This window comes from Pteronotus mesoamericanus, unplaced genomic scaffold (genome assembly GCF_021234165.1).
Source record: "Pteronotus mesoamericanus isolate MK-2021 breed Mesoamerican mustached bat unplaced genomic scaffold, CSHL_Meso_final scaffold_31, whole genome shotgun sequence".
Classification (NCBI taxonomy): domain Eukaryota; kingdom Metazoa; phylum Chordata; class Mammalia; order Chiroptera; family Mormoopidae; genus Pteronotus; species Pteronotus mesoamericanus.
In genome coordinates this window covers 18375869-18447957 of record NW_026555312.1, presented here as the reverse complement: position 1 = coordinate 18447957, position 72089 = coordinate 18375869, and the positions used below count along the sequence as shown (strand labels likewise).

The following is a 72089-nucleotide window of genomic DNA, read 5'->3' as shown; positions in this document are numbered from 1 at the left end:
TTTGAAAAAGTAATGATGGAAACTTCCCTAACTGGAGGAGAGAAAAGTCACAGAAGTCCAGGAAGCACAGAGGGTCCATACAAGAGTAACCCAGTGAGGCCCACTCCAAGACACATCATCATTAAAATGGCAAATATCCAAGATGAACAGAGAATTTTAAAGGAAACAAGGGAGAAAGAGGTAGTAACATGTAAGGGAGCCCCAGTGTGGCTAGCAGCTGACTTCTCGACAGAAACACTACAAGCTTGAAGGGAAAGGCAAGAAATATTCCAAGTCATGAAAAGCAAAGGCCTGCAACCAAGACCGTTCTACCCAGCAAGGCTCTCAGTTAAAATGGAAGGTGAAATAAGGAGCTTCCCAGACAAAAGGCTGAAAGAATACATCTCCACCAAACCAGCACTGCAAAATATGCTAAAGAGGCTGCTTTAAGATGAAGAAAAAGCGTGTATGAATGCACACTTCCTTTCACAGTCGCCAATACTTGATATTACCACTATTTTTAATACTATACTTACTAATCTGATTGTGACAATGATGTGTTATTTTAATTGTTCCTTTATTATTTTTGAAACTAAACCTGTTTTTGTATTTTTCTTGCCCATTTCTCTTGTTTTTAAAAAGCTTTAAATGACTTATTGGTATTCTTTATCCATTTTTTGATGAAAGGTTTGTAGAATTTTTTCCTTAAAAAGAAAACAAAACTATTAACCCTTTTAATGTGTGACAAATACTTTCCTATTCTATTACTTGTCCTTTAACTTTTTTATATGTATATTACTACATAGTCTTAAATGTTTAATATGGTCATATTGTCAATATTTTACTTTATAGCTTCTCAGTTTGAATATGTTACTTCAGGGTAAGAAAAATACTAGTTTGTATTTTCTCCTAAAACTCCTTAGATTTTACATATTGATTTTTAACTCACCTGAATATTTCTTGTATAATGTGTGAAATAAGGCTCTATATTTGTTTAATTTCAAGTAATAGTGGTCCATGCATGTTATTTGTTGAATAAGCCTTATTTTACCCATTGATATGAAATATCAATTTAATCACATATTACATCGTTAGACAGATATATACATTTGTTTCTAGAATACTCATTATATTTTGTTGATCTACTTGATTATTTCTGTGCTGGTGTCATGTTGTTTTAATTGCTGAGACTTTATAATGGATTTAAATTTTTCAATATTTTATAGTGGATTTTGACATTTAAAAAATAAATAGAATCAATGGGCTTGGAAAGAAAGAAGAAAGAAAGAGAGAGAGAGAGAGAGAGAGAGAGAGAGAAAGAAAGAAAGAAAACTCCTACCTTTTGCAACAACATGGATGGAACTGGAGAATATTATGCTAAGTGAAATAAGCCAGTCAGTGAAAGACAAATACTGTATGATCTCACCTATAAGAGAAATCTAGTCAACATAATAAACTAATGAAAAAAATAAACCACAGACATGGAAACACGAAGCAGACTGAAAGTGACCAGAGGGGATGGGGAAAGAAGACAATAGTGGAAAGAAGGGGAAGGGACTAAACAAAGAACATGTATGAAGGACCCATGGACATAGACGACAGAGTAGGAATTGACTGTGGGAGCAGCAGATATGGGTGGGGTGGGTGGAGGGGGGCACAAGGGGAAAAATTGAGACAACTGTAAGTAATAGAATAAACAGGATTTAGAAATTTAAAAAAAACAAAAAACCAAAAAATCTTAAAAAGAAGAAATAAAACATTTTAAAAAAGAAGACCTTTAGTAACATAATAAATATAGCAGACCTTATACATAATAAATACAGTAGAACTTACTCTGTCCAGAAAGTATCCGGCCACATACTATGAAAAATAGATATTTATTGAAGAAGATACAAGAAATATTGCACATAGGACATTGACGCCTCAGTCACCTTCAAAGCAGGCACTTAGTTCTCCCAATTGCCATCAGCTGCCCTGTTGCATTTTCCTGAATCTCATCAACTGTCTGAAATCTGTCCCCTTTCAAAGGTGATTTTAGTTTTGGAAAAGCCAGAAGTCACAGTGTCAAATCTGGGGTGTAGAGGGGCTGAGTCACTTTGGTGATTTCATGTTTTGCCAAAAAATTCTGCATGAGAGGTGATGCATGAGTGGGTGTGTTGTCATGATGAATCTGCCAATCACCAGTTGTCCATAAATGCAGCCTTCTACATCATCTGAATAGTTTCCATGAAAGAACGTTCAAACTTAACATAAAATTTGATGCAGATTTGCTGCTCCTTGCATTCAGTAGTCACTTTCAATGTGACGGCCACAGAGTACACATACTCACTCACCTGCATCTCCTGCCCCTCCACTGACTATTACAGTGAGGTCATCATTGTTTGTGCATACACATTCCAGTCCACTCTCCTTGGCTGCCAGATTACATGGATGTTGCGCAAACTGGTCTCATTATATTAACAATGGTTGGACTTTTTCCAGACACACCTAATATACCACTCTATTCCTTAAAAACAGAGAATACACCTTTTAGTGTACTCACTTACCAAAATTAGCCATATGCTGGGCCACAAAGAAAACATCAGTAAATCCCAAAAAAGTAGAAATAGTATAGATAACATTCTTTGACCACATTATAATTAAACTATGAACTGCTAACAAATATAGAACCTCCTCCTACAAAGCATAAAATTTTTTAAAAAATTTCTCTTTTAAATAACTTCAAAGTAGAAATAAAAACTAAAATGACAGAATTTCTAGATAATAACAATAGAAAATGTTAATAGAACACTATGTATTAAAAGCCACAGTGTACTAAAAGCTATAAGAACTAAAGCAGTGCTCAGCACAAATCCAAACTTAACTAGTTATGCAGAAGTCCCAGACTTACAATGGTTTAACTTATGACATTTCAGCTTCATGATAGTGTGAAAGCCTTATGTAGAAACCATACTTTGAATTTTGAATTCTGACCTTTTTCCAGGTCAATGATATGCTTTAAATACGATACCCTCTTGTGATGTTGGGCAGCCTTGGCCAGCTCCAAGTCAGCCCCATAATCATGAAGATAAGTTACTAATATCCTGCTCAGTGTATGCAGCATTTTAGATAATTTTGCCCAAGTGTAGGCTAATGTAAGTGTTCTGAACATATTTAAGATAGGCTAGACTTAGCTGTGATGTTCAGGTTAGGTGTATTAAATCCATTTTCACATTATGATATTTTCAACTAATGTTGGGTTTATCAGAAGATAATCCCATCATTATCAGTAGGTAACCACATCATAAGTCAAGGGGCATCTGCATAAGAACAAGAAAAGTTAAAAATAAATGAATCAAGCAACTAATATAAAATTAACAGAAAATAAAATAATCCAAAAGAAACAGAAGAAACTGATAATAATAAAAGGAACAAAAAGAGAATTAATATACAAAAACATGAAGAATTGGTAAATATATCTAAGACCTAGGTAACTGGGAAAACGTAAAATGATCAGCATACATAATCAAGCAAAAATTATAAAAAGTATAAATTCACAAAATAAGCAATGTTTTGGAAATGTTAAAAAATCACAGGATGCATTGATTAGCACTACAAATTATTTTTAAAAACAGTAATAGAGAAATAAAAATATGTTAAAATAAAAAAATTATTAAAAGGAACTAAAATGAGAAAAAAATATCTAATAGACCAATTGCCATAGGAAAAAATAGTAACTAGAAAACATTGACAAAAAGCTGCTTCCACAAAATGTCAACAACAGTTTTACAGTAGTTTGCATTCCACCAAACATTTAAGAAAACAATAAATCCAAATAAAGAGAGCTTCTAATTATTCTGTATAAAGCAAACATGATATTAATTAGGGAAAAAAATACTTAAATTAAACATAACTCTAAAAAAAAGCCTATAAATCAGTCTTACAGCATTGATGACACAATTCTAATAAAAGATTAAGATGCAAAGTTAAGTAACATTATAAAAGAACTAGAGATCATAACCAAGTGGCTTTAATTCCAGGAATTCAAAGGAAATTTATTAAGAAATATACTAATATAATTCCCAATTGTATAGAACCAAATGAAGAATCACATAGTCATTTTCATACATGCTAAAAAGACATTCAATTACTTATCAAAATCAAAATCCTTAATGAAATGAGAGATTAAAATTTTCATTTCTATAAATATATTTATAAGTTTAACATCATTACAATGAAAATACATCTGTAATATTTTTTAAATTAGAAAGCTCATTTTAGGGTTTCTCTGGAATAATATATGTTGAAGATTAGCCAGAAAAAAAAATTGAGCCAGTTGTTGGCTCCCAGTGACCCTTGCCCTACCGGGCCCTGGGCCACCATCCCCACCCTACCCTTACCCTGTCGGGCCTGCTGCCACCATGCAGATATTCTTCCAAGAGATCAAGACTGACATCAAGTTTAAGAGCACAGGGCCAGGTAGAAGCTCACAGAGTCAGTGAGGGAAAAGGACCTCCAAAGCAAAGCGCAGCCAGTCGGTGCTCTGGCAGCCCTGCCAGGAACCCACCAGTTAAGGGCAGAGGGCAGTCACAGTGGCCCTGGCCTGGCTTGAACGGAAGCAGTTGATGGCTGGGCCACACATCACAGGACTTCACTGGGAACCAGGGTGCCTAAGTCTGAAAAAGAAGGTTTGACTCACCTGGCAGTGGGACACCTGAATCAAAGAAGCGATTCTCTCACACTTCTCCATTGACCCGGTATCTGCCTCCACCATGAAGAGCCACATGTAAACAGAGATAGGGACAGGGTGTAGCTGGGCATGGACACCATTGCAAAATATCTGGACAATATATCCACCTGCACCCAGAGCAGGAGAAGTACTGGGAGATCAAGATGGAGAACAAGGTGTTCCAGGAACACATTAACTGCCTGGAAGGGACCCATGCCTTTCTGAGGCCATTGGCTTCCAGACGGCATTGTTGCCAGTTCCAGGTCAGGAGGACCCTGGAGAGTTCTGTGTGCTGAGGGAGGCCACCCTGGCCCAGCCCCGCAGCCTGGAGGAGCAAGGCGCAGCCATACTGGCCTGGCCCACCAGCATGGTGTCTGCAGGCCCTCGCCCCAGCCTCTCAGTTCGACCTGCCCTCTGACTTCTTCAACCTCATGCCAGAGGATGTCAAACGGGAATGGAGGCTCAGGTCTGAGGCTGTGTGGTGGCTGAGCATGCTGCAGACCACCGCCATGTGGGAGAAGGAGGAATAGAGGGAGATGCGCAAGTACACTTACACACTGCTGCATGTTAGTCTCCCTGATGGCTGCTGGGGGCCTTCTACATCTGGGAGTGGGTGGCAGCTCTCTATAGCTTTGTCCTAGAGGCCAAAGCAGAGCAGAGCAACTGGTTGCCCTTTGAGCTGCTGGCCCTGGGTGGGTAGAAGTGGTCAGAGGATGAGAAATAGGTCTTCAATGAGTGTGGGCTGGTGCCCTCAGCCTTCCTGACCTTCTCATGTGACACAGCAGTGCCAGAGGACATCAAAGCCATGTGGTAAGCTAAACCCATCTATCCTGAAACCCATTCTCCTGTGGGCCATCGAGAAGCTCTTGTGAAACGGAAGCAGGGTTGGTTTCAGCCCCCATCAGTCTCTCCCATGCCCTCCTGCCTCCTCCACCACTGCTCATGTCCCTGTTTTCCCTCCACTCCAAGGCCTCCAGACCTCCTCTGGGACTGTTTGCCCAGCACACGGGTAGGGGAGAGCCACTGGTTGGCCTGCAACTGCTACCCAGAAGGCTTTCAGGGGACAACCTCTGTGGTAGCTCTGGGTTTAAGCTTTGTCCAGGGGCTATTAACCTGATTAATGGAACCCCAGCCATGACAGATGTGCACATCTCCGTGGGCAGTAGAGTGGGCATGCAGCAAAGGCCCAGGCTCCACGTGCTGTGGCCCAGGCACCACGGCTGGCCCTGAGGCTGCCCTGTGGGATTGCTGGCACAGTGGCATAGGATGGAGATGCTGGGCCTGTCAAGACAGAATTTTGTAACTCTTAATTCTGAACCCCAAAAAAAAGGCTCTTTGACTAGTCAAAAAAAACCCTGAAAATAAAAAAATATAAAAGGGATTGCCCTGGCTGGTATGGCTCAGTGAATTGAGTGTGGCCTGAAAACCAAAGGGCTGCCAATTCAATTCCCAGTCTAGGGCACATGCCTGGATAGCAGGTCAGGTCCCCAGTAGAGGGCTCGTGAGAGGCAACTACACATTGCTGTTTCTCTTCCTCTCTTTCTCCCTCCCTCCCACACTATAAAAATAAATAAATAAAACCTTTAAAAAATATATAGAAGGGAGAACTATTTTAGCAGATACTGAAGCATATCTTATAGCTAAAGATAATAAAAAGTGTGGTACTGACACATGGGCAGATGGAATAATAATGAAATACCAGAAATAAATCCAAGTATACATACACATTTAATACATAATAAAACTGGAAGTTATGGGAAAATAATGGATTGTTTAATAAATGTTTTTAGACAACTTGAGTAGCCATCTGGAAAAAAAAATGGATATCTTCTAAACTTCTTACATTAAAAGAGTTCCAAATGGATCAAAGGTATAAATCAAAACCCACATGATTTCTAGAAAATGTACAGGGCTTTAAAAATAAAATCTGAGATTACATAAGTTGAAAACCATACGATTTCACTAATATGTGGAATATAAAACTGAAAGCAACAAATGAACAAATAAGAAAAACAAACAAAAACTCATAGACACGGACAACAGTGTGATGGTTAGCAGAAGGAAGGGGGGTGGGGTGTAGTAAAAGGAAAAGAGTCCAAATATATGATGATGGATGATTATTTGACTTTGGGTCAAATATATAGATCATGTATCATAGAAATGTATACTTGAAACCTATATAATCTTATTAACTGATGTCATCCCAATAAATTTAATTTAAAAATAATTGAAAGTCAAGTCTGAGAGAAGGGAAGACTCATTATTTTTATTATTTCTATTTTATTGACTTTATTGGGGTGACATTGGTTAATAAAATTATACAGGTTTCAGGTGTGCAATTCTATAATACATCATCTGTATATTGTATTGAGTGTTCACCACCCAAGTCAAGTTTCCTTTCGTCACCCCTCTTTATCCTGTTCCACCTCCTCTGCATCCCCATTTCCCTCTGTTAATCACCATACTGATGAGTTTGGTTAAAAGTTTCTCAATTGTGTTTATCTTTTCAAAGAACCAGCTCTTGGATTCATTGATCTTTTGTATCATTTTTTAGACTCTATTTCATTTATTTCTGCTCTTATCTTTATTATTTCCTTCCTTCTACTCACTTTGGGATTTGTTTGATGTTCTTTTTCAAGTTCCTCTAAGAATGAAGTTAGATTATTTGAACTTTTTCTTGTTTTATCAGATAGGCCTGTAATGCTATGAATTTCCCTCTTAGGATTGATTGCTTTCCCAATGTCCCACAGATTTTGTATTGTTGTGTCCTCATTTTTCATTTCTTTCAAGGTACCTTTTAATTTATTTCTTGACCTCGTTGTTGACCCAATCATTGTTTAATAACATGTTATTTGGCTTCCATGTCTTTGCATGTTTTTCAGTGCTCTTCTTATGATTGATGTCTAATTTCATACCATTATGGTCAGAGGAGATGCTTGATATGACTTCATTTTTCTGAAATTTTTTGGGACTTGTTTTGTGTCCTAACGTGTTCTATCCTAGAAAATGTTTCATGTGTCCTTGAAAAGAATGTATATTCTGCTGCTTTGGGATGAAATGCTCTGAAGATACCTATTAAATCCATTTGATCTAGTGTGTCATTTAAAACCACTGTTTCCTTGTTGGTCTGTCTTAAAGATTTATCCATTGATGTCAGTAAGCTGTTAAAATCCCCTCCTATGACTGTATTACTGTCAGTCTCTCCTTTAATGTCCATCAAAATTTGCTTTACGTGTGTAGATGCTTTTATGTTGGGCGCATTAATCTTTACAAGGGTTATATCCTGTTGTTGGATTGCTTCCTTTGTCATTATGTAATTTACTTCTTTGTCTCTTACTATAGCCTTTGTTGTAATGTCTATTTTGTCATATGTAAGTATTGCTAGTGTGGAAGACTTTTTAAAGCATGGTAAAAGACAGGTATGATAAAAAGGAAATATTGACAACAGAAATATCAGAAATTTCTGCATGATAAAGAATTTTTTGTTAAAGTTAAAAGGAAACTGACAAACTAGAAAACACATATCAATAATGCCTGAGTTATTAAATATATGAAAGCTCCTACATACAATTTTTTCTAAGATAAATTATCCAAAAGAAAAAAATGTGCAAAAGTCTCTAGAAAAAGTCATCCAAATGTTCCTACATGCATGAATAAAAATGTATAATCTCAAAGTCAGAAAAATGCTAATTAAAATACAGTGAAATACCATTTCACCATTTTGTTCTTGGAATGCTATTTTTTCTTATGTTTAGCTCAACAAGTAAATAATTTCAGAATGGAATCTAGTGTGGATTGTGTACCATAAATTCACAAGTACTATTTTATGTTTTATGTTTGGCATTGCATCCGTAATATGACTGGATGGGATATAGGGTAAACTTTAGGCACCAGCATTTAGGGGCAAAACAGAGTCTCACATGATGCCAAGTGCAGGATTTTGTATGAGCGTTTGTATGTGTGTATGACTTTAGCAGAGTACTTTTCTTCTTATGCTCATATTCAGGCATGAAGGTATAAATTATTAGAGTTCAAATGTGATTATGTATTTTCTTTTTAAGATTTGGGATAACAAACAAGGAGTTACATTGTAGGATGGCAGTAGCTGGGAGAATTTGGAAGGTAGGTGGTTTGAAACCATAGGTGGAGGGAGTGCGCAAGAATGAAGGGGAAAATTGAGCTGTAGACACTAATGGTTATCTGCCTGTCCTTCCTTCTCAAAAATGCCCTGATGCTCAGTGACTGTGGGTGGAGATTAAACCTCACTACCATTACAAAGCAGTTCTCCTTCCTTTTCAGGGCAGAGCTTGATCCCTCAGCAGCCCCATAATGAAGCCTGGTAACTTAGGTGTACTACATGTTACTGGGGAGACAAAACAGGACATATCTTTATATTTCCTAGTCCCAGAAATTTCAGCTTTTTAAATTGTTTAGGTGGACAATTTGGAATGCTTCTAATTTTGGTAGATAGACTAACTACATTTAGAATGTGGATTTCCAGTGTCATTTTGCAACACCATTTTTAGAATTAGAGCTTTCACAGAAGGAAAATCCTCTTTACCTTGTTTCTCTGATTTACTGTGATGGAAATGTCTCTTGATGTTACTAGGTGTTCTGAGAAACACTTCAACATATAAATTTCAGTGCAGTGCATATTTTAGAATATATGCATGGTTCTTCCTCTTTCTTCTATCATTTTTCCCAGCTGAATTTTATTTTCTTCTCCCCAAAACAACCAACAGTGCTCTTATTTCTCCTTCCTCCTCTCTCTCTCTCTCTCTCTCTCTCTCTCTCTCTGCTCAAGCAAGATTCCAGCAGAAGTTGCAGATATGACACTTGAAAAAAAAACAGTTGAAGTGTTGTAAAATTTCAACCTATCCTTGTGAAAATTAAATGTGCTAATACATAGTATTGTACTTGGCACTATGACAGGCATGAGGAAGTTCTGTGTTGATTACTACTATCTGGAGAGATACTATTATTTTTTCCATTTTAGAGCCAGTAAGTGTTGGAGCCAGTGCTTAAACCACATCTTTCATATAATGAATCTATTGTACCTACCCTACTATCCAGGATATAGAACTGCTGAAATGTGTAACAAGATAAAGTTAGGTTCTCTGCCATGCGACTTTATTATATAGTATTGTACAACAAGAACGAAAGATAATAAAGCTGAGGGAAAATGTCCTTGATAATGTTTTTCTCAAAGGATCATTATCATCATATAATCTAATTGATTTTGAAAGCTTTATTCTGGGCTCTATCTGGACATTTAATAGGATGGCGAAGACTTCTGAGTGTTCCCTTACTTATATGTAAGAAATAAACCAGGAACTGTTTGTGAATTGTTTCTTGTATAATCAAGGGAACAGGGTTGAAAAAGATCTAGCATTCATTTGGGCAGGAATGTGACTAACCTATTGATTTCTGGCAGGAATGTGACTAACCTATTGATTTCTGGCAGAAATGTAACTAACCTATTCCCCAGTTGGTATATTAACTCAATATCTGAAATTTGCAAGGGAAGACATTACACAACTTTCATTTGCAGTAACTCACATTAGTGTTTCATAACTCTGGCTGTTGAAAATGTTCAATTCCCTTAAGAATATAGGCTTCCAAAAACAGCATGTATCATTAGCCTTATTAAGGCAAATAGGGGTTAAATTCAATAAATTAGCCTACAGAATAGAGATCTTATTAATCTTCAAATCCTACAGATAATGCCTAGTACAGAACATTACAAATAGTAGATGTCAAATATATATTTATTAAATTGAATGGAACTGAAAAGCAGGGGAAGGTTGTTGGGGTATCAAAACACATTATGGACCAGAGCAGCAATTTTCAACTGGTGTGCTGCAAGAATTTTTAAAACATGCAATGCCTGACTATTTAGTCAGGGGCACTGACCTCTTTTCTCTTAAATTGTCAGGTAAAAAAAAAAAATGACAACAGCCAAAACAACAGTAGCTGTCTGATGTGAATGAATAAAATTGTACCTAATTTTTTGTCAGATCAGCAAAATATATTTTTTGTTGTGTTGCAGAATTTTAGTAATTAGTTTATGTGTGCCATGGGATAAAAAAGGTTGAAAATTGCTGGACTAGAGGCTTCATTACTGTCTTACTTTCTCATTTCCTAAAATCAACACTTAGATTATGTTTTAAAAAAATTTACATGAAACAAGAAAAATGCTGACTTTCTATGAAGTTCATTAAAGTGTTCACTCAGCAAATATTTATTGAACACCATGTGTTAGGCACTGTCCCAGGTTCTGAATATTTTAGTGGAATGCTATTCTTTAAATAATAGTGTGTAATACTAAGAACCCCAAATGATTCAAAACTAAAAGTCCCTGATGTGAGAGCTTAATGAGCTGTTGCTCAGGGTTTACTATGAGCACTTCACTAAATGTAGTTTTTTTTAAAAATATCAATAATCACATAATGTCAATTCTCTTAACACAACCATTAATGAACCTGTGTTTCCCCATCCAAAACTGGAAAGTTACAGAGTAATAGTGAGTTAAGAAATGCAGTATGCTTGTTAGAAGAATATACTAGGAATTCAGAAACTAACCTTTGAATGGTGTCACTTCTGTGAAGTCACTGAACTCTGCAGAGTTAGTTTCCCTACCTATAAAGTAAAATAAATTAGAAAAATGCTAAAGCCTCTTTTAAGTCTGATATTCTGTAATCTTTAATTAATTAAGATCTAATTAATTCTAAATTCTAGGAGGAAGAGAACTCTGCCTTACCAGTAAGGCTCAATTCCTGTCAGTGATGCAAAGATTTCCCTTTTCTATGTTGTGACATCACTATCTCGACTATATACATACACATAAATACGTATGTATAATTACTATTTTTAAGGTGGTCACCAAAAGTACAGTCTTACAAGAGATTCAACCTTCTAGTTTTTGCCAGGTATACTCGATTTAGCTACAGTGTGAACTTCACTTCCTTTTGTACATTTTCTTTACAGATGGCAGAGCAGTTGAAAAAGGATGGAGTTGGGAGTGGGGTAGCTAATGCATAGTTATATTATGACCAAAACTTAATTTTTATTTTTAAAGTTAAAAAGTTTCAAACTTCAAGGAGGAATTTAGTTTGTTATAGCTGGATTTTAGATAGTTCATCCAGCTAACGTTGGATATGAAGAAAGGGAGCAAACAATGGGAAGAAAGTTTAAGTCCTAGGGGGAAGAAATAACGGAAACTATTTTCCTTTCTTTTTCTCTTTCTTCTCTTTCTTTCTTTCCTCCATCTCTTTTCTTTCCTTCCATCCCCCCTTCCTTTCTTTTTAACAATTTAGATAAAAAGAATACTGCAATGAAAAAAAAAAAGCTAGATCAGGGAATGGAGCTGAATAGGACACTTGCCAACCCTGTGTCAAGAACTATTTCGGAACATGAAACCACGGGAGCCCCAAGTTCTTGCGGGAAGGACTGGATGAATGAAAAAGAGTTTTATTTCTGCTTCAGTAGCTTTAAAATATATTCTGCAGGTAATACCCTATCTAAGTCACCTGACTCAGAAAATAAGACCCCTCACATTAATAAATCTAAAATATTAAGATACGTCTTTCAAATAAAGATGCAAACATCTGTATCAAAAGTATTTCATTCGAAGCCAAAGATCTGAACTAACACAGAATCTATTTCACAAAGTGTAGTGCCCCTTGCTCTCTGGGTCGTCACCACGCAGGACTGGGCTTCAGCACCATTGCGGACTCACCGCGCCCAGTGTGGCCCGGCCGACCGGCGGCTCTAGCTCTCACCGGGAGCGCGTCTGGGGTCTGGGGGCGGGGAGGGTATGGAGGTGGTTCCCTTGGCGCACCCAATCGGCAGCGAGGCTTGGTGGTGGCGCTAGTGACGTCGGCTGCGCTTCCCTCCGCCCCACTGCGGGAAGACTCTAGGCTGTGTCAGGCTCGCGATCTCTGAGCAAGGAGAGGGGGAGTAGGAGGACTCCGGGACCGACTAAGTGCCGGAGGGCGGCGGGTCGCGGAAAGGGGGAGAGAGAGCATGCGCAGCGGCTCGGGTGCGGGAAGGGAGGAGGGGATCCGTGCGCGCGCGCAGGAGCGGCCCGCCGGCGGCCGCGGGTGGAGGGGGCGGTTCCTCGAGTGTTGGCTGCCGGAGGGTGGGCAGGCTGGCGGCAGGTGCCGCCGAGGCCACCGCCGCAGCCTGCTCCGGGTCCCGGGTCTCCTAGTCCTCCGGTGGTGATGAGCTGGACTCCGTCGGGGGCTGCACCTGCTGGCTGCCCATCACTCCGAGCCTCCCGGCGTGACCTCGGCCTCCTATCGTGCCCGATCCCCGCGGCGTGGTGCTGCCCCTGAGAGGGAGCGGCAGCGGCCTCCTCCGCCCCGAGTCCTCGCTTGGGGGCCGCGCAGGAAGAGCGCCCGGCTCCCTCCCCTCCCCCGTCCGCTGTCCTCAATGTCTCCCCGGCGGGGAGGGGGCTGCCTGGGAGACGCGCTGAACGGCACCCCCCGGAGGCCCGTCGGCCGTAGCAGCAGCGCCCAGCCCGTCGCCCCGCAGCCTTACCCCGCGGCGGCGGCGGCCTGGAGGAGCCGCGCACCCGCCGCCGCTCCCGGAGCCTCGCAGCCGCCGCCGCCACCCGGCGCCCGAGGAGAAGGCGGCGGGCGTCCCCCCGGGAAGATGAAGGCGGAGGGGGGTGACCACTCCATGATCAACCTGTCGGTGCAGCAGGTCCTGAGCCTTTGGGCCCACGGGACGGTGCTGAGGAACCTCACGGGTAATTGATGCGCCCAGGGTGGGGACAGGGATGTGGTGCCACCTCTTGCCCTCTGGAGCAAAGGAAGCGATACTTGCCGCCCAACCCCTGTGTGCGCCCTCTTGGGAGTTTGCGGTCCCAGATACTGGCGAGGAAGGCGTTAATTGGATCTACTCTGCTTGGGTTCCGGGGGTGCCGATGCCCGCCACCCGTTCTCAGGCACTCAGAACCTTCCGAATCCTAGGGTGGGTAGGGGGGAAGGATGATATCTACGACCCCCGCCATCTCCCTGGCAAGCGGAGGTCCCCGTGGCCCTGCCTTCTGTAGTAAGCGCGAAACAGCATTGATGCTGAGACACAGCTTTTATTTATCTCCGTCTTCCCCACGCGCGCACACAGTCATCCCCCACCCCCCGCCCCATTTTTGCTGTTTAGATCTTTCGTTTGTTTAGCTCTTTTTCTTTCTGGCAGATCTCAAACTGAACGCAGAACTTAAGTTTCCTGCTCACGATCAATTTGCTTCAACTGTTCATTTTATTTTGGGGGAACTATAGATGACAAGTAGGTTATTGTGGGTCAGGGGCTGGGCCAAGGTCTAGTGGATTCTAAGCATGTTAGTTCTAACTGTATATCTCCTTCTGTTCCTATTTCCTTTTGTCTGTCTGTGTCTCTCCCTTTGGCCTCAAGCTGCTGCTTCTGTGACATTTGATAATTTCCTGTATTTCCCTTCATTTGTCGAGGCTCTCAGGAAGGAATTGGACTTAACTGCATTATTGTACTTAACAGCAACTTCACGTTGTAAAAGTGAACAATAATAGTCCAGTTTTTATCAAATTTTTAGGTTTGCTTTGTGAAGAAACTTCTGGCTGTGTTAATGTGGAAATGCTTATACCCTTATACACTCAGTTCTGAATGTAAAAAACACCCTACAAAGATTAGTATTTATAAGAAAAAGATTTGCTTGCAATTTGGTGACTCCTCAGTTTCTGAACCTGAGAGAAAAATCTTAAAACCATACTCAGGATTTGATTCTTGAAAATCTATAAGACAGGTAATTTTGGTAGAATATTAGTATTTCAAAATGCATTATGTCAAACTAATTGAGAGTATACTACAGATAAAACCTGTCTTGATAGGATACATATGTCTGTAAGGACGACTTAGAGACACTTGTTTCCTTGAATGTGGAAACTATAAAATTAACATAGATTCTGGGTTGATTCATAGTGTCCTTACTTTTAAGATGTGGTTATTTAACTTGAAGCAGTCAGACTTTACGTGATGGTTTAAGGTCAGGAACATGTTCTGAGTTCTGAAAAACTACATTAACATAGAGACCATTTCATGTTTCAGTTGAATTTAGGGATAGAATGCTTTGTCTTATGGCTTTGCTCACATTTGTTCACTGTTAATATTTCAAATGTGTCAGTTATGTGTATTTGAATGAAATGAAAATAAGGTCTTAAGAATACCTAGGTATTTGTATATGTTAATGACTGGCTTAGGTAATCGATGAGTATTTAGAAAAAAGTTAGCTTTGGGAGACAAAGAAAATGTAAATGTAACTTACCTCTTGGCTAGATTTTACAACATTTTAAAATTTAAGATTCTAATCACTATCTAGTGGCTTCTAGTTCTACAAGTCAACCATTAGGTTGGTAATAGTAGTTTCAGCCCAGAATTAGCTCTTATTATCTCCTAATACAACCTTAAGAACTGTCAGTTGCTCATTGGACTTTGCCATTTCATAGAGGATATGCAAGACATCCCAAACTAGAGCTAAGGAGCAAATAAAACCTCTTCTAGGAAATAAATAGAGTGTTAGTATGCAAAATTCTATTTGTCATAGTAAAAATAGAGAAGGAAATAGATTAGGAATATATTTCACCAGCAGGTGAGTGTACCACGTTAGGAACCACATCACTTCTTAAAAAAAAGGACTTCGAAAGTGGTAACATTCTGATGTGGTTCATTGTGGCCTTCTCCATACTGGTGACATATATAGCTAAATCATTAGTCAAGATATGCTACTACCATGCCATTAGAACTTGGTCTATTAAGAAAACAACTAAAACGTAATTCCTGCCATCTATCAGTTACTTTACATATATTATTTCTAATCTTCAGAATAACTCTCCTAAGTAGTTTTACAGAGAAGCCCGGAGAGGTAAATTAAGTTGCCTCAAATCATATAGCTAGTGAATGGCTGAGCTAGGCTTTCAAAAACAGTCTTTGCCTGCAGAACTACTTCTTCCTCTTTTCCAGGATGCCTTAGCTACTTCTTCTTTACCCTCTTCACACAATGAAATTACTTGCTTCATCCTGCTACTTCTGCTCCTTGTATATGCTTTTTAATTATAATTTTCAATTACATTGTAATTTTTACTTGTCTCTTCCAGACTGTGAGATTTTTGGGAGTGGAGTTAATGTCTTAATCACTGAATTCTGGAACCCTGGCATTATAGTTCCTGACACATAGTAAATGCTCAATACATCTTAACAAATTTTTAAAATAATACTTAACAGTTGCATGATTTAAACATTGTAGTTGCATTATTTTTCAGCTGCGTCTTTTGGAGTGAATATGCTGTTAACTAGGGAGTAAGCTGTTTCAGTAACTTTTGTAGATAATTGTCATACATTTAAAACACGCAAATGCTTATTGAATGTGCTTTTTGTGCCAGTTAACCATACTTTCATGTCTTTTATTTAATCTTTTCAACAATCTTGAGAGAGATTATTTATCCTTATTTTACACATTTGGACTTGAAGCAAAGAGTCACTTGCTTGCATCTGATAGCTAGTAAGTTAAAAAGTGTTACCTTTTTTAAAAATTATGATAACATATTCTTAAGTCAGAAGCCATTTTTTGTCTTCATAATAAACTTGTAAGAGAAACAAGTAATAGAAAGGAACATAGCATAGAACCAGTCTGATATGGATTAAAAAAGTGACAAATTTATAGAAATCTTGTTAATAGGAATTCTGGTTAATTAAAAGGGGAATATAATCTCATCTCTATTTTCTTTATACAAACTAATGGGTGTGTTTTTTTCTTCTCTTTGTATCTTATCTCATAGGAGAAGCAGGAAAATTTTTATATTGACCTTTTTATCTTAGAAATCGAACTTTAGAAAGCAGTCTTGAGTATGTATTATTTTGATAGAAATAAGACACCTAAGCACTAGTAGAGCCACGTTACGGAAAACAAACGAACTTATTGGCCAACCCAATAATTTCTGTCCAGCTAATAAAAGATAATAGAAAATGCAAGAATTATTGAATAATAATGTTTTCTAAATTTTTAAGTTGCTTTTGCCTGTGTAAAAGTTAGTGATCCATATTTATTATATATCCCATTTTAGAAATCTTACGAAGTTCAGGCAGCTATCTATTTTTTCTCCCTCATGGAAGACACTAGAATGGGGACTCTGTATAGAGCAGATTAATGTCTGGCGACCCCATCTCTGTCACCATTGACAAAGTTCCCTTCTGTACCCATCACTTCCCAAAGTGTGTGATTCATAGGATTCCTAAATTGTTAACTGTGTCAGATGTGTCTTTATCTTGCTAGAGAGATAAATGGCTTTCTTTCTCAAATAATTTTTCTTTCTCTGAATTGTTCTAAATACCCTGCCCCCCAATCTAAAATTAGAGTCTAAATACTCTCTCTCTCTCTCTCTCTCTCTCTCTCTCTCAGTTTAATGGGTTACTTGATTTCTTTTTTTTTTTAAATAGTCTACAGCAAAATGTATTTTTTTGCTTTACCTTTCCTTTGCTCTACCTTTATTTTCCCAACTTTGTGTTCTGACCCACACTTGGTTTAGAGAAGAATTTTTTACTTAGAAATAGGCAGGATCCTTAAACCCCTGGATAAACACAGGTCCAGGCTGGTGTCAGGAAAGGGATAATTGATCCTTGGAAAAAAAGAAGCTGACTTTAGATTCATCTCCTCTCTCAGTGACAGCAGCAAATGTGGGGGCAGGTGCTCCCCTTTTTATCAGTAGTAAGCATTAGGAGGCTGGGAATTGTAACTGGAAGGAAGGACAGTCCTCTCTGTGTATGTGTATGTATTTATGTTTACAATATGAATACATACACTATTACATAGTTCCCTGTTAGATTTATAGTAACTAATCCACTTTAGTGTTAATATTGTCAGCCAAAAAGGAGAAAGGGGAAAAATGGTTGGTTATCTACTATACGTATTTGGAATTGTTTACACCTCTTGCTAGTAGAGCCAGCACCTTCCTTTAGTAATGCTCCCAAGCAGGTTTGCTTCTCTCTGTGTTGCTCTGTGTCCTTGTTCAGTTACGTTACATTAAATTCCTCTTCCTAAGTGCTTTATTATTGGAGGTGAGTTTAAGTAGATAAAATTATTTCAAATGCCCATTTATAGGTATTATGTCTTGTAAGTATAGCCTTAAAGACAAGTACTACTTTTCAGTACTGTACTGGACCCCAGCCTTTACTGTTTCTGAAATACGTGTGAAAAAGTCCCTTATTTTGTAGTACAGAGCCAGTTAATAAGTCCTGGTTGATTTGTACTTTATAGAAGTTTGCTTTCTGGAAGGCTATATATCTTATTGAGAATGAAGCTACTGTAATTTTTCAAAAATTAGAATTTTAATTTTCAGATTTTCAAAGTTTTCATTTTTTTTAATCTTTGAATCATACGTCCATATCTTTCTGCAATACCAAGCATAAGACCCAGATGACATGTTTTAAATCTAAGTCAATTTCTGAAGAAGTCTTAGGACTGTGTAAGCTATGATTTTGACATTTCAATAGTTAATTAATGGTTAACAATCAAAATAAATTTATCTTTGTTGAGGTGTGGTAGGTTAATTATGTATTTTTAATGACTAAATACTTTAACAATGAAAATTATAGAGTCAAGAGTGGCAGTAGCAACACATTTGAGAGTTCTCATTAAACTATCAAATTCCAGTGACCTTAGCTAAGTAGATGAAGCTTTGAAATAGAGATTTTTCACCAAATTTCATGCAAGTAGGAAGAACCAGTCTTTTACCTGGATCCAACTGCTTTTGTTCTTATAATACAAATCTTGGAGTATAATCTAGGAGCATGTTATGTGCTTATTGTAGTAAGACTGGGAAAAAAATGAAAATAGTTACAAGGGCTATAGATCGCTAGATCAATTAACATTACCTTATGACATGTCCAGTATCTTCTTTCATTTGATATGCAGTCTCAATATTTGAAGGTAAATCAGTTTTCTAAGTTTATTTTATAATCCTGACATGGCTTGTAAATAATTCTTACATTAAAAAACTAATTTGCAGGATTTCCATACTGAGGAAAGAGTGATGCATTTCCTTTTTCAGAAATTTTTACTTTTAGTAGTTAACAACATTTAACACTTTGTAGTGTAGTGGGCATTGTTCTGAGACTGCTGCATGTGTTACTTTATATGGTCCTAATAATAATCCTGGGAAGTACTTGGGACCATTATTGACTCCATTTTGAAAAGTAAAGAAACTGTCATAGACAATATTTTGCCCCTGCTTACAGAGCATATAATTCAGGACTTGAAAAATTATCAGTCAATCCAATTTGGCAAACATTTGAGTAACTACAGTGGACATGGTGTTGTCAGGGATACGATAAATAACACATCATTACTTTTATAAAAGTCTTATGGTCTAGCGAGTATGAATTTACGTCTTTGTGTTAGTTATTTATCATTGAGTAACAGTTTACTCCAGAACTGAGCAGCTTAGAACAAGGCATTCATTTCTCACACAGTTTTTGATGCTCAGGAATACGGGAATGGTTTTGCTGGTTCCGGGTCAGCATCTTACAGTGTTTACAGTCAAGCTGTCAGCCTAAAATGCAGTTTCTGCACACTTGACTGGTGCTGGAGGGTTGGCTGACCTCCAGGCATGTTCATGTACTGTTGGTACAAGACGTAAGTCCTCACCATGTGGACCTCTCCGTGGGACTGCATAACATGGCTCTTGCATAGCAAGTGGTCAGAGAGAGAAACCAAAGCAGAAGTCACAGGGTCTTTCATAGTCTAACCTTAGGAGTGATATACTGTCACTTCTGTCCTCTCTCGGTCACCCAGACCAACTCTGGTATGTTGTTCAGGGGACTGTACCAGGATGTGAATACTGGATGAGGATCATTGGGGCCTCTTAGAGCCTGGCTACCACAACCTTAAAGGTAGCTATGGGGAGAAGGGAATGAGGCCCTGAAAGGGAAGACTAGAGGTAACTTAGTGGGTGAGGATGAAGCATCTGTGAGAGAAGGATACATAGAAAAACAAAAATCATCTTGATACATTGAAGAACAATACCAAAAAGCACTGTTTAGCATTTTCAAGGGTTAACTTGTTGGCTATTTCTTGATCATGAGCCATGTGTCAGTCTCAAGTAAATACTGATAAACAAAGATGAAAGTATCAGTTATTGCCCAAAAGAAGCTCATGATCTAGATACACTGACTAACCATCTGGTTAAGTAATACTTTTGTGGCTTGTTGAGCTCGGTGGACCAGGTAGTGAGATTTTGAAGGCAACAGTAGAGGTAGAGAGTGGAGAAAGAATCTGATGAGATGATAGAGAGAAAGGAGAGGTGAACTGCTTGTAGGATGGTTTAAAAGTATTACTTGAATAACTATGTCCAGTTAAGATATTTTCATCAGTAATCTGAAACTGGATTTACATTATAAAATTCTCCCCCTCTCCATTCCCTACCATGAATTGAGAGGATCCGACATAATTTCTAAATCTTGCTACATATCAGAATCACCTGGGGATGGTTAAAGGTACATATCTAGGGTCTCAGCCCATATTTATGGAATTAGGATCTTTGAGAACAGAGGCGAGGAAACTATTGGGTTGGCCAAAAAGTCCATTTAGTTTTCTCCATAAAATAACAGACACCAATAACTTCATTGATTTGGATATTTTGAGTATTATCAGCTGTGTCCTGCTATTGGCTTCTAGTGCGCAGAGGCCAGAGAGAGGTGCTGCTAAACATCTTCCAATGCATAAGACAGCCCCACAGCAAAGAATTATTTGGCCAGAATGTCAATAGTGCCAAGAAACTTCACAAACTACTTTTGCCATGTTTGATCAGTCACAACATCATCTCCATACACTGCATAAATTTTTCTTTTCTTTTTTCTTTTTTTTGCATTTCAGTTGTGTTTTTACCTTTCTTAAAATAAAGCATAATATGTTGAAAATGTTGCATATCTTCTTCCATGTTCAGTGTTAAAATGGCTGCACAAAAGTTAACCTTTTTGATAAGCTTCTTTTAAATGTACGCTGATATGACAGCTATTACAATGCAATCTAACAAAATTATTTCAAATGAAATCAAAGACAACTAAGCACTACTACCATTAAGGCTCTATTAAGGAAAAAACTAAATGAACTTTTCAGCCAACCCCATACCATTTTAATTAGCTCTTCAGATGATTTTGTTATTGAGGGTTCAATGATTGGGAAGACCTGATTTTTAAAAATTAAGCTTTTTGCGATCAGTCGGCTGCTATGTAAGATATATAATGCATGTTAATATGGAGTATTATAGCTCAAAACTTATTAGAATTTCAGTATAAATTTTTCATTTATTTCCAAGTGAATGCTGCAACCAGTTTTTTTTTTTTAAAGTGACTGTCTTAACATTAGGGTCATATCTTTTAAACATGTTTATTTATATGAACTATTAGCTATAGATAATTCTTATTAAATAATAGCATTTAAAAAACTCTAGGTAGCCTATATTAAGTCTGAAATTTATGGGAGAATTAAACATTAACACTATTTATGTAAATATTTACATAATGAGCAGTTATTGGAATTTCCACCACAGTGTAATATGGGTTCTGCTAGATTTCTGTATGCAAGAGAGTCTAAATAAGCACTATTATCCTTGCGTTTATAAGTCAAGAACCTGAGTTTTATCCTTGAGTGTGCCTAGTTAGCTTTTATACTTCAGGCAAACCACCTATTTCCGAGGCCTGGGTTTTCTCATCCATAATACAACCGAATGCCACCAAGTTTCATGTTGAGAGCTGATTTGGACATTTTAATGAATTGAGAAAAAGTTTAGAGATTTTTACTATGAGTTAAGAAAAACATTAATATTTGCAAATAAACTTGTTTCTTTAATTTTTAAGACTAAACTTTTTTTTAATGGAGACTTATTCAGATCTTTAATATGCTAATTCATAGGTTGAGGTTTAGGACCTAGAATACCTTTGTTCTCGACTACCCTGTAATAGCTCTTAGAATTAGGCCTTTTTAAAATTTGGTTTAGAAAACTGGATTCAGTATCTGAAGATCCCTCCCAGTTCTGAAGTTATTTTTTTTTTAAATTTTTTATTTTAATCCCAGTGTGGTATAAACTCACTCAGGATTACTCTCAGTAATACCTAAGGTGTGATGGTTCTTGACGGCACTTGTGCATTACTTGCTTAGTTTTTCTGGTTGTGCTTTTATTTTCAGATCTTCCATTCATTTGGTCTCTTATATAGATTTAATTTTAGGAATTTGTTATATTAGGAGTTTCATTATAAGTTCTGTTTATTGGTGTAAAAGTTCAGTTTTCAGTATTCAGTGTAAATATCTTTTAGAAGCATTGTGTATGAGATTGTAAAACATCATTTGCTGAAATTTTTTAGGTCAGTGACTAAATCAAACAAATGTGTTGGTACTCATTGGTATAATATGCTTGAGGGCATACAGGTAATAACATTTGGAACTATGGTATAATCTGTAATTTTATAATACATTCAGATTTTGACTTGAAGACCTTATACTTTTGTAACTGAGTAATCAGTTATGAGGAAGAACAACCTGAATGGCACCTTTTAGGAAGGTAGTTGCCATGGCTTAAATATAGAGCAATTTTTTAACTATTTTAAATATCTTAACTTTATTTCCTTAAAGAAATGGATATTTAGATTGTTTTAAATTAAAAACCTGTTTTTCTAAGAATCTTACTATTCAATGAAGAGTACTGCAATTTATAGTTTGAAATTACATAATTAGCTAGTGAAAGGGTAATTTAGTTTAAGTGGGTAATAAACAGTGTTGCCATAAACTTTAAGAGAGACAATATATTAAAAACAGCTCTTGAAGATGTCATGATTAAATTTAAAATGTAGTGTTTTGCACTATTTTAAAGAAGCACAAGCAGACCTCTATTACAAATTGAAGACAGCTTAACTTCCTGTTAAAGTTTCAATTGCAAAGACAGCAACTTATTTTTAAATCTGATTAAAATGTTAGTGTGATTAAAAATAGGAAAACATGTCTTTTATGTTAACCTTCATTTTTACCTTCTTTGTCACTCAGTTAGGATTCCATGTAGTGTTATACTTCCTGTTTGGAGAACTTCGTTTAATATGTCTTGTTGCACCGGTCTAATGGCAGTTAATTCTCCAAACTTTTCTCTTTTTGCATAAAAAGTCTTTATTTCCCTTTAAGTTTTGAAAAGTATTTCTCTTGAATATAGATCCTGGCTCTATAGTTTTTTTCACTTTCAGTCTTTTTAAAAAATGTCACCCTATTGTTTTCTGGTTTGATAAGTTCTGATGAGAAATTTTCTGTGCTTTTTATCTTTGTTCCTTTGTGTTTAATATGTCTCTTTTCCTCTAGCCTTCAGTATATTTTAATAATCTTCGGTTTTCAGGTATTTCACTATGATATATCTGGAAGGGGGAGGTTGTGTGTGCATGGGTTGTGTGTGCGCGTGTGCACGCACAGTTTATTTTTGCTTTATTGTTTTTGGTTTTTTTGGGAGGTATTTACCTTGCTTGGATTCCTGGAAAGTCTTAAATTTGTGGGTTGTTATCTTTTGTCATTTTTAGAAAATTTTCATCCACTCTCTTCAAATATTTTTCATCTCCATTCTCTCTTCTCCTTCTGGGACTCCAGTTATATGTATGTTAAACCATTTGAAATTGTTCCATAGCTCTAGGATGGTTTATCTTCCTCTTTCTCCTGTTATATTTCAGTTTGAATAATTTCTATTGGTTCATCTTTAAGTTCACCGATTCTTTGCTTAGCTGTGTCAACTCTACTGGAGAGCTCATTAAAGGAATTCTTCATCTCAGATCATATTTTTTGTTGTTCTTGTTTTTTTTTTTTTTAAATTTATAGCATTTCCATTTGACTTTTTCTTGGAGTCTCCATCTCTCAGCTGACATTTCTCATCCCTTCATGTGAGTTGTCCTTGTAGTTATAGTTATCTTAAAATCCCTGTCTGGTTGTTCTAAAATCTGGGTCATCTCTGGGTCTGGTTTTTTTGATCACTTTATTTCTTAACAGTGGATTGTTTCTGCCATTTTTGAGTGTGTTCCATAATTTTTTATTAAATGCAGGACTTTGTATGCAAAACAGTAGAGACGGAGGTATGTAGTATTTATGCCAGAAAATGGGCTGCTTCTTCTGTTAGACCAGAAGTGTGAAGAGTTGATTTAGTCTAGTCAGGAGTAAGCAGAGTTTGAGTTTTGTTGTTATGGTGATCTTCAGTGTACTACATGCTTTAAATTCTCTAGAAATCGTTGTTGCCTTGTCCTTAGGGTAGGAACTAGGTGCCGCAGGGTAATTCTCAGTGTTAGTGCTTTATGTCGGGTTTTAGGTATCTCTACATGCCTGCCCTACAGAAGGGTTGTCTGTCCATGCACTTCCTGTCCCTCAGTGGCAGACTTCTGTTGTTTGTTAGTGTAAGGCTCATGGTTGGGGCAGGAGGATCTCTCTGCTCTCCTGGTCCAGTTTTAGTCTTTGGCAAGCTCTGTGTTTTGGGGTCTGGAGAATTGGTCTATCAGTATTTTTGTCTTTCAGAACCATGGTAGCCACACTGTTCCATGTATTTGAAACCTTGCCTGCTTCTTGTCATCTTCTCTTATTCAAAGCAAAAGACTTAAGCTATTGGGTGAGGGCAGCATCAGGATGACCAGAGCTTTTACAGTTTCATATTCTCCATTTTATGTAATTCCATGATTTGGTCATTATGTCTTAGAGCAGTTGTTTCTCATTCTTGGCTGTGCATGAGAGTCGCCTGGGGAACTTAAAAAACTTCTGATGTCCAACTCAATCAGAATTTCTGGGAGCGGTATTTTATTTAACTCCCCCAACTCCAACATATAACCAAGGCTGAGAGCACCCACTCCCCATCTCTCACCCTCATTCCATCTCCAATATGTTTATCATTTGGTTAATCTTGTTTATTTTTTTAAATTCAGGTGTAGCAATGTATTCTCTTGTGATCCTTCCTTGATATTCCTCTACCTTGCTCAGGTCTGTGTCTCCCATAGTATCAGCTGCATACTGTGCTATGAAGTACCTGAGGTATTAGAATATATGCCATTGACATATCATTAATTAAACACCCAAAGTGTCAGCTCTTGATAGTATATGAAAGTATCGTGACAGTAATTTTCAATGGTGTGTAGGACAACTCAGCTCCCTGGGACATATGTCAAAATCATCTAGACCAGGAATCAGCAACTTTTTCTGTAAAGGGCTAGAATTCAACATACTCAACATATAGTAACTGCAGTAAATATTTTTGGCTTTGCTGGCCATATGGTCTCTGCCACAACTACTCACATTTGCCATTGTAGCATGAAAAAAGCCATAGACAACATGAATGAACATGTGCTTTGAAATATTGTTTTTTAATTTTTTCAACCATTTCAGAATGCAAAAAACAATTTAAGCTTACAGACTGTACAGAACAGATGGTGGGTTAGGTGTGGCTTATGGGCCATATCTGAGGCTGATCCCTTGACCTGGGAACTTTTTCAGATATAATGCATTGTCTTCCTGAGAATCTAATAAACCCACTCTGTGGGATATAGCCTCAAACTGAGAAGTCACTGCTGCTTGAAACTAAGGAAAGCAAGTTGCACACCTTAAGGTTTGCTGGAATGAAAAAAGTTTGAGATTTTGAGATAACCTAATTTGAACATGGATTTTTTAAAATACATAATGTGGATCATTTCTGTAAAGAAAGTAGATTATGAACAGCCCCCAAACTGGTATGGTATTTTCAGCTTGAGGCTTAGAGTATGTTGAATACATAGTAAGTTTTTAGTATCTATTTGCTAATGATTTAAAGAGTTACTCTATAGAGGATTAAAAATATATTATGTGTTTGTTTAAAGAGGTATGTTTCCTTTTTCTAAATTATATTTTATTGATTATACCCCTTTGTCCGCCCTCCACCCATCATCCTCCACTTCTTACACAATCCCCCAACCATTGTTCATGTCCATTGGTCATGCGTGTAAGTTCTTTGGTTACTCCATTTCCTGCATGTACTTTACATCCCCATGGCTATTCTGTAACTACGTATTCGTGTTTCTTAATCTCCTCACCTCTTCCCTCATTCCTCCACACCCCCCACCCATATGGCAACCAACAAAACACTCTTTGTATCCATGATTCTGTCTCTGTTCTTGTTTGCTTAGTTTGTTTTTTAGACTCAATTGTTGATAGATTTGTATTTTTTGCCATTTTATTGTTCATAGTTTTAATATTTTTTTTAAGTAAGTCTCTTTAACATTTCATATAATAATAATTTGGTGAGGCTGATCTCATTTAGTTTTCTCTTGTCTGAAGCTCTTTATCTGCCCTTCAATTCAAAATCATAGTTTTGCTGGGTAGAGCCATTTTGGCTGCAGGTCCCTGCTTTTCATTACTTGGAACATTTCTTGCCAATCCCTTCTAGCTTGCAATGTTTCTTTTGAGAAATCAGCTGAGAGTCTTTATGGGAACTCCCCTGTAACTAACTGCTGTGCTCTTGCTCCTTTTAAGATTCTCTCTTTATCTTTTTTCTTTGGCATTTTAATTATGATGTGTCTTGGGTAGACCTCTTTGCATCCATTGTATTTGGGACTCTCTGTGCTTCCTGAACTTGCATGTCTATTTCCTTCACCACATTAGGGAGGCTTTCTTTCATTATTTTTCAAATAGATTTCCAATTTCTTGCTCTTTCTCTTCCCCTTCTGGCACCTCTATGATGCAAATGTTGGACCTCTTGAAGTCCCAGAGGTTGCTTATACTATTCTCATTTTTTTGGATTCTTTTTTCTTCTTGTTTTGATTGGTTGGTTTTTCTTATGTTTTAAGTCATTGATTGGAATCTTAGCTTCATTCACTCTACTCTTGTTTCCCTGTTAATTGTTCTTTATTTTAATTAGCGCATCCTTTATTTCTGCCTGAAGCTTTTTTATGCTGCTGAGGTCCTCACTAAGTTCCTTAAGCATCCTTAAAACCAGTGTTTTGAACTTTGCATCTCCATAGATTGTTTATCTCCATTTCATTTAGCTCTTTTTTAGGAATTTTGATCTGTTCTTTCATTTGGGCCATGTTTATTTGTCTCTTCATTTTGACAGCCTCCCTGTGTTTATTTCTATGTATTAGGTAGAGCTACTTTGACTCTGTTTCTTGGTAGTGTGGCCTAATGTAGTAAGTGTTCTGTAGAGTCCTGTGGCACAGTCTCCCCTATCACCCAAGCTGGGTACTTTTTGTGGGCTGTGTACACCTTCCTTTTGTAGTTGAGCCTTGATTACTGTTGGCAGATCAATGGGAGGGATTTACCCAGGCCAGTCAGCTGCAAGGATGGGCTGTGACCACTTACCTACAACCTCTGCCCTCTGTCCTCTGGCCTCTTTGGAGGATCAGTTGTGCCGGGGCAGGGTGGTGGTGCTCCGACGTGGTCTGTAGCTGTCCACTGGGTATGCTGGCCCTGGGTTTTCCCAGGTGATGCAGGCCAAAGTCAGTCCCCACCTGTGTTTTGCCCAGGGCCACTCTGTCTGAGCTATAAAGCAATCTGAGATGGATGCTACTTGTGCTGGGCCTGTAGATAACCAGGCAAGCCAAGTTGTGAATCAGTGCAGTGCCATGGTCTCCCTGAGGCCAGCTGTTGCTTGTTTGATAGGATTTAGGAAGTTGTAAAGCATGAACCAAGACCAGCCATTCATATGGAAAAGCATCTTGGGTGGGCCTGTAAGTTGGGTGGCATGGGGTGGAATGGGATGGAGTTTCTGGGGATCTGTAAGGTGGGTCAAACAGTGTTAGCCAGGTTGATGGAGTCTCAGATATGGCACCAGTTTGCCAGCTGTCTCGATGGACGTGGTTTCTTTAATTCTGTAGTTATTGGTCTCCCTTTCTACTCAACTTCTGATGGTTCTCAGTGATGTTTGTTCTATATTTTAGTTATACTTTTGATGTGGTTCTGTGAAGAAGGGAGCCGTGTCTGCCTATCTTGACCAGAAGTTCTGTTTCTTTGTTTTTATAACTTTTGGATTTTTAAAAAATAAATACCTCTATGAACCTTTAGCCTTAGAGTAGTGATTTCTATCTCTATTGCATGTCATGACTATTTGGTAGAGTTGATTAAAAATATGGTAGTTTAGGTCCTACCTTCAGAGAGTTTTAGTTGCTTTGTGGGTAATTTACATGAGCTTTCTGGGTTGAGAACCCTTTGGGTTTGATGAATTATAAAATAAAAAACTACTTTTAAAGACAGTATATTTGCAGTAAAAAGTATTTCAGGCAGGTTGTTAAAAATAAACAAATAATAAAAAATATATAAAATGTCATTCCTCTCCTTTAAAAGATAACCATTGTCACATCTTTTGTTTATACATTTTATGTACACATGTAAACATTGTTTTTTAAACAATAGTTCAAACTATATGTACCGTTCTTTGACTTGTTTTTACTTAGTTAATGTATTCTAGACACCTAGAGAAGTTCATTTGTCATAAATAACTTTTCCAAGGATTAAAATCAAAAGCACAGAATATAATTTCTGAGTGAGTTGGCAAGCAGGGCTGATGACAGATGCAGATTGCGAGCAGGGCTATTTCTAGTATTGTTTGGAGGCTAGAACAAATCACCTCTCCTGCCTCTTATCCCTGTAAAAAGTAAACAGATGCACTGCAAAAATCCAGGCAAAACTAGTTTAAGATGAAGATTATGGACAATCTTGAATAGAGAAAAATAACCAAAGAGTATCATAAGATGTGCCCAGCAAGAAAGGATATTTCTTTCATGTAATTAAAGCAATCATATGGATGGCATGCTTCAGAATTTTTGTTCTTTGCATTGTATTTTTAAAATTTTGTTTTGTATTTTGGCACTAGCAAAGGCTCCCTCTGGCTTCTTCCTTTCATTGTTGCTCAGTTGCTAGAAGCTTGGATTAGGTGTAGTATAGATGGAAAGAAAAACCTGTGGGCCTCTGTGTGTTCAAGGTAGCTATAGGATCTAGACAGTTCGAGAAACGATTGTATTCAGCTCCTGTCCTCTTAGTACTTGTTCTTTCTCTAGGGTTTTGGGGCATCTGTTTTGCTCTTCTCTTAGGATCCTGCAGTTCCCTTCATCTGAACTAACCCAGTAGGTTTCCTGAGCTTGCCAATAGTGAGTAGAACCTTAGACAACTTGTTTATCCAGAGTAGATCAAGATGATCAGAGTCCCTGTTTATTGACAGGGTTGTGTTAAAATATCAGACAATTCTAAATAATAGTAATAACATGAAACCTAAATTCATTGTAGATATTTTTGGTGGAGTTTAATTTTTTTTTTGATAAATAGCATGTTTTTTTTTTTTTTAAAAAAGAGAAAGAAACATGAAAGCAAATTTGAGTTTAGGTACTTTGTACTCAGCTTAAGAGTTAATACTGGACTGGTCATTAGAGGACCATTTAAGGTACTAGTTTAGTTGTATAATTCTTTGATGTCTTGGGGTTTTATAAAACATTAATTTTAAAATTTACTTTTCCTCATTATTACAATAAGTAAATTTATTGTTGAGGTCAATAGCTATATAGTCAGTAGGCAAAGAGAATTCCTTGATAGTGTCAAGTAATCCCACCTTCTTTGTGTGAAATATAAGTCAAGAAATTTTTTATTCCACTTGTATTACAGGGACAAGAAACAAGAGTGTTTCAGGGGGTTAGATCCAACAAGCTGTTAGTCATGGTCTTAGGACACAAGGAAAATTGTTGACTTGTTAGGATTACGTTTTCTGTTGCAGAGCCTTTCCTTGTCTTGGAGCACCCCACTCCCCACATTGTGAATCATTACTCCCTTATATTCTTACTTTATTAGGCTCACTTTGGAAAATTATATTTTTTTACATATAAATTTTATCTTCTGAGCAAGTTAAGCCTTTTTGTCTTAATGCATTTGTTCTATGTTGAAGCCTTTTGATTGGGAGTAATAGCATGAAAGTGCTATTTCCCTGAAAACTGGAAGAGAAAAACCTTTTAAAAGGCAAGCTTTGCCTATTTTTCCTTAGTCAGCAGCATCTATCTCTTATGCCATTGAGAAGCATGCATAGTACTTTATTGTACGTTGGAAAGTGTATCAGATGTCTCCCAGGAAATGATTTTGAAGGATGAGAGTCCATTCTAAGGAATAATTCTTAAGAATTTGGTATCTCCCTTCCTTTAAAAAAATTAACTTTTTTAAATTGTAGATTTATGTGAAATTATAAGAAATAACACAGAGAGAGCCCATGTATTCTTGACCCATTTTACCCAGAGGGAATATCTTGGAAAAGCACAGTATGTCAAAACCAGGATATTAACATTGATACAATCCACCAAACTTTTTCAGATTTCACCAGTATTGTATACTTGTACTCATTTGTGTGTTTGTATTTAGTTGGATACAGTTTTATCACCTTTGTGTGTATCCACCATCACAGTCAAAATACAAAGTTACATTGCCACAGAAATCCCTAGTGTTAACCTTTTTATAACCATACCTCCTTCCTTTCTCAAGAGAGATTTTTGTTTGTTTTGTTTTTAAATGCTTAGTCATTTATAGTCTTGACTTAAAACAATTAAAAAAAATTTCTAGACATATTTTTAAAATTGTACTTAATTTTTTAAGTGTGGTAAAAATAGTGTAAAATTTATCATCTCATCCATTTTTAAGAGTGCAGTTCAGTAGTGTTACATATATTCATATTGTTGTATAGTAGGTCTCCACATCTTTTTCATCATGCAAAACTAAAATGGCTACTCCCCCTTTCCATCTTACCCAGTCCCATGGCAACTGCCATTCTATTTTCTGTTTCTGTGAATTTGACTACTTTAAATATTTCATATAAGTGGAATCAAACATTATTTGTCCTTGTGTCTGGCTTATTTCATTTAGCATGAAGTCTTTAAGGTTCATAATGTTGTAGCATGTGACAGGATTGCTTCCTTCTTAAAGCTAAATAACATTCCGTTGTATGTCTATACCACATTTAGTTTATTGATTCATCATCTATGGACATGTGGTTTACTTCTACCTCTTGGCTATTGTGAATAATACTGGTATAAACATGACTGTGCAAATTATTTCTTCATGATCCTGCTATCAATTTTTTTTGTATGTATACCTGGAAGTGGAATTGCTGGATATATGGTAGTTCTATTTTTATTTTTTTCAGGAAATACCACATGATTTTCAATAGTGGCTGTACCATTTTATATTCTCATCAACAGTGTATCACTGTACGCTAATGATGTTTGAATGCATAAGTTTTAATTCATCCATTTTTGTGTCATTTTCTGGCTTTTATTAATTCTTTCACACTCGCTAGAGCAAATACCAGCACAAATAGCAGATGTGACATTTTGCATTATAGAATGTTTGTATACCAAGGAGGAGTCTCAAGGTGACATCTAAACATTTTAGAGTCAGCTCTTTTAATTATTGGTAACAGTGACCTTACCTGAACTAATTTGAATAGAAAGAGGGATTTTATTACAAGGAAATTGGGACTCAATCTAAGGATGGAAATGTGGCAGGGCCTTAGAAATCACTAAAGTGTGACTTGGTTGTCTCTTATCTTTGATAGATCTATTTCTCTTTCATTGTGTATCGTGACTTTCACCACATGATGATGAAATAGCTGTTTACTAATCCTGAACCCTTCAGCTTCAGCCTTCCAAAAGACTGAGGTGCTCAGTTGGTCCCAATAAAGAATTCCCAAGGAAAGGGAACGACTGGCGTGCCTGGGGTCAGTCGCCTGCCCTGATATACCTGACCACAAATATGGTCAGGAAAATGGAGCCAAAGCAAGGACCCAGCAACATCTGTGGAGCTATATGGATTGACCGGGAGGCTGCGAGTAGTCAGAAGGAAACGGAATGAGTGCAAGAGAGACCAAATGAAACATGTGCTCCTTATAAACTAAACTTCAATAAATAGTAATTGAGGATATATTGGAGAATAGTGGAGCTTGAAATGTTTTGAGTAAGGACTATTAAAGTGACCCGAGGCAAAGAATTCTTAATAAAAAAAAAAAAAAAATCTGACTGTTTAGTAGTGTATGTAAAGTTGAAAGCCAAGAGGGAAATTGCCTGAAATTCTTAAAAGTATGAGATAAATTCATTGATTAATTTCTCGAGTGATATGAATTAAGGGATAGATTTTTAAATGTCTTAACACAGTTATTTAATTTAGAAAATAGAAAATTACATATCAAACAGCAATAAATTAACATGTTATTTACTCCAGGAGATTTGAAAATGTATTATTGGTATCTTAGACAAATTGATGCATTATGACTACATGATGGAAACATTTAGAGGAAATTAATTGTAGCCTTAATGTCTGAAGTTGTGGAGGAAATTATTTTCCCATTAAACATTAGCAATGATGATAATCATTAAAACTTATTTAGTACTACTGTGTGTCAGGCACTGTGCTAGGCATTTTTATATCTGTTATCTCATCCAACCTCCAAACCATGGGTGCTCACAATTTGTTAAGTTGAATTTTCTAAGATGTTTTTCAATAGAATTATTAACATTTTGCTTTTCTTTTCAGAGATGTGGTATTGGATCTTTCTCTGGGCTCTCTTCTCCTCTCTGTTTGTCCATGGTGCTGCAGGAGTGTTGATGTTTGTGATGCTGCAGAGGCATAGGCAGGGGAGAGTAATCTCTGTCATTGCAGTCAGCATCGGATTTCTGGCTTCTGTAACTGGAGCAATGATTACTAGTAAGTTGATTTTGTTTTGTTTAAGGACAGTATTTTATATGCACTTATGGTTTTGGTAACGTCATTCTTATTGTAATCTTTTTAGCACTAATCACACTTCACCTAGAAGGTCAAGATCAGCTTATTTACTCATTGAAATAGTTTTTGTGCTTCTACTATGTGAAGACTCATCATGTTTTGTGGGAAACGCAAAAAAACTTGTAAAAATCGACAGGGGGCAAAGCAATTCATGGGAAAATTTATCTCATAATGGATGTGGTTTCTGCTTTGAAGGCGCTCACTACCATCCTAAAAGAGAAAGGTAGGCATACACATACAATGGTGATAACTGACCTCAAAAAAAGAGTGAAAATACAGCCCTCAGGTCATTGATGTCATCTGCCTATAACTGCAAAATAAAATTGCACTTCCTTCTTATATACCAATTATGGCACAAATCTCCCCTGGCCTACTAGAAATTAGCCACGTTAGATGTCCTCTGGCTATTTGCAAGTTTTCCCCTGTGCTGCCTCATGTGTGTTTCATGCCAGGCCTCAGGTTCACTCCCTCTGGCCCTCTCCTCTTAACACTGTCTTTAGGCTCCAGCTGAGCCTTACATTTCAAAGAGTTCTGGTTTCTGATGTGCTAGTTGAGCCAGAACTTCAGTGCTTCTTGAGACTCGAGGGTGCCACAGCTGCTTTCTTCCTGTGGTCCTGCCAGAAACTGGCTAGTTGGCCCTGCTGCTGTTGATTCTGTCAGTGCCACTGAATAACAGAGGCTTATATTGCCCTTTGCTTCTGGCTTACTTCCAAATGCCTGGGGCAACACACTGCTACCACTGGATCTGTTCCCAGACTCTCCAAAGAGGACTTCTTACTTTCTAGTTTGTTCCTAGCCCCAGAGATAAGAGGAGGTCCTTTTCTTCTATAGCTCTAAGGCCTCTCCTTTTGTGTCCCACAATCACCTTTTCCCAGAGTGATTGGTATATCTTGCCTTGAGAGGAAAGCCCTATTCCCAAGACAATCATAAAATAGCTGTGGAAGTAGTGAATAGCCTATTATTTCCTTTCTTCACTTACTATTTGGGGGAGGGGGCGCAGGGGTGTGTATGTGTGTGTTCTGGTGTTAGGTTTTTGTTGTTGCTGCCTTCAACCTGTAGCTTTATCATATGGTTCCTCATCCATTTTGCCATAGATAGTGCCCAGGTTTAGCTGAAGCATAGGATATGCATAGTGAAGTAGTAGGAGATTCAACTGGAGAGAGAGAATGGGGCCAAATCTAGAGGATCTTAGAAAGCCAGCCGGAAAGTGCTGCAGGGTGTGGAAAAGAGATATTTTTGAATAGAGTTGGCAAGGGGCAAAGCAGTTCAATGGGAAAATGTGTTTTATGGCTGAATATAGAATGTATGTGAGGAACCAAGAGAAAACTGAAAGAACAGGGACCTTATCTATTTTCATCACTGCTGTATCCCCAAAATAAAACACTATCTGGAACATAAGAGATACTCAAAAAATACTGGTTGGATGGATGGATGTAGTGAGGGAGGAAGAGCAGAGGCAAGGAAGAAAGAAAGGATAGGGAAGAGGGGAGGCAAAAGGGGAGAAGAGGAATTTAGAGGCAATAACCCTAATTTAATCATGAGGTTGGGATTTTAATTAGAGTGGTGGCAGCGGATTGGAAATGGAGTTAATGTTAGGACTATGGCAAAGTGGAAAAAATCCAAATTAGTGATTATTTGGTGGCCTTCAGAGAGACATGCCACTGGTTTTGACGGGGCCACTGTGGTTATCATGGAACAGTGATCAGAGGAGGAAAGCGGGAGGAACAGCTGGTTCAGAGGTCATAAGTAGTATGTGTATGTGTATGTACTGGCACAACTTTTTTAAAACTTTGAAGAAATGTCATCCTACTTCCATTTATCTCAGTGATATATTCACATATATTACCTACTTCCAATTCAGTCAAGAATAAAATAAGCCAATGATCTTAGAAACTGCAATGTTTTATTTTAAAATCCTTCAAAATATAAGTCTGACTTAATTTCAAGTAAAGAGTACGAACCCAGGTTAGTAATAAAACATTTAAATTTATTCTGGCTAATTTCTGATCTGCAAACATTTGCGTTAAGAAAACTAACTAATATAAATATTTAACTAAATTTTCTTAATGTAATTTGTGGGTGTCAGAGCACTCATAGCTCCACCTTCAGTGCAGCAAACGATTCTTGGATATCTATGTCGAATAAGATAGAATATTGGTACATATCTATTGTACAGGGTCTGGCAAAATAATGCCCTTTTTTAAATTACAAAATCGTTTATTACAAAATCATAAGCATGTAATTCTGTAACATAACCATATCACACTCAAGCATACCATATGACATTTTAGGTAAAATGTTCAAATTAAAACTATAAATTATTACACCCACGTTATTGCCCTACCAACCACACTCAAGCAGGTGTTGCTTCTGCCAGACCCTATATTCTGCTATTCCTTAGATTTTATTTCCAGAATAGAGTGACTTTTTAAAAAATTTTCGTTAGTATAGATAGTTAATACCGCAATTGGGAGAAACTGGGTTTCTATGTAATGCCATTACGACATTTTACAAGATGGGGCAAAAGTAGTTTGACAGTTGTTCATATGGAAAATAATACACTAATTAATAGGTAATAATACAGGAACAAACTCTGTTTCACATAATCACAACTGTAAACCTACGTTTGCCCCGCCCTGCGTATCTGTCTAATTTTAACAAGGCATAAAGTGACATCTCATTGTTGATTTAATGTGCATTTCTCTGATTAATGAAGGAATTAGAACATCTCTTTCTATACTTATTCTATATTTAGATTTCCTTTTCTGCAAATTGCTTTTTTAAATTCTATGCCTGCTTTTCTTTTGGGGTTCTGTTTCCTTCTAATTATATTACAGATGTTTTTATATGTTAGAGATATTGTTTTCTCACTGGTTTTAGAGTCTGCAAATAACTTCTCAGTCTTTTACAAGTTACCTTTATCCATGATGTTATTTATTGGGCAGAAATCCTTAATTTCTTCATAATTAGCTAGAAGATTTTTTGCCTTTCGGTTTATAATTTAGAGTTTTATTTAATAATTTGCCCCACACCAAGGTCAAAAGATTTTCTGATATGTTTTCTTCTGTTAATTTTATAGTTTTACCTTTTATATTGAAGTCTTTACTTCATTGAGAACATGGGTCAGCAAATATTTACTTAAAGGGCCAAATAGTAAATATTTTAAATTTTACAGGCCAGATGGTCTCTGTCACAACTATTCGGTTTTGCTGTTGTAGTATGAAAGTTGTCATAGACATAGGGAAATGTATAGGCATGGCTTTTTCAAATAAAACTGTATATAGGAAAACTAATATCTGGTATTCAGGTCATAACTTTCCCCCTGGTCTAGAATCTGTCTTTGTATTTGGTATTAGAATTCCAGGTGCTTTTTTCTTCCCATAGGGGAAGTCAATTTTTACCACATCAGCCACGAAAATATACATTTCCTCATTGATTTGTAGCATCACTTTTTTTGTGTGTTATGTTCTCAAAGTACATATATGTCTTTGAATTCTGTTATGGTTTGTCGATCTTTTTATCTGTTCTTTGCAGCAAGGTTGCATTTTTTTATCCTTACCGTTTTTTAGTACAGGCAGATCTCATTTTATTGCACTTCACTTTATTGCGCTTCACAGATGTTGCATTATTTTACCAATTGAAGACAAACCCTCCCCCAGCAAAAAGATCATGACTTGCTTTATTGCGATACTTGTTCTATTGCAGTAGGCTGGAGCTAAACCCACAATATCTCTGAGGTATGCCTGTATTTCTTTCTTTTTTTAAACCTCACCTGAGGATATGTTTACTGATTTTAGAGAGCAAAGAAGGGAGAGAGAGATGGAGAGAGAAACATTGACTGGTTGCTCACTACCCCCCACCCCCATACATACCCTGACCAGGGAGCGAACCTGCAACCCAGGTATGGGCCGTGGCTGGGAATAGAACCCGCAAACCTTCGATGCACAGGATGATGCTCCAAACAACTGAGCTACCCAGCGAGTGCATGCTTGTATTTCTTAGTATCTGATAGGGCTAGGTCCCTTTCTGTTCTTTCTCAGAGTTGACATAGCTATTCATGGATCTTGATTCTCTCAGGTAAATTTTAAAATATGTCTACTGAGTTTCTCAAAAAGTATAACAATGATTTTTATTGGGATTTAATTGAATTTAGAGGTTAATATGAGAAGAAATGGCATATTAAATTAATCCCCCTAAGAACATGTAATATATCTCTATTCAGATCAAATTCTGTGTCTTTTGTTGGAGTTTAAAAATGTTTTTCTCTAAAGGAGGGTTGTATATTTTGATCAAGTTATTTCCTAAACTCATTATGCTGTGGTTGCTGTGCATGGGTGTTATCTCTTTCGATTACATTGTTTAGTTTTATTGGTGTAGAGAAATGCTTTTAAGTTTTGTATATTGAGTTTATGAAAGATTACAGAGCAGAAACATTGGTTCTTTGCAAAGTTAATAAGATGAATAGATTACTAATTAAAAATGAAGGCAGAAAAGTAAAATATAAAGCAAGATAGAAGTAATAAGTACAGATCCAATAATAAAGATAGAGTAAAGAATTATTAAAATAACATAGTTTTGTAACAGCTATATTGCTAAATATAAAAAAGCAAAATTAGCATAAGAAGAAATAGAAAATATGAATGGGACAATAAGTATTTTTAAACAATTAAAATGTTGAAAACATTTAACATTTAAATGTTTTCAACACATTTTTAAATGTCTTCTCCCAAAAGAACTCTAGGCCCAAATAGGTTTGCAAGTGATATCTATCAAATTTCCAAGAAACAATTAGGTCCTATTTTATTGAAATTATTGCAGATGACAGAAAGATTAAAAGCTGGGGGCACAGCTTATTTCTCAAAGCCACAGTAATCTTGTTGCTAAACACAATATAGACTACACAAGAACAGAAAAGTGCAGGCTCTTTTACCTTTTACCTGATGTGTGTTGTTTTAGGTATGCAAAAATAGGTCCATATCAGAAATGAGTATGGCTGTGTGCCAATAGAACATTATTTATGGATGCTAAAAATTGAATTTTATATAATTTTCATTTATAATGAAGTAGTATTCTTTTGATTTTTTCCTAACTCTTTAAAATATAAAAATCATCCTTAGCTTTCATGCTGTACAAAAACAGGCAGTGGGCCAGATTTGACATGTGGCTTATAGTTTGCCAAACCCCTGATCTAACTACACAAACTGGTAGCAATCAACACACTAGTAAAACTAAACCTGGCTTAATCTTTGTATTTGTTTTCTCTTAAGAAATATGAAGGGCAAATCAAATCACTTTTCATTGGTATACCCGCTGTAGGCACTTTCCGTTGCTGAATATTGACATCTTCTGTCCACTGGCAACTTTTCTCCCAGTTTCCCTTGTCCTTTCAGATTTATCTTTATTTACATATATTCATATAATATATATATATTTTACTGATTATGCTATTACATATATATGTATTATGCTGTATATATTATGCTATATGTAAATATATATTTTATTGATTATGCTATTACAGTTGTCCCATATTTTTCTCTCCTTTATTCTCCTCTGTCCTGCACCCCCCATCCCACCAGCATTCCCCCGCCACTGTTAGTTCATGTCCATGGGTCCTACACATAAGCTCTTTGGCGTCTCCATTTCCTATACTATTCTTAACCTCCCCCTCTCTGTTTTGTACCTACTATTTATGCTTCTTATTCCCTGTACTTTTTCTCCCATTCTCCCCCCTCTCCCTCCCCTCTCATTTCCATTTCTGTGACTCTGTTCCTGTTCTAATTGTTGCTTAGTTTGTTTTTGTTTTTTAGGTTCAGTTGTTGATAGTTATGAGTTTGTTGTCATTTCACTGCTCATAGTTTCTGATCTTCATCTTTTTCTTAGATAATTCCCTTTAACATTTCATATTATATAGGCTTGGTGATGATGAACTCATTTAACGTGACCTTATCTGGGAAGCACTTAATCTGCCTTTCCATTCTAAATGAGAGCTTTCTTTGTTGTGTAGAGTAGTCTTGGGTGTAGGTCCTGCCTTTCATGACTTTGAATACTTCTTTCCAGCCTCGTCTTGCCTGCAAGATTTCTTTTGAGAAATCATCTCATAGTCTTATGGGAAGTCCTTTGTAGGTAACTGTCTCCTTTTCTCTTGCTGCTTTTAAGATTATCTCCTTATCTTTAATGTTGGGTAATGCAATTATCGTGTGCCTTGGTGTGTGCTTCTTTGGGTCCAATTTCTTTGGGACTCTGTGAGCTTCCTAGCTCTGTTGGAAGTCTATTTCCTTGGGCAGACTAGGGAAGTTCTCCTTTATTATTTTTTCAAATAAGTTTTCAATTTCTTGCTCTTCCTTTTCTGCTTCTGGTACCCCTATGATTCGGATGTTGAAACATTTACAGTTGTTCCAGGGGTTCTAAGCTTCTTCTCATTTTTTTTTGAATTGTTTTTTCTTCATTCTCTTCTGATTGAATGTTTATCTCTTCCTTCTGTTCCCAGTCATTGATATGAGTCCCAGTTTCCTTCCCTTCATTGTTGGTTCCCTGTATATTTTTCATTCTTTCAGTTTGCATAGCCTTCACTTTTTCCTCCACTTTGCAACCATATTCAACCAGTGCTGTGAGCATCCAGATTACCAGTGTTTTGAACTCCGCATCTGATAGGTTGGCTACCTCCTGGTCGTTTAGTTCTCTTTCTGGAGTTTTGATCTGTTCTTTCATTTCAACCATATTTCTTTGTCTTGGCACACCTGTTATGTTGGAACGGGCTGAGCCTGAGGTACTTGCCAGGGCGGGGCAACCCACATAGCTGTGTTGTGATGCTGTATGTGGGGGATGGGTTAGAGAGGGATCAATGCCTCTTGTTTGGCTCTGGGCAGACTTTCAGTCACTTTCTCCAGTACCCATAAGCAAATTGGACCCTCTGGTGCTGATTCTCAAGTAGGTGGGTTTGTGTATGTTCTAAGACTCTGTGGGTCTGTGCAACAAATTCCCGTGTGAGGCTGGGAGTTTCTCCCACTGCCGCAACCTCCACAGATTTTTACAGCTAGAGGTTTTGAGGGTTTCTTTCCCCATGCTGGAACCCTGGACTGTGTGGTCTGTCTTCCTCCCCAGTTGTTCCTCCCAGTTTATCCGCATGCGAATGTGGGACTGCCTGGTCCTCCAGCCCCCTCCTTGCTGCACGTCCTCTGCACCCCAGCTGCCCATCTCCACCCCTCCTACTGGTCTGGATGAATGTTTCTTCCTTAACTCCTTGGTTGTTGGACTTCCATACAGTTTGATTTTCTGGCAGGCTGGGTATTTTTTGTTTTTAAATTTGTTGCTGTCCTCCTTTTGGTTGTACAAGGAGGCAAAGTATATCTACCTACACCTCAACCTTGGCCGGAAGTCCAAATTTATCCTTTTACTCACCTTCAGTTCAACTCAGCAGTATTGCTTTCTCCCTTTTACTTTTACTGTACCAGTCTTCTCTAGCCCCTTAATGCTTTTGGGATCTTTCCTTATTCCTAATTCATTCTTTCTGTCACTGATCGTATTGGAAGTTTCTAACATGTGCCTTTTTCTCGAGCATTCTATCCCACTCTGTCTTCTTCATCCTTACCTAGCTTAACCTCATATTTTGCCAAAATGATGACCATAATGTGTGTAATTTTTTAGTTCTTGTGCAGCAAAATATACCTTTAGGTGAGTGAAAACTAAAGCACAAAATATTTAACACATATAAATATAGAAGATTAATATCCAAACTTATTTTTAAAAACCCTATGAATTAAATAAGAAAAAGACAATCCAATTGAAAAATGGACAAAAGATTTGATAAGCATTTCATAGAAGTAGAACTTTAATGGCCATTAATGTGAAAGAAAAGTTCAGTTTTATCAGGGAAATTCAAATTAATCACAGAAATAGCACCTCTCACTAACCATATTGACAAAAATTTAAAAAAAAACAAAAGATAAGGATATGGATTAGTAGCTGGAATATAAATTGGTTCATCTACTTTGGAAAACAATTTGCCATTTTCTAGTAACTCTGACATAGAAAATGCCTCTGACATAGGACTGGGCAACCCTGCCTTTACCCATGTGATACAGAGAAACTATTAGGAGTTAGAAACAAGTGTCATTGGCAGTAGAATGGATAAATAAGATGTGGCATATCCATACTTGAAATTCTATGCAAAAGTGAAAATACATAGATTATAGCTACCTAAAACAACATGAATAACTTAAGACATCAATATTGAGCCCAAAATTCTAGGATAGCGTATCAATGTAAATAGTATTTATTTATTTAAAAAGCTAAATAATATATATTTTTATTAATATAAGCAGGTGAGAAAACTGAAGAAAAGCAAAGGACTGATAAAGAACAACTTCAGAGAGGGAATGGGATATGATTGTGAATCTTCAAGGGAAAGAGTAATGCTCTTTTCTTCATTTGGATGATGGATACTTCTAGGGTTTTTTAATAATCAATGTATATTTTTATAAATACTCTTTCTTATCTGCTCAATATTTAATAGTATTGCTCAAAATCATTTAATAGGCACACAAAATTCTTATTATTTTAGTTTTTTTAGATTAAGAATTTCAGTGGAACGGTGTTTTCTTGACTAATGCTTCTCTGTGAAATGATACAACGCAATGGCAACTTTTAAAAAACCAACTTCTTTTGGAGGGAAGTTGTAACTTAAAATTTGGTTTCTAACGGATTATCCACAGGAAGGTAAATGGCAATTGATTTTATTTTTTGTGTAACACTATTAAATGTCTTCCTTGATTGTGAAAACTCTGCAGTTTTACAGTGGTTTTTCTTCTTTAGATTCTCTTTTCTTCCCTCATCATTATAGGCTCTTTGTTTTTGTCCTCTGTTCCTTGAAAGAAAAATGGGGTGTTTAGTAATTGTGTTTGTTAGTTTTTCCTCAAACAGGGCCTTTCCAAAGTGAAATCCATTTTCTCCTCCCCAGAATAGCTACATACTAAATAAAGGAGTCAGCTTATTTGGAGAAGATGACAGTGAGGTAGAAATGTTTTCAGTACTCACTCTTCTATTCCTTGAGGCCCTTCTCTTATTCCCTTCTCACATTGCACGGGGTGCTTTTCCATGGCTCCTGACCTCCAGTTAAATTCCATGCCCATATGGAAGATGTCCCAAAACTGATTTCATGGGTCCAATCCTGAAACTTCAAAGGAATAAAAAACTAAAGCAAAAGCAAAAACAAATATAAACACATCTTTGAGTTACATAGAAGACATTTGACTTTTAACACAATTTTTCTTTTTCCACAAACATTTGCTGATTACAGTATACTTATTCCCTGCAATTTTAAATCAAGAGTTAAGTGAACTTTGTCACTATATACAAGTATTTTTGTTTGGAAAATAGGGTTAAAATATATTCTGGCCTTTAAAATGACAGTTTCTTGTAATTGTAGGGAAGTCTAGGCAAGTTGGTGTAGAAATTAAGTTAGAGTTTCAAAATTAACTTTAATTACATAAATAATACGTTGGTTCACCCCTGATCCATGGATATGTTCCAAGACCCCCAGTGGGTGCCTAAAACTGAGGATAGTGTCAAACCTAAAATGTACTATGTTTTTTTTTTCTGTACATACAAACCTTTTCACTTAAAGCATGTTATATCTTCTCTATGGCTTTTTCAAGTTGCAACATCACTATTCTGCTTTGGGGCCATTATTAAGTAAAATAAAGGTTACTTGGACACAAGTGTCATGATACCATGACAGTGGGTTTAATAATCGAGAATGCTACTAAGTGACTGACTAAGGTACAACACCACCTACAATGTAGAGATGCTGGACAAAGGGATGATTCATGTCCCAGGTGGGATGGCATGAGATCTCATCAGAAGGGCATGCCGTTGAAAACCTATGAATTGTTTCTGGAATTTTCCATTTAATACTTTCAGACCACAGTTGGCCGCAGATAACTGAAATCACAGAAAGTGAAACTGTAGATGAAGGGGGCTTATCCATATACTGTATATAATAACTCTTTTCATCATGTTAAACTTAAAACATTATGGATAAGGCAGGGGTCCCTTTTGACTAGTACTCCGAAACCAGTACTTTTCTCAAATGTAATCCTATTTTCAGTTTGGTTATGGCTCCTCCGAATTTTCATTTCTACATTACATTCATATATACATACATATATGTGTACTTACATACATGCATGTATATATATATGTATGTACTCGTAGAGAATGTTTTATGTTTTATCTTTATTTTATAATGATTTTTTTCTTTGTCAGTTAATATAGATCTATATATTTTTTTGAGGGTATACAGGTTTCATGGTATGGACTTAGTATAATTTAGCCATTACTGACTAATGCACATTGGGTTTTTTGTTTCTTCTGCTATTACAAAAAATGCTGCATTGATTATTTTATGTGTGTGTGCATATGTGGGTGGGTGTATTCTGGATACCAATCATCAGTTTGTTAAACATATAGCAAGTATTTTTCTAGTCTGTCTCTTATGTTCAAATATGATTATGCTTTATGCTTTTTTTTAATGAGAAGTCTTAAGCTGACCTCCTAGGATCATAAACATAGTCTCTTATATTTTAAAGCTTACATTTATAGTTTTGTTTTATAACATTTAGTTCTTTAATTCATCTGAAACTTATTGTGGAGAATAGTATGAAGTAGGAACCTAAATATACTTCCTAATGACTACCAGTTGTTTTCACACCATGTATTGAATCATGAATCACTGATAGAAATTATCTCTATCATTTACTACTACAATGACTACTAACCAAAATTGAAGTACATACTAGGACTGACACTATTCTAAATACTTTCCAAGTACTATCTCTTAATCTTCACACCTACCTATTTCACAGTTGAGGAGTGATGCACAAAGAGATGAATTAAGTGACTGCCTAGTATAACACAGCTGCTAAGTAGTGGAACGTGGAAGTTAATCCATGAGTCTAGCTCAAGAACCCATGTTCTTAACCATATATAAGCCTGACACTTCGAACTGACAAATTTGTTTGCTATTTCCCAGGCAGCCTGGGCTAGTAATTGCTGAGATTTTTTTACTTCTGGGATCATTTTTGAAAATTTAGTGCTAGAGGTATGGAGACCAAATTGTGGCTTAAAAAATTGAAGACAGTCATGGAAATAAGGGTAAATCCCAGTAAAAACAGATTATTTTCTCAGGTTTATTTTAGCATACTATCTGATAACAGAGAAGGCATGAGATCTTTAAAATTTTTTATGAATGGCATCTAAAATTCTAGGGTATGACCAATTATACAAGTGAAGCTTATTACTTGATTGAGTAAAATATTGGTGCCATTAGGAGTTTTATTTAATACTGAGATGATTACCACTTTATTATTTTCAGAATTCCTTGTAATCTTTTTCACTTAGTGTAAATATGAAATGATAGAATAATTAGGGGATTTATCGTCAGACTAACCTGGATTGGAATTCTAGCTCTTGTACATACTATACATAATTCCTTGAGCTAGTAATTGAGCATCTCTCAATTTCCTTTTTATCATCTTTAAGTTAGGCAATAATACCCAGGGGTGGTATGATACTTAATAACATAGTATTTGTAAAGTTCCTATCAAGATAAATAGTATGTAGTAAATTCTCTGTACACTTAATTTCCTTTCTAAAATAAGCATATGAAAGCCCTTGGCTTAGATTAATAATTTGCTTTTCCCATATACAGGGTCTGGCACAAGTAATACTTTTTTTATTATAAAATCTTTTATTATAAAAGCATAAGCATGTAATTCTTTAACATAATATCTGCTCAAGCACACCATATGACATTTTAGATGAAATGTTCAAATTAAAACTATAAATTATTACACCCGTATTATTATTCTATCAGCCACACTCAAGCAGGTGTTACTTTTGTATATCTCTTAATAGAGGAATAGAATAATTTTTAATTTGGGATATTTTAAAGAAACTAAAGAATTTCTTAGCTAAATGTTATTAATAGATTTCCCTGTCAAATAACTAAATTCAAACAATTTATCTCTGTACTTATTTCCATGTTTGACCATTCTAGGAGGCAGAGACAGCTTTTTCTAGAAAAAGAGTTTTGAGGCCCTCTCCATCTGTGAGATGGCATACTATAATTTAAATGTTTTTCTATGATTTCTAAATGTGCTTTTAAAATCAACCACTTAGATGCCACACCATTATATATGCTGTATTAATAAGGTGAAGTGTTGAATCAGATGGGCTCTGACTCCTTATAACTGTAATTTCTTCATTTTCAGAAGTGCACATTATCTAAGCACTTTTTCCTAAAACAGATGTCAAGCTCATCTTTCATTTTTATTAGCTGGTCTCCAAATAACCTTACAGTCACATGCTTTATTAAAGAGCTTAATAAACAATTTTATATGATAGATTGTGAAATGAACTTGTCAAATATTGTGTTGTTTTATATGACATTTAATAATTCACTTACTGAAAGAAATAAAATATTAAAATTTTCTCAAATCATTTAGAAGTTACATTAGATTGTATAGTTATTGTATTATCATTTATAATTATCAGTGTATTTTGTTTTATACATGTGTTTATAAAGTGCTGATGAGTTATGGCCTGGGAGAAAGATTATGTACAGTAATGAATAACTTATTTTGGTGTCAAGAAGCAACATGTAGCATAAATATGTATTTTGTGGTTGAATAGGAAAAGCATGTTTTTCACTTGATATTAGCCAAAAGGCCCAGAAACAGAAAAAACATGTTTTTCAATTTAAGTGGGCAAGTGTGGTATGTGGTAAAGTATAACTTTTACGAGTCACATGGAAGCTCTGTCAGAAAAAATTTATAAAATGAGAATGATCAGTAACTGTTTTCATAAAATGAAGAGATCTTAAAACCATGCAGTGCTCTCTGAAATGAACGAATGTGCTGTCTTGTTTCTCTGCCTCGCTTCTCCTCCAGGTGCCGCAGTAGCAGGCATTTACAGAGTAGCAGGGAAGAACATGGCCCCCTTGGAAGCGCTGGTATGGGGCGTTGGACAGACTGTACTGACATTGATCATCTCCTTTTCAAGGATCCTCGCTACACTTTGAGGTTTCTGTGGAAATGACTTACTTCACATAAAGAAACAGATGTACAGATTCTCTGAAAAATGGCACTGTTAGCAAGTGGGAATGAAATTACACAAGAATCTTGGAAGGAGCAGGTCGGAATGTAAGGCCTTGAGCTGTGTGGAAAGATTGCCCTCTGGTGTTCAAGTGATTGCACTACCGCACTGCACCTTATGTGCCTCCATCCCAGGCAAGGCGAATTACACTATGAGAAGCTACAAGAAAAAGCACCTTGTTTAGCTGCCAATCAGGTTAACACTGGTGTTGAATCATCATTTTTAACAGTGTTGTGTTTAAGTTACAGGGACATTTTGAAGAATTGATATATGTGCCAAATTCTTCTTTTTTTACAAATTGATCATGTGACAGTTTGCAAGTGTAGATGTAGATGAGTGCTGTGAACATGTTTGACTTGAATTCAGGTAATGTAGTGAGATTTTTGTTTTGTAAAGCTAAGTCCTGTATGAGTGCTGAATACTGAATCATTTATTATGGGATAAATTATTTGATTTTCATTGTTGAACGTTTCTGGGATTTAGGGCTTTAATATGTTTAGGCATTGTTATTTAATTTATGTGGAAAATAATACTTAATGGAAAACTAGCTGAACTCTTAAGGACTCAAAGTAGATCTATAGGGTGCATCCTTTTCACTCACTTATATAACACCCTTTTAATAGTTTCCCTCATACATAAATGTTCTATTGATATAAATTCAAAAACTTTATGGGTAACACACACTGATTATATTTCGTGTGTCATAAAAATATCATTTGAAAGTTTTCTTATAAATTTTGTTAGAAGTCTGAAATGCATGTTCTTTGACCCTCCTAAAGAAAGTTTTTGCCTTGTATCTCGTGGAGAAAACATCTTTATAACTAGTATCTCAGTGGGATTATATTACTTGTTGCAAATGTCTGGGTTTTTGACAAAATGTAAACAATTTTTCATTCTGGAGTATTAAATATATTTAAGAATGGCCTAAATTAGGCTGTGAAAACAAAAAGCCTCATTTGTAGATAAGTACAGTAAGTTATATAGGGAGATTAAGAAATTCTCTTACTTTGGATATGTGGTAACATACTTTCAACTAAGAATTGGAGAATTTAGTAAATAATTTTAAAATTTGGCAGTTATTCTCAGTATATCAAAACAGTACTGAAATATATTTGGATGTTTCATTTTAGTTGTTCAGTTCTTGATTATTTAAGTTTATTAGAATGTGAGGACATTTATTAGAAATGAAAAAGCCCTTAGTATAAAATATTTTAAGAAGTTTTGGCAACCTATACTTATTTTTAAGAATATAGGAAGTAAGGGAAACAGAACCTGATTGAACTTACCTTCTACTGATAATTTTTAGTACCAAGTACAATTAGAAATGTGCTAACTCAAAGGAAGAGCCATTGCAGAGAATATGAATTAAGGACAATCCAAAAAAAATAATCTGCACACTCTAGCCTTGCTTTTTATAACGTGATATGGTAAAAAGTAGGTTTCTATTAGGTCCCAAATTTAAGACCTTTGTTACCCACACTACTTTTCCTTTACCAAATAAACAAACAAAAAAGCAAACAACCCCCCTCCCCCCAGGAAACATAACAACTTAACAGTGAAAAATTGGTAGGGGCAAGCGGTAGGTACTTTTACCAGTAGGGAAGCCAAATTGGGGGATTTTCTAATGCTGTGGCTTAGAAATTTGACTTAAAAAGAAAACAGCAGCTATGCATTCTTAGAGATCTTTGATCTTAAAATTAATTTTATATTATGTATAATCCTGAAATTATTTTCATGTGTTCTTTATATTTTTGATGATTTTCCAATTGAATTTAGGCATAAATTTTCCAAATTGATTTGATTTCTCCTTTTCTGTTAGACTTGAATTTAATGTTCTTTCTTTACTTTGGCTAATCTGTCAAAAAACTTAGTGTTTGAATTCTTTGAGAGGAATTACCAATAACATATTGAAGATATACAAAATGAATATTTTAACATATGGTTATGTTACAATTTAAGAAAGTTATGGTAAGGTAATATGGAGCATGTGGTTTAGAATCCAAAATCAACCAGAAAATAACTTGGATACATAAATGTATGAATGCATGGACCAAAGAGATTTAAACTCCTGTTTTTACTCTAAAATGAAAGTATAGCTGGATGGTTAATAATTAATTTCTAGAATGTCCTAATCTCATTATCAAGTTACTCTACATTATGAATTGTGTGTGTGTGTGTGTGTGTGTGTGTGTGTGTGTGTACTTTTAACTTGTGGGGGAATTTTTTGGTTTCTTTGCTGTTTTCAGCGATTCCCATTGGGATTTTGTGCAACTGTCACTCTTTTGATGTTTTGAAATACAGTTGAATAGTGTGAAATGATGAAATTGTCTTAATAGCTATTTCTATGCTGAGTTTTTTTTTAAGTTAGTGGTTTTCTTATAGAGACAAGAGCATTTAATGATATATATCTACACACATATATATCATTATATACGTATATATAAAGCTGCTATGTGAATAGTCAAATTGGAAAACTTTTGTTCAGTGAATACATTCATGTTATAATGAAGAATTTGTTCAGTTGAATGATCTTTTAAATAGGTATGAGGATGTTTGAGATTTTTTAATTTGGGTAGTTTTCTTGGGGAGGGGTTAGTAGTGCTGGAGATCCTTGTTTTTGATATGACAAAAGCCCTTATTGATGTATTTGTGTTACACCTTCTTAAAAATATGTCTGTGAGTAACAGTAAATTTTTTGTGTGATAAATGCAGGAAGGACAGGGGAAATCCTCTGTAGTTTACACGTCTTTATTTAAAAAAAAAAGTTTAGTAAAATATTGCTGACAGTGAAATCAGTTCCCCAAAGGAGATATTCCTATATGCCCTAACTAATTATTATTTAACATACTGGTAGAAATATCCATACACCAGAATTTAGTCAGGGCCCTATCTAAACTACAAATAATGCTTAAAACCTTTAAATGAAGAAGGTGCAAGTAATCTGTCCCACGGGATAATTCCATTGGCTGTCTAGAATAAAGAAAGTCCTAAAAGATGGCTATATTCAGTGCTTGCAGCTTAATTATTCTTATTTTAGATCTTAATGTTTACCATACAGTGTTATAATTTGTTACCCAGTGTACTGTGTACTGTCTTAGTATTTGCGGCATTTAGTGTATCCATTGCCCTAAAAAGCGTAAAAGTTTTCATGTTCACTTTAAGTGAGAAGTAAAGAAATGAGCAGCCTTGTATATCATGTATTTATGATGTAATGGACAGGGGTAATTTAAAATCGAAGAACATTATTGGAAAAGTTCATGAGTACTTTAATTAATATGAAGAGCGTGGGGCTGACATGTTAATATACCCAAGCTGACACACATGAACTAATTCAATTTTTAAAATATTTTCGACCTACTATGTACAAAGCACTCTACTGAGTATTTTCTATAGGAAGTGCAAGGATGACTAAGAAAGGATTCCTGCCCTTGAGTTCACCAAGAACTGGCAGGAGAGTTTCAAATCCTAAAAAGATTGGGACAACATTTTGCTTCCTAATTCTATTTAAGAGTTCAAGTCCTCCCCTCCCTCCACCCAAATTCTGATTTTTCCAGTTTACCTGCCAATAGGGTTTCGGTAACTGAGAAAGTATTGCTGTCACAGAGTGTGAAGAGAATACTAGCATCTAAACCAAAGACATAAATTTGAATCCAGGCCCTGTTACTTGTTGACTTTGTTTATGAATGGCAAAATAGTAAATGTTTGACAGTAAATGATTGATAGTCAATAGTATTTTTTTTAAATTATGTTTTGCAACAGTAATTAAATATGCTGGTTTGAAAAATCCATCTACTTTCATTTCCACATTGTCCCTGCATATATTTTAAGAAGAAAAAAATTAAAATTATTCCTCTTACAATCTTGCTCCCTTTACCTCCTCTTTATTTTTTAAATCAACAGATGCTTACCTAAGAGCATTTTTTGGAGTTGCTGGTGGTAGAAATGGCCAGAGCAAGCAGGATTAAATGACAGGTTGTGTTTACCACGGGTTAAAATAGGAAAAGGGTAGAGGTAGCCAGTGTTTACTCCATTACCTTACCCTCTTTCTTTTGGATTCATTCAACCAGCAGGCATTGAATCTCTACTACATGCAGCTTACTGCCTTGTTTAAGGGATGGAGAAGTGTCTCTTCTATTGCCCACCCCTCTTCTGCACCCTGGGTATTAGCTTCAAGGTATAATGCAAGTTCTGTAGGGAAAGAGAATTGGGCTTCAGTATCTACTGAGTCCTTCACTCCATGGTCCAAGGTGCTTAAACTCTAGTTTTGTTTTTTAGCTTTTTTTTTTTTTAATCTAAAAAGAAATACTGTTATTTTAAATTTATGTCCATTTTGTAATTCAACAAGTAACTATTACAATTTTTTCTCTCATAAAATTTTAATCAGAACCTCTTCGAAGAGTTGTTTGTTTTTAAGATGTGAAAAATGTGGAAAGTTACTGAAGGAATTCTAGTAGGCCTAGATTGCAGAGGAGTTTGGCAACACTTGGGTGACTGAGTAAATTGCGGTTTCTTTTAATAGTCAGGGTGAAAATCTCAGTGGTTAAAATTGACTAGTAATCCAGTGGTCTTGTAGTTTCCCTTAACTGTTGGTCCTTTTTATAATATTTGAAGGGGAGGCTCTCCAGGATAAAAAGGACATTATTTGATTAAAAATAATAAAAATTTTCCAACATGTGGCAGCATTTTGTAGCAGAGGGAAGTCTAAAGATAGGAATACACATTGGAGGAGTAATGCACAAAACAAAGGCTTATCTGATGAAGTACCCTACATTATGTGAACAATTTTCCTCCCTTGCATTAAGAGTATATACTACACTGTATGAGTATGTGTACTGCATGTTTCCAAAATGCTGTGTTTCTTTCTCTGTGAGACAACTCTCCACGAAGCATTTTGAAGCCATCATTACTTTTCATGTGTGTGTGGTGGTGCTGGGTTTACCCTTCTAAGGTAAGGATCTCTATTCATTGTAGGCAATCCAATGTTTTTGAGGAGGTTGCTGAATAAATTATCTTAAAATGTATGTGTGAATTTGTTTGGAGGAAATAGTGCTTAATATATAAAGTATTTTCAGTAAATGTGGAAATGTATCAGTTAATACTTTATTAAATTAGTAGAAACACCCAGATTTCTGAGTGAACTGAACTGTGAACTGTAACCATCTCTTCCCTGAGTTTAGAAGACTCATTTGCACATTCTTTACATTCATTGCACATATGTTGAAGTTACTTATAATAACCCTTTCTTGATTTTGAGAACTAATTTAGCAATTTCTTAAAAATCTCCCTCCCTTTTCCATACGGTTATCATATGTTTTGGTTTAAACATATGTACAGTTTGTTGATGGAATCAGAAGTGCTGGTTTTGAAGAGAATGTGCGTAACGCCTTATGGTTATGCAACTATAATCTTACTGGAAAAATAGATACTATAAGCAAGTCGAGAGAGCATGAACCACTTACATATTTTTTTAGATTCTATACTGCACCCATCCATAGGTATCCCCCCTGAATAGAAATATGACTGCCCCCTTTTAGGAGTGCATTGAGATATGTAACTGAAACTGGAAAGCAGTGTAATATAAATATATAGAAAAAGGAACTATAATGCATAATTACCATAACCATAACTCCTTTTCTCCTAAATATGTTACATTGTGGCAGCTTCTAAAAAGGATCATTTTTTAAAGAGCCCTGTGTAGGTGAATGTTAACTTGATGGTATCACAAATGAGAAAAATTCCCTTTGTTTTTAAATTAGTGTGTTTGCACATTATCACTAAGTATATCTGGGAAGGGACATTTTAAATTTTTCTCCACAGAGCCCTGGCTGGTGTGGCTCAGTGGATTGAGTGCCGGCCTGAGAGCCAAAGGGTGGCTGGTTTGATTCCCAGTCAGGGCACATGCCTGGGTTGTGGGCCAGGTCCCCAGTAGGGGGCACACGAGAGCCAACCACACATTGATGTTTCTCGTCCTCTCTTTTTCCCTCCCTTCTCTCTCTAAAAATAAATAAATAATATCTTTAAAAAAATTTTTTTTTCTCCACAGAAAACAAAATAGAGGCACCTGTTTGAATAGTAATAAAAATGACTTACTTTCAATAATGGATGAGTTGATAGTCTAATTATTGACACTTTCTTAGTATTTGTGATATTGGATATATTTATGATGGAGGAATTTTTAAAAATTCTGGTACTCTACACACACACACACACACACAAGCTCTACACATTCAGATGAACAATATGAGATTTCACAGTATTTTTCATTTTAGTCAAACTTGGTAAAATTCATGAGTCTACCATCAAGTATTAACTCCTGACTCTAGTCATTCTAGGATGAGGCAATCCATTTTATCTTGAAGTTAACCAGCTAAAATGTATTTATTTAAATAGCAGAAATATACTTTACCTGATAGAAATTGAAATACTCACTTTCAAATTATGTTAACTCTCAGACCACTGATGAGTCATTTAGTAACCAGTTTTTAAAAACTAAGTGATGTTTCAGTTCCTTGGAAGTTAAGATATTTTTTCAGAGTGAATCTAGTCAGATCCAGGATGGGTATGCCTGTTGATGGGGATTCAGAGTTGAATAGTGCAAGGGAAATAACTCCTTATGGTTTAATAAAAGTCAGTTACTTTGCTGTTGACAGTGGCAGATGACAACTACTTTCATGTTGTATTTGTCTCCTTTTTTTTTCTGTTTTTTTAAAAAGTAAGTTTGAAATGGGGAAAAATGTAGTCAAAACGATTAAAAGTGGGATTTTAAAATTTAATTTTGTTGTAAACTAGAGATTCTAGTAAAAACAGCGTTAGTTTTATATTGTAGTACAAGGGCAGACACTTTATGTAACCTTTAGAAATATGTTTACCATCAGGGATTTATTTTTGCTATCAAAATACTTAATGTACTGTGAAGCTCAGAGACAGGAAGAATAAATGTTGGAGGGGTAACGCACAAAAACAAAGGTGTATCTGATGATGTGCCCTATGTTATGTGAACACAGTTTTCCCCCTTCTGTTAAGACTATAAACTACACTGTATGAAAATATGTACTGCATGTTTACATAATATAGTTTAATTTTGAAGGATTATTTTTCAAAAACTATGTTTATGTATAATACCTAACAAGCTGTAAATATTGTATACTATTGATTTTTAATTTTATATAAGCAATTTTTTAATTTCCCAATTCATGTACAAATCTCATTGTGTATATAGCATAATTTCCTGGAGAACTCAAATTTTGCAGTGAATTTTAATTATTTTAACTGTGGTAAGCATCAGGTTAGCCTTAGAGATGTTGATCTTTGTTTTAAGTCATTTTTACCACTCATCTCTTCAAAGGGCAGCAATAAACATACGCAAGTTATTTTTGATTATGGAAAGTTGGTCTGCAAAGACAAGCTCTAGGTTCAAATTCATTGCTTAAAAAAAAGATGCACAATTAATGTCATCTACTGTCTAATCACAGGACCATTTCTGAGGTCCATATGTGTTGCTCCTCTTTGTAACATACAGGGTGATTTTACTGATACACACAAAACAACTGTTAAAAGTGAATCCAGCACTTAAATGTCATAACACAGAATTTATTGGATTAAAATTTGTAATATACAGTATTTTAATAAAGTTTCTGTATTCAATTTCATGCACTTATATATAAATAAACCTGTCTTTAAAAGTTTTTTTGGGATGTTTGATTCTTGATGATGTATCTATTCAATTATTCTTTGTAAACTCAAATGTTTTCCCTCACCCTTTTATCAGTTTTTCTGGGGCAGTTTTACACATGGATTTTGGAGGCAGTGCTGAAAGCTTAATATGAAATCTGAAAGACAAACTTGGTGGTTTATAGTTTTATCTTGGACCAGTCCTAGGCAACATAAACATCTACTTCTAAGAGTTACTGTTTTGAAAAGCATACTATTGCTTTTAACAATAAATGACTACCATTTATTGAGTGCTGCTTATGTTAGACACTTCATATGTATACTTTAATAATTATGGTAATCCTTCAAGTTAACTGTTTTATCCCTACTCTATAGATGAATTCAGAATTTGAGGGTGATAAGAAGTTGAAAAACTCCTCAAGGTCACATAGCTAATAATGCTAAATTAGAGTTTTCTTACTCTTACCTGTGTTTTTCTACCCACTGTGCCATGTTCCTTTCTACAAATCGTTCTGGGAGCTCTTACCTATAACGAGATAAGACCTCAATATTGAAGATCAAAAGGAATTCTGAGAATTTAAAAAATGATCAACTCAGGATTTGTATTTTCAAATTTATGCATATTTTAAATATTTGTTAGAGATTTCTAAGGAATGGTACTAGGTGCCCAACCAGGCTTCAGTATTGTGTTTGAGGAAAGATCAGGGCTGACAGAAACAGCCACTCTAAGTGTTATAGCCCGGCTGGAATAAAGACTAGCTTAACTTCAAAAACCGCGCAAACAAAATGGAAGTAAATGTCTTTTCATCTACAGGGTCTGGCAGAAATAATGCCCCTTTTAATAACAAAACCATTTATTAAAAATCATAAGCATGCAATTCTGTAACATAATATCACACTCAAGCACACCATATGTCATTTTACGTGAAATGTTCAAATTAAAACTAAATTATTACATCCATATTATTGCCCTACCAACCACACTCGAGAAGGCATTACTTCTGCTGGACCCTGTATATTGACATTTCATTTTATATAATTACTAAATTGAAATGTATTTCTTTTTTTCTGGATAACTTTCGGTCATAGAATTATAAAATTATTAAACATTTTCTTCATGACCATGAATCTGAAAAAATTCCTGAACAATATAAATCTTCAGATTAAAAAGAAAATTTCTGTTATGATTCTATTATCTTTGGCTCTTGAGGTAATAGTTTTGTAATGTTTTTGTAATAGGGTATTATGATATTTCCAGAGCATTGAATTCCAGAGTTATTGCCATCTATGTAGAACAAGACCAAAGGGAAAAGTAATCTAGAAGAAAGATGCTCAGGTTTTACACTGAGCTTTATGATGGAGAATGAGTCCTAGTCAGACTTACAGAAAAGGTGCTTATGATACCACTGTCTAAGGGATGAACTGTTGCTGTATAAAAAGGTACCTAAAGTTTTAGGACATAAAGAAAAGAAAACAGGACCTATGGCAGATCTTTGGGATTAAAATTTGGGTTCACCTCCAGCTTCTAATGGAATCTTAACTGAGGAGTCTACCCCTTCCACTGCTCCCGTTTATATGCCCTTAATCTTCTATTTGTCATTGTCATTAGAAATTTTCTTTTGGCCAATTTTATGAATATTCTTCAGGCTCACACTGATTTTGCACAATAGAATTGCATTGGGTGGTTTTATTGCAAAACAAGAGTTTCATCACTAGATGGTGTAGTGGTTCTGTTTTATTTTTCCTCTTTGGTCTCGGCCAGTCTTGCCTAAGAACCCTCCTTAACTTAGTCTGTACTTTTGTCCGTTCTTACCCAAGAACCTTAATTAACTCAGTTTGTTAACTCATTTCCATAATCCTACGTTAACATCTAATGTTACCTTTTCTTTTTATAAAAATACACACTAGGAAATTAAATACAAGAAAAGTCAAGAGTTTCTACATGTTATCCCTAACATTTAACTTTCCAAAGAATGTTAAAATGCAGTGTTCAAGGTTTGTTTACAAATCAGAAAGTGACAATCATACGATTTTGATAAGTCATCCATTAATCTGAACCTTGATTTATGTGTTTTTCTTAACTCTGTCATTCTAACTCAGTGCATAATGGTTTTTATCTAATTACATACTTTTGTGACATTTAGTTACATAGTTGATCACCTTGTTGGGATAAAAAGGAATATGCCAGCATGGCACAATCATCCTTGTTGGATTGGGAGACGGTTTTAAATTCTTGCTCTGTCGTTTAGTATTTGAACTTGGCCAAGTTATGCTACTCGTGGGATTGTCAGTTTTCCTTATTAGTAAATGGGGATAGCATCTCGTTCTATGTACTGGGTGCTCACCAAATCTACTTTATCCTATTGGCCTATTCTTGTTCACTGTGTGCATATAGACTAATATAGTTCTAGGTTTTGGTAGTAAGTTTAGATTCCTCTCTTTCAAAGTCGGCTAAATCCTGTTTCTGTACAGTGCACAGTGCATTTTCAGAGAGGATTGGTTTCAGGTTTAAACTGTCCCATTGAATTGAGTGCTGCTTCCACAAGGAAGTCTGCTAAGGAAATTTTTGACAACTATACTTCAGTGGACAAGAGACTGGTTAGAAAACAGAATGGATAAACTTGCTCAGCTAGCAAATGCCTTGCATTCTCAAAACCTAATATGTACAACATGAGGAAGCCAAAGCAGCCAACATAAATTAAATCCCCCAGAGATGATCCTGACTCACCTGTCAGCTGTGCACTGTCATCATCCAGCTCAGATCCTCTTGCAAGTGGCCTTCTCGACTTTGTTTATTTTCTGTGGAGGCGGCCTATAGTTGAAGTTCAGAGACATGTGGCTCTTTTCAGCTCCAGAGTTTCTGACCTTTGAAGCAGAGGTCTCATTATACAGCCATGGAAACAAACATGGCCAAGAACTCAAGGTCTTCAAGGAATCAGGACTGAACTGAAGAGACCAGAGAAGGCCAGCTTTTCATAGAACAACCCTTCTGTTCATTTTGCTTGTTGTTTTTTATTTTTTTTGTGCGAGTAGTGTTGGTGGCTGGCTCTAAGATGTGACACTACAAGACAATTGTGTTATCTTTGATGTGGAAAGTAGGAGAAGGTGCAGAGATGGGTGGGAGACGCTGTAGGGCTGAACAATTATGAGACTGCAGACTTCTGAAAACCCTGTGCTTGTTCACTGAACGGGGAAAGGATCGAACCTGGGTCTTCTCCCTGGTTCTGACCCCTCCTGCACATGAGGCCTCATATGTCAGTTTTTTCTGTAATAAACATGGAAATGGATTAGCTCCTTTTGCCTTCTCTTAAACATAGGCTGAAACTTTGAATGGGACAGACAACATCAGTATAGGCCTGTTATTCTTGGACTTTCCTAGACTAGGACCAGTTTGAAACCATTAACTTGACATTTGCCATATCAGTTATAGTTCTCAGTTCTAGACCATCTTTGGATTTCTTACTTGAGGATTGTTTGACTTAGGGGCTTTTTGCAAGATGAATGAAAAGGGATGAAAATTTCCAATCTAAACCGTGTCTTCTGGGTTTTAAAAATTAGTATCTTCAGGGAATATGTAAAGCTTATATTATTGATAGGGTAATCCTTGAGATAATGTTGGTATTCAACTTTAACTCTCAAACCATTTCCCCATCTATAGTCTCATGTTGTCCTCACAATTTTTACTTACTTGGGGAAAAGGAAAAATGCCTTTTCTTTTCCTTTGAAATCAAAACCGCTTATCTGGCTAAACACAAGTCTTTTATGAGACTGGGACATGTTCAGACAAATGCTAATAATTAAAAACAGACCTAAAAAAGCCACAGCAGCCTAGTTGCCTGGATTCAGGTAATCTCCAGAAGCCTGAACAGATCCCCTTGGAGACTGGTCAGTTCCTGGGTAACCCATAATTAGCTGATTCTCCTGCTGTGATGCTTTGACTTCAGACTTTTTATGAAAGGACACAGGCCCAAATGTGTTCACATGAGATTTTTGGCATTAATCTGTTTTCTTGTATCAGGAATATTTTGCTTATGATGGATGTCTTTGGTCAGAGTTACGTGCTAGCATTTATAGAATGGTCATATCAATAGAAGTGCTGCCATATTTAATTAAGGTTTTCCAAGCAGATTATTTCTTTCCTAAATAAGCCAGCATGATTTTCAGAGACTCTTGTTTCACCTTAACTGGTTTGATGCATATACTAATTATCCGGACAGGAAAATTTGCCAAGTCAAAGAAAACATTTAAGTGTTCCTGGACGTTTTGAGTCCCAGATGAAAGAAAAAAAGTGTAATTTTGGTATTGTAGAAATGGGAAGCAGTGTTTTAAAGACATCTGTAGACTCAGGCCTGCAGTATGTCAGTAACAGGTTTGCTGGCTGTGATGGAAAAAATGAACAACATGCTGATTAACCTAAGAATCAGGATCAAGAAAAAACACATCCACCCATGACATCAGAAATCTGTTTGTGGTATTTGAAACTGTATTGGGGAAACTATTAAAAGCTTGAATCAAAATTTAGATTGCTCTAGGCCCCATAAATAAAGACCAGGTCAACGTTGTGTCAACCTCTCCACAATAGAAGAGATAAAAGGCAGAGATGATAAATTGGTGAATAATCCCCAAAGAATTTTTGCATGACATTGAAATTTGTACCACCTTATAAATTGGTTTTATATCTTAAAACATTTCTTTCTGAAATATATATAAGCTTTGTTTTAACTCACCCTTTCTGGAAGGGGGCAGAGGTGGTCAAGGGTCACAGGATTTTTTGGCATGCAGAGTAGATAAAGAGTTAAGATGGATCAAGTAGATAAAAATTTTTTCTTCAGAAGGACAATCCCAGAAGTTAATAAAATAAGCCCTTGAAATAGGCTCTGTCACAAATGCAGGGTTTTTTCCATAAGCTAATAGGAGGACCATCAAGCTAAAAATAAGTAAATTTTTTTTCTTAAATATCCATACAGTGTCTTTGATATTGGAAAATATCAGCTGTCAGCTTGAGAAATGTATCAAATCATTTGGTTGGGTTCCAGTTTTATGATGTATGCCTCAAAGAATCTATGGTTATCTTGGCTGTTAGTAATCCAGACTGGACTCATTCTTTGGTCCAAAGCTTCCAATAACTCTGGCTTTTAATAAAGAGATAAATTTTCTAAATAAAAGTAAGGCCCAATCTCTAACATTTCCCAACCTTAGCATTTGTTAAGCCACAACAAAACAGCGAAAATGTAAATAGCATTTATTAAGTGTATTCTAGAAATTATTAAGTGGGAGAGGCCCTTGAGGAAAAAAAATCCCCTTGACAAATAATTTTGAAAAAACTTGCCTTCTATATTTCTGTCTTAATGAGTCAGAATTGACATAAGTATATTAAAGGCTTTGAAAAGCTTTGAGTTAATAACCCTAACTAGCTTTGTTTAATGGCCATGGATTCTCAGAAAATGTATATACGGTAATACAAGAAATCTTGCTAGCTGATCCCTGTGGTCTCTGGAAAGCATTTCCAAATGTATTTTTCAAGTTCTACCTGGTACCCTATCCCAAAGATCTTTGGCCTTTCACACGAAACTTGAACCAAGTTTTTAATATCTAAGTTTTAACTTCAGTTTTTAATCCCTCTCTGGCCTCTAGTGTGTGCTGATCTTCTCCCACCCTATGACGTCATGTTTGGCATATTGGTGCCAGGCTCTTCCTAACTTGCATGTCCTTCTGCGGCTTCCTGAGCCCTATCCCCCTGGCTGGCATTCACTATTCGTGGCCGAGGCTCAAGTCCATCACATTCAATGGGACCTTCATGTAAAATCCAAGGTTGCATTTGGTAACTATCAAATGAGAACTGCAGACTAAATGTCACAACATTTTAGCAGAGGGAAGAAGCCCCTGGGTGCTGGAGAGGTCAGTGACAGCTGCACAGATGATGTGGCAATAGGACAGGCCTTGAAGTTCCTTCCTAAAGGCAGAAGTGGTGGTGTATATGGAAGAGGAGAGGGATAATGTAGATACTTCAGGCCGGAGAACAACAGAAACCCAGGTCCGGGATGGGCGTATGTGAAGTGAGTTACACACAGGTGAGGCTGCAGTGGGACATAGCGAAAGGCAGGACTACACGATAGGTGGACACCCGATGTGAGAGCCCTGAAGTGGGCACATAAACTTGAATTTCATTCTCTAGGCAGAGGACACCACTGAAAAAGAGGTCCACCTCCATCTGAAATCAGAGGAAAAACAAGTGATGCAGTGCCGTCACCTGCTTTCACATAGTTTTAGTGTTTGCTCCCTAGTTGGTGGGAGAGAACGAGAGGTTTTTGGATCAGAATCCTCAAGATAACCCACCTTTGCCACTTATTATTGCCACTCCTTTTATGATGTTGAGAAACAGTCTTGATCTCACAGAAGCACAGTTTCCATGTGTATGAAATGATTTACTACCTCATCAGGTTGTTGTGAGGCTTAAACATGTAAAGTGCATGTGCTGCGGGAATAAAACATGGCTACAGACATACTTCCTAAAGCCTTGCACTTGGGGATCATCGTGACCTTCAATATAAGCACCCGCATTTTCCAGTGGGTTTGCTTGCCCTTGGAAGCATCCCTGAGTCCCCAAGGTCCTAATTACCCACAACAGAGAAAATCATGCTGCTAATGTATTTTTTCTTCTTCAGTTGCTACTTTTGGTTGGTACTGAGAGTTCATCGCTGGTTTTTTTCATTAGCATTAGTGTTAGCTGTCAGCAGACAGGAGCAGCCACCTGGGCTGACTCTGGGAGAAGACTTCTTGAAACCCAATCTGCCCAATTACCACCCATGCAAAGAAGCCAGTCAGGGAGAGGTGAAACCAATTGACCCCAACATGGCAGCTTTTGCCTAGAGCTGAAAAACAAAAATTCCCTTTGTAGCTTCTCCCTTTCTTCTTTTTACAGTTAGTTAATTGGGGGAGGGAATGCCTGCTGTGAATTCACATTAATATTTCTTATCTGGACACTACCTGAGGCTCAAAGTGTGGCAAATAAGTCAAAGTAAATTCTTATATGTGAGCATTTATTATCAACTATTAGATGCTTAGCATATAGTTATTACTGGCCAAAAATTTATTTATGTTGTTTGATATTCTGTTTCTCTCTTATCCTGTTGCTACCTGTTGGGGTCTTTAATTTTAGTCTCCTCCCCTCCACCCAGACTCTCTGGACTGAAGACCTCATCTCACTTTCGCCTCATGTGTTAGCTCCTTCATCACATGTCCATTTGGTTTCCTGTCTCTGACCCTGCCACCACACTTCAGCCTCCCCATGGGCAGGCACCCAGCGTCATAGCCTGCTCCAGGTGGGGCCATACCTGGACATGGTTCCTGGGGAAAGACTTGGAGTAGGCTCACAGTCACAGGGAAAGAGCCACTGGAGAGGGAGGCAAAAGAGAGAGACAGAGGAGAAGAAAGGGGAGGGGAGAGAGAGAGAGAGAGAGAGGGAGGGAGAGAGAAAGAGAAAGGGAAAGAGAAAGAGAAAGAGAAGAAAGAGACTGTGTGTTATGCCAACGTTTTAAAGGAAAGAAGAGAAAATAGCCTGAAGGGGGTCGTGCATGGTGTGGGAGGGGGAATTAGAAGGCTATCTCTTCTCTTGACATGGTGGTTGAGGGTAAGATTGCGTGTGGTTGAGGGTAAGTAGTTGGTATTGACACAATCTCTGTATTATTATGAAATTACCTCCTCCCCTCCCCTTCCCATTAAGAAATAAAAGCATGAAGCCAGGATGGTTTTGTGCGTGGGGTAGTGACTCTTGCTGTTGGCTCCTGGCGACTGGATTGTGTGTATTCGTGTCTCAGGGAGACTGGGGTAATTTTCATAAAGAACATTTCTCATCCACATATTAATTCTCATATGTCCCAGGAGCTCATGCTCTACTAAAATTCTAAAGGCTGTACTTTACCTCTTCAACTTCCCTGCTGATTAATTGCATTTATAATGAAATATCAGATCTTTCAAATCAACTTGAAACAGCAGGATTGCCAGACTATCTGCTTGGATTTACAAATAGATCTTCAGAGGCTTTCAGTGCTGGCAATACGCAAACTGAAAAGGGCTGGATCAATAAATAATTTATGGAGCAAATAATTTGTTCTTCATATAAACTGTTGGGAGGGTTCTCATGAATTATCACTGCTGTGAGTTAAACATTTTTTTTTTATTAAAACCATTAAATAGCTGAAAGCTGCACTAAAACTTTTGGGATACATTATAGCCATATTTAGTAAACTATAGATTAGACAACAGTATCATATCATTGCTAAATTTCTAGAATTTGATAACTTTACTGTGGTTATATAAGAGAATATCTTTGTTCTTAGGAAAACACTGGTGTATTCAGGGATAAAGTTGAATAATTGGATATAACCTACTTTCAAATAACTTAGGGGCAAATATACATATATATATAGAGAGAGAGATGATATGATAAAATACATGTGTACCAACATTAAAATCTGATTGATCTGGGTAAAAAGTACATAAAAGTTGTTTGTATTTTTTAGTGACTTTTCTGAAACTGAAGTTACCTCAAATAAAAGTTTAAAACTATGTTTTTATAATACATATATCTATATTATGACCATATCACATATATGATACACACATATAATATATCCATGTTTATATTTAGATTGAGTTAGCTGCAGTTGATATTTCTATTAATCTTTAGATTGAGTTAGCTGCAATTGATATTTCTATTAAGAAAGCTGAGTCAGCTGATTCTAGTTTCAGGAGCATTTGCAGTCTGCATTTAATCTTTAATCTTTAATCTAAAGATTTTGAATTTAATCTTTAGACTGAGTTAGCTGCAGTTGATATTTCTATTAAGAAAGCTGAGTCAGCTGATTCTAGTTTCAGGAGCATTTGCAGTCTGCAGTCTGTGTTGAGGTGGCTACTTTCCCACAAGGCATGCTGCAGCCTTGAGAATGACAACATGAGTTTCTCACTGGGAGCTGAAGTTTGATTTCCTTGTTTATTGAGCTACCTAATTATCCTGGAGAGAGAGCATGCTCCTGCTCTCTCCTGCTCCAGGCACAGGCTGTGAAATGCAAGTTAAGGCACTTACTTGCAAATTGCCAAGGACAGCCACGAGGTTATCTCTATACAAAAACTCCCATGTCAACAAGTCTGCAGAACCTTCCAGGTTCAAATTAGTGAACTGATGTAGCTGCAACCTAGGTATGTGCCCTGACCAGGAATCGAACCAGCAACCCCCTGCTTTGTGACATGATGCTCAACCAACTGAGCTGCACTGGCCAGGGCAGGGAACTGATGTAAAAGTACTTTGACAAGTGAACAGCTCCTGTTTAGGAGCCTTTGTTTCTGAGGGATCAGGATAGTGGTGTTGGGGGTGAGGTAGGGTGGGGTGACAGTAAGATGTGGAGATTTCTGTCCTGATCCTGTTCTTCGAAAGGGTTAAGACCTCCAGCAAATACCTTCACCTCTTTCTCCACCTCTGCGACCTTTTTCCTTGTAAAGTTCTGACATGTCAGGGCTAGATTACTGATCTTTACCCAGTTCTATAAACTCAGAGGAGAGCAGTGTGCTAACAGGAAGCATCTTACCGGAGGAGATGATCCTAAGGGAACTGGGCTGAAAACAAACAGAACTCATCTTTTACTTTCACTGTCCCCTGGGAACCTTCACTTTCTACCATTTGCTCCAGGTCTCTCATGTTTCATAGTCTTAGAAGAAATTCCCACGGGACCTGCTTTGGGACGGAAAGATATCGTCAAAACATCAAAGACCTTGAAAGGAAAATGGGCAGGTTGCTTTTCAAGCAGTGCTTGGCAAAAGTAGGTTTGCAGTTGCTTGTCTGGAAAATAGTGCAAAAATAAATAAATAATAGCACAATAATATACCCTGTGTTTTGCATATTCACAACTGTAAACCAACTTTTGCCCACCCTGTATTTAAACTGAAATGTTTTAAATGGCAAAAACAAAACAAAAACCAACCAAACAACCAAACCACCAAACACAGCCCTCCTTGACTAGAAAGTAGTATCAAGTTGAAAGCTTAATTAGCTGTGAGAAGAATTTGACATCATCAGGGCAAGGGTTAGCTGCAGGCACCATTGTGATGTGCAGAAGAGTGTTCTGTAGGGGCCCCTACCTCCTCTCAGTGCCTGGCCCTCAGGGACTCACGGGTCTCAGGCTGTGTGGCCAGAGCACTCCCTTCTAGGTCCATGCCTCAGTTCCTTGCCAGTGCCCTGGGGTGCAGCTGCTCTCTAGCCAAGTTTGGTAAAAGAATGTGTTAATGAAAAAAATTATTCATGACAGCGATGTAAGAACCCTAAGGCTGACTTTACTCTAAGGGGACCTATCATCACCACGTGTCTGGGGACCACTGGGATTGGGTTTCGCAGTGAGGGAGAGAGATTGGGCTCAACTCTGAAACAACAAGGAAAAAAATGGGAATTTGTAGCCAAAGAGCAGAGTTGGAGAGGGGTCAGTGGATGAAAAATTCCTGAATGGAAACCTCAGGGGTAACGGAGTTTCTGGCTAAACTGACCTAGCAGGATTCTTGCTGAAGGCAGGTCGGGATGATCAGACATCACCTGGAGGAAGCGGAGAGTGAGGAGCCTGGTCGGATATCGAGGGGGATCAGATCTGCAGGGTGAGGGATTCTGGCTTATCTGACATAACAGGATTCTTGTTAAAATTGGGCAACGCAGAGACAAACCCAGAGGCCTGGAAGTCAGTGCCTAGTTGAGAAGAGGGTTCAGAGGAGGCTGACTAGAGTTTGGTCAGAAAGAGAATCGCTGTCAAATGGCCAATAATTGCTTATAGAAGGAGTGGCGTAAATAGTGTTGAATCACAAGAATAAGTTACTTCTTAAATTCTTTCATCCGATAAGCTCTTGGTAATGACTAAGACTTTCTCCTTGACCAAACTCGAGTCCGGCCCCTCTGAGCCTTCCTTTCAAACAAGCCTGGAACCTGCCCTCTCGCTGTCTTTGGCCTGCCCAACTCAGCCTTAGCAAAGAATCCTGCTCAGCAAATTTAGCAAGAATTCCTCTATTCTTGATGTTCCCTCTTAGTAATAGTCCATTTCCTGAACTCCGCCTCACTCAGCTGCTTGGCTATAAACCCCTCCTTGCCCTTGCTGTATTCAGGGTTGAATACAAGCTCTCTCCCCTATTCCACCAGTCTTGAACAAAGGTTTCATTACCAAATATCAGAAACATGTTTTCTTAGCAGTACCCATCAGGTCCCAAGCCTTATTTTCATAGAGCTAATAAGACTGATCCTGGCCTAGATGCAAATGCTTATGGATCTACCAGGGAGAGGGAGTGTGTCGTGGAAAGAAGGCGTGCAGAGAAATAAATGACAAAGGAAGGACTGACTGTAAGGGTGGTAGCCATCAGTTGCTATGAGAATCTAGAAGGCAGGAGAACCGACCCTGAGTACATAAACTTTGAGCTGTGTGTTAAAGAATGGGGAGAATTTTGCCAGGTAGAGAAATAGAAGAAAGAATACTCCAGGGAGAGAGCTTTAAATAGGGACACTTCATGTCTTGGCCCAGACTAGTGATAGGGCTGGATGGACTGCCAGGTAACTGAGGTATCCCTTGAGCCTCCCTACATGGTGTACAGTGGCTGTGCCTACTGATGGCAATCTGGTCGCTTCAGGGCACTTGGAATCCCTGCCCCAAGGAAAACTCTCATTTCATTAGCTCACATGCGGCAGCACGCTGCCTTTGCTATTGTAAAAGGATTTCCTAAAACCAAACGTTGGCCCTTTGGCTTTAAATGTCAAAAGAATGTTTCTCTCTGTCTTTACAAATAAAATATTTCTGTGGTTCTTCTGAAAGTTACTGATAAGACCAAAGGGGGTGAAATAGGGAAAGAAGAAGGAGAAAAGAAACCTTGGCACCAGTGCCTGGAAAACAACACCCTGTGGGTGGAAAATGTTCCAGTCCTTTCTCCTAGGCAAGACTAGAAGCAAAGAAATCATGCAGAAAGGGCATGGAAAATTCCAGCAAAATATTTTTAGCTGGTTGAACTTTTAGTAATAGTAGTATCTCCTTTAAAAGGAAACATCCAAAGAATGTTACGATACTAATACATGGAAGGGAGGCAGGAGAGGGGATAAGCCAGGTCTGTGGTATACACTTTTGGGGCTTGGGTTCCCCTAGCAACTCATCTTTCTGAACTGGATGGTACCAGAACTTTGTCCCTGCATCTGGTATAACTATATCCCTTGTCTGTTGGAATGTGTCTTTAGAACCACTTCTTGATTCTCAGAATGCTCCCTCACGGCTCCCTCCCTGCTTCCCTCCTTTTTTCCTTTTCATTTTTCTCACTACATCCAGGACAAAGCAGCACCTGGCAGGTGAAGAGTACAGATTTGGCCTGAATCTGAGTCTGGACTCTGTTCCTTACTCTGTGAGTGACATTGAACAGGTTACTTAATTTCTCTGGGCCTCAGTTTCCTCATCTGTAAGATGGGAAGAATAATAGTACCCACCTCACAGGGTGGTTGGGATGATTGAATGAGAGCCCATATAACATGCTCATTAAACTGAATTATCAGGAAGAAGAGGGAAGCTCAGAGAAACCTGCTGTCTGCCTGAGAGGAGATGACTGTAGGATAAGCCAGCTAGTGAGGGCACCCACTCTAGACTTCCCTGATTTTCATGTTTTCTGGTTTCATTCTATTACTCTCTGACTTTATTCTGTTGTACTTGGGTGGATTGTTTTGCTAGAACACACTGTGTTAATCACACCCTGTGTAATGTAAAATTCTCTGAAAATAAGTTATTTCAGCAAATACTTCACTGCCCCTCAAATAAAGTCAACTCCAAGGGAAAATACGGAGCATGCAAGGTTTTGTATTGTTTTTTTTTTTGTTTGTTTCTCTCTAGCTCCTCTCTCTATAAGCTTCTCATCTCCATTTCCTCCCCCTGGCCCCCACCCTAAAATCCCAAGTACCCATGGATCTTGTCTAGACGTCTTTATACAGCAGTCTGTCCAGTTCCACTCTCTTCCTTATTTTCCAAAATGGCCTGGCCCGTGACTTTCCACTGCTCTCTTTTTGTGGGATAGCTGGTATCAGCTAATTTTTAGGAATGAGCATAGGGCTAAGCCAACCCACAGGTGACAACAGTGAGTGGCCTCCTTCTTTATTATGCTTCTCTTCGCATTTGGATTTCAAAGGCACATCTCTAATAGTGAAGTAGGTAGCAGTTCCAAAGCACTAACAAACCCTACACACACACTTAGTTGTACCTGTCGTGTAGGGAGTTCCCTGCTCTTCCTTGTTGTTATGTGGGCTCCAGCCCTGACTAAGGTCATGACTCCCAAGACACTCACAGTTGGATGGGGGAATAGGCTACAAGGTTGCAAGCCAGACAGGTCACAGAGCAGAGGTGGAGGAGTGGGCGGGCCAGCCCTGCAGGCAGCAATCTGGTTGTCAAGCCCTTCTATCAGCCAGACTTTGCTGCTAGGAACAATGCTTGGAACCAGTACAAAGTCTTTTCCTTTTCTCGGAAAGTCCTGTTGGACTCACTCTCCCCTGAACACGAAAGGTTGGGTTGTTGGAAAGCAGTGTTCCTCCAGGGCCTGTGTGCTGGTATTTTAAGGGCTCTGTAGGCTCCAGACCTCCTGTGAATATTAACATTCTTTCTTATTTAACCAGAGAGTGATTTCCAAACCTTTCACTCCTGCCAAGACCCAGTCCCACCTCTACTGCCCCTCCTACATGACCCCCTCACTCAGCAGATGACCTTGCTTCATCCCAGGGGGAAGTTCCTTCAATTTATCTCACCCGTTTGCTATCTTTACCTGTCCTTTCCTCCTTCCTCCCTCTTCTTTTAAGGAACCCTATATTCTGCTTCTTCTCAAAGGCTAACATGTCCACCTACAAATTCCATTGACCTCTGCCAACACTGGTGTCTTCTGTGGCTTGTATTGTGACTCTCTTCCTCTGGGTTATGAACAGCCTCACATCTCCCTAGTTTCCTTTACTGGAAAATTATAACTTAGCCCCATTCATCATCTAAGCTGCCAGCGACATCTTTCTCTTCCCTCCCAAGGGCATCTCCACTCACAGCTCCCTCTTGATACTTCTCACTCTCATTCTCTCACTCTGACTTCTCCCTCCACAGGGTTCCTGGGGGCGAAACCCAAAACAATGTTTCTCGGTCACTATTCTCATCCTCCCTGCTCCACCGTCACATCCCCCTTGTGAAACTTCCTGTTTTCCCATTTCAGTGGTACATGTCTGTTTTGGTTTTTCTTTAACTGCTGAAGTCATTCTATTTCCTTTTCTACAACCTCTTCTCCCTTCTTCCCCCTTTCTCTCCATTCCAAATGTACAGGCTCTGTCCTGGCCTATATTCCATCTTACGTCTATATACTCTTTGATCTCTTTTTTTTTCTTTTTATTTCTTTTTTCCTTTTGACTTCATCTGTGGTTGACATCTAAACTGACACTTTTTGGCCTTTCTGATTTTCCAAACTCCAGAGTTTTCCTTCTTTGCCTTCCTTCCCTCCCTCCGTCCCTCCCTTTCTTCCTTCCTTCCTTCCCTCCTTCATTTTTTCCTTCTCTCCCTCCCTCACCTACCTGCCTCTCACCTATTCAATAGGTATTTATTGAGTATCTTCTGCGGGCTAGCTATTGTAGCAGAAAATTGCAATAGCAATTACAATAAAATGTGGTGAGTGCTGTGATGTGGGAGAAAGTATATTATGGGAGCACCTAGCAGCAACATCTAAATCAGAATGTGGATGAGGAGTATGAGGAAAGGCTTTCTCTAAGGAAGTAGCATTTAGAAGCAGATCTGAGGAGGAGGAAGAGGAAGAGAAGGAGGAAGGGGAGGAACTGTTAGAAAACAGCAAGGTGGGGAGAATGTTCTTAGATCTAGAGGACCAAGGCTATGGAGTCGGGCACATTTCTGCCACCTTGTCACCTCTTATTTGTTCTTGCAATCAGATCTTCACCTTATTTAGGTGATAGACACTTGCATACGTTTCAAAATGCAGTTATTATTTCTTCCAACTCCTTGCTTGCTGCCATCTTAGGAAGTCACATCAGCATCTTTCCCCCACGTTCACACAACGTTGTATCTGACTCCTCTTGTTTGCTGACTCTTCATATTGGCTTGACCTTTGCAAGTCTTTCCCATCCTTCTCCTCTGCCATTCCCATTAGAAAGCCCCTTGTTCTTCTAGTCCTTCTGTCTTACCTAAGACCTCTAGTCTCTTCCTCATTCAATGAACCCACGTGATTCTACTTAGAGGTATTTTCCATTTTGAATCATATCACTCTCTTCCTTACAACTGTCAATTCACTATAAAGTAATGTAACCAACTCCGATGTCATGAACCTCTACTCTTTAACTCAACCAAATCCTTCAACTTTTTTCCCTCGCAGTTCATTCCCAATGTACAGTACAGGCAATGTCATGTGGCTGCCATGACAGCATCAGGCATGCACTTTGCTTTCCCACCTTCAGGGCTTATACAAACAGTTCCCCCCTCCTCCTAAGATAGCCTTCTTTTGCATGGTCTTTTTCAAAAATGTTTTCATAAAATACATATAACATAAAACTTACCATCTTAACCATTTTTAAACATACAGTTCAGAGGCATTAAGTACACACACATTGTTGCGCAACTGTCGCCACCACCCATCTCCAGGACTCCTTTCATCTTCCCCGAACTGCAAGTCCGTACCCGTTAAACACTAACTTCCCATTGCTTCTTCCGCCATCTCCTGGAAACCACCATTCTATTTTCTGCACCTATGAATTTGTCTCTTCTATGTGTCTCATATAAGTGGAATCATTCAATATTTGTCCTTTTGATACTAGCTTATAGCACTTAGCATAACATTCTCAAGGTTCATTGATGTAGCGTATGTCAGAATTCATTTCTTTGTTATGACTGAATAATATTCCATTTGTATGTATAGTCCACATTTTGTTCATCCATTCATTCTTGATGGGTGGTTGGGTTGATTCTAGCTTTTGGCTATGGTAAATAGTGCTGTTATGAACATAAGGGTACAAATATCTGTTGCAGTTCTTGCTTTCAATGTTTTTTTTTTGTTTGTGCCCAGAAGTAGAATTGTTGGATCACATAGTAATTCAATGTTTGTTTATTTATTTATTTATTTATTTTAGGAACTGTTCTATTGTTTTCCACAGTAATTCTGGGGTGCCTGTGCAAATTCTGGTACTTTTTCAGTGCAGGAGAGACTGACTGGGACCCTGAATATGGGCTTGAGGTTTAGCCCACAGTACCTATACCATGTTACATTCCCAACAATAGTGCACAAGGGTTCCAATTTCTCCACAACTTCACCAACATTTGTCTTTTCTTTTCTTTCATATAGTAGCCATCCTACTAGGTACCAGGTGCTTCCACAATCTCCTTTTGAAATTTTATATTCTTTTAAAATTAGTAGATGGTTCGTTGGTATGTTTGTTACTTAACGATTAAAAAAAAAGACATACTCATTAGAACTAATTTTAAGTTTCCTTTTTTTTTTTAAAAAAAAAAAAGAAGGAAGGAAAACAACTAGGCACAAGAGTGGTGGTAACATTACTATGGCCTCTTCCCCCAAGCCTCTCCCTGCCCCCAAGCTCCTTTGGTGCTTGCTCTCATCTTCCCCACCAGCTGCACCCTTGAAAGTGGGTATGATGGGCATGCACCAGCCTAGTTGTTTACAGTGTGTACATTCCTACTGGCTATTGCTTGCACCTTACTGATTTTTTAATATTTTGAATATCGGTCCTGCCTGGAAGTCCATTCTTCCAGAAACCTCTCAACAGAGTAAAAGAGGAGAAGTTTTGGGGCAGCAACCGTTAGTCAGGGTAGGACCACCCTGTTGGACTTTTCTCTTGGCTCACTCAGTGCTAATCACTTCAAGACCCTGTCCACAAGGTCCGGGAGAAAGAAGCCAAGCCTGCCACTCTCTTCCTATATCCCCCACCCAAAGGAAGCCACTTCTTTTTTTATGCTTCCAAAGCACTTTATTTGAATCTGCAATTAATATGTTTTTGTTATTATTAAACACTCTGACCTTTATTATAGTTATGTGCGTATATTAATCTTCATCTTTGAAACTGTTGGTTTTTCACTGCCATTGGTGATGGCCAAGATACCTTGAATGTAATAACCATAAGATATGCATAAACGTTAGCTAATCCAACTGCACTGAGACCTCTGCTATGGGAGGCACTGGCGATCGCATTGCTGCCCACACTTGAACAAACACATGTGCAGTCTTGAGCTATTCCCGGGGAGCCTGGGTGAGTTCTGGCACTTTTTCAGTGCGGAAGAGGCTGACTGGGACCTAGAATCTGGACTTGAGGTTTAGAAATGACACTGAGGGCTGCTTCTTGGGTCTCTGTGCCACCAGAGTCACTTCCTGGGACTGGGCCTTTCTGCAGAGGGAGCCCAGGAGGAGAAACTCTGTGTCAGGGAAGGAAATAGTGATGGGGAATCTGTTTTCCTTCTGAGATTATTCCCATCAAGCCCCATCCTCAAAGCTTCCCTGGGGGTGAGGCCCAACCATCATGGTTGGAATTCAAAGCCCCAGGGTTCCAGCTTATGACTGCACAGCCACAGTCACCCATGGGTTATGAGTGTCCAGACCTTGAATTCCTCAAACTTTGGGCTCCCCATCTGGGCAGGATGTTGTCTGAGAGACACACAGATAAGAACCCTACTCTGGAGAGCTGGGCTGCAGCACATGTGAGCTAATTAGGATTGCAGAGAATCAAGTGACAGAGGAAAGTAACAAAATAATCCAGAATTCACCATCCTGAATCGAGGTAGTGGCCAGACAAATCACCTGTAATATACTGTGGTAGAATTGAATGCCCCTGATACTCTGGGGCATTAGCATAAGATAGCTGATGGCTCAGCTTCAGGACATCACCCAGTTCATAGGGGACTAACCATGGAGTTGAGATCAGCCTTGCCCACAGGGTAGCCATGAGAGAAAGCTTTTCACGGGAAAATTTAGCCCCTAGAAAAAGCAATAATAACAGAATGACTTAGGTTAGCTGGGGAAGTGCAAAAGAGGGAAAGGAAATGTGGAAAGGAGAGGACACATGACTCAGATTCTGTGCTTTAGTGCTTCCTTTGATTTTTGCTATGGTTAGAAATGACTCAAGGCAGGAGAACCCCGGCGTCTTTCACTATAATACTCCCTACACCTTGCCTTGCCTTTAAAACTGTTGTTCCTTCTCTTTAGAAGGTTGTGTGGGAGAATATAATAAAAACCCATGATGCCTCTGACTTTAAAGCAATTTTTATCAGCTTCCAGAAGCTTTCTTTTTGAATAATCTGTAAATCATCTTTATTTTAGGAACTTGAAATGGATAATATAGCTACAAAGGACTCATCAGAGAGCACTTCTCAGTCACTGGGGAAAATACACAAAACCCCACTCCACCCAGGAACCCTGGGGTTGACCTCCAGGGGTTTCATGCAGGGCCTTCCAGTAAAGAATCATCTCCTTTCCTTTGCCCCGCTGCCGGGAGGGTGGGATGCAGGGAGGCCCTGAGAAAGGAAGAAAACAGGATTGCAACACGCCTTGTTTCCCCTAACACCCTCCTCTTTTCCCACTCGAGGCTGGGCACTCCAGGGCACCATTTGTTCTCATGCAAAGGAAAAAATAGCTCTGTTGTGAGTTCCCTGTGTGCCTGACTTGATTACCTGACATGGGGATGGTTTGTTTTCAAGGATGCTTAGAGCTGTACATGTTCCTTCCTGAGGTGATGCTTTCTATAGACATAAA

At 37.5% G+C, this 72089-nt stretch overlaps 1 protein-coding gene and 1 pseudogene across 1 annotated transcript; both read left to right on the top strand.

Moving 5' to 3' along the window:
- LOC129085784 (UBX domain-containing protein 6-like) overlaps positions 1 to 5559 on the top strand; it is a 7254-nt pseudogene extending 1695 nt beyond the window's left edge.
- Positions 5560 to 12800: 7241 nt separating this feature from the next.
- TMEM170B (transmembrane protein 170B) lies at positions 12801 to 47818 on the top strand. Its single transcript, XM_054591895.1, has 3 exons — positions 12801 to 13439; positions 32241 to 32411; positions 45440 to 47818. Exons 1-3 carry the CDS (start codon positions 13121 to 13123, stop codon positions 45568 to 45570), a joined length of 621 nt encoding a protein of 206 aa, XP_054447870.1. The 5' UTR covers positions 12801 to 13120; the 3' UTR covers positions 45571 to 47818.
- The last annotated feature ends 24271 nt before the right edge of the window (positions 47819 to 72089 follow it).

What these genes read in the sequence shown, in the direction of transcription:
- TMEM170B (XM_054591895.1), top strand. Translation starts at nt 13,121, where the DNA reads ATGTCTCCCCGGCGGGGAGGGGGCTGCCTGGGAGACGCGCTGAACGGC. An exon ending in GGTGCTGAGGAACCTCACGG is followed by an intron (nt 13,440 to 32,240) that starts GTAATTGATGCG and finishes TTTTCTTTTCAG; the next exon opens with AGATGTGGTATTGGATCTTT. An exon ending in AACTGGAGCAATGATTACTA is followed by an intron (nt 32,412 to 45,439) that starts GTAAGTTGATTT and finishes CTTCTCCTCCAG; the next exon opens with GTGCCGCAGTAGCAGGCATT.